The sequence below is a fragment of the Serinus canaria genome, chromosome 5 (genome assembly GCF_022539315.1).
Source record: "Serinus canaria isolate serCan28SL12 chromosome 5, serCan2020, whole genome shotgun sequence".
NCBI lineage: Eukaryota > Metazoa > Chordata > Aves > Passeriformes > Fringillidae > Serinus > Serinus canaria.
This window is the reverse complement of record NC_066319.1, coordinates 62,170,516-62,239,516: the sequence shown is the minus strand read 5'-3', so window position 1 is coordinate 62,239,516 and position 69,001 is coordinate 62,170,516. Positions and strand designations below refer to the sequence as shown.

The window sequence follows — 69,001 nt, the reverse complement described above, 5'->3', positions numbered from 1 at the left end:
TTAACAACAAGCCATGATCCATAACTCCATCGCTCAGGCTCCTGGTGGGCAGCGCTGCTGGCCCACAGGGTGGGCAGGGAGGGCCTGGGTGCCTGCTCCTGTGTCGCTCTAAAAATAAATAAACACGAAATAAAACCATGTGGACACTGGAACTCTAAGGTGAGAAGGAGGGAAGTTTATTTCTTAACTCCTACATTTATAGACTTTCAAAAGTGACAGTGGGTTGGAGGATGAAATTCCTACTTCTCCAACAACACTGGACAAACTAACAGTCTATCAAGTTTCTCCTCCTCCAGAAAAGAATGTAAAAATAATTATTTACATAAAAATGCCTGAGAAACTTCATGACAAGAATGTAAACATCAGCAAGCTTAGAAGAACTTAGAAGAACAGGGTGGCAGTCCACCTCCAGAGTGTGCCCCAAAGACACTGGCTGGCACTAACCCAGCAGGGGAAAGCACTCACTGCCTGTGTCTGGGGCCCAGGACTTGGCACCAACACCCTGGGCCACCTGGATACACCTGGCAGCACTGCTGGCAGAGGGGGCAGAGGTGGCAGTGGCAGTGCCAGCAGAGGTGGCAGTGGTAGCACAGGTGGCAGTGGTGGCAGAGGTGTCACAGGTGGCAGAGGTGGCAGAGGTGGCAGTGGTGGCAGAGGTGTCACAGGTGGCAGTGGTGGCAGTGGTGGCAGAGGTGTCACAGGTGGCAGTGGTGGCAGTGGTGGCAGTGGTGTCACAGGGGGCAGTGGTGTCACAGGTGTCACAGGTGGCAGAGGTGGCAGTGCTGGCATGCCAACAGCCCCTGAAGGCAGGAGGGCACAGAAGAGCCGTGAGGGTGGGGTTGGGTCCCTCCCAGTAAAGGTGGCAGGGTCAGGACCAGGGTGTGGGAGCCCCCCGGGCAGGGGTGCTGTCTGTGTCCAGCCCCTGCTCAGCTGGGGCATTGTGTCACACAGCAGTGACACACCTGAAAATGAGGAATTCTGCAGTGACACACCTGAAAATGGGGAATTCTGCAGTGACACACCTGAAAATGGGGAATTCTGCAGTGACACACCTGAAAATGGGGAATTCTGCAGTGACACACCTGAAAATGGGGAATTCTGCAGTGACACACCTGAAAATGAGGAATTCTGCAGTGACACACCTGTAAATGAGGAATTCCGTTCCCTTGGCCCACCAAGGACTACCATGACCAACATCCACTGAAATAATGCAATATATTAAAATGTGTGCAAGCCTGCAGGAACTGCTGCTGGAGAAAACACCCCAGAGCGTGTCCGTGCAGTGTCCTGCAGTGTGAGATGTGTGTCACATTGAGGCTCCTGGAAGTGCCCCAGGCTGGGACCCACAGCTGTGGCTGCTGGCACCACAGCCAAAGGAGCATCCTCTGAGTGCTTGCCAGCCTTTCTGCAAGGCTCCAGCCGATGGTTTTGTGCTGAATGAATAAGTAAGTTCTGCTCAGCTCTCCTACAGAAGGCAGATAAGAAGCCAAAAACCAAATAAGAAGCGCAGCAGAACAGCAAACATATTTGCTTTAAGGAGGGGAAGCCACGGCTCAGTCTCTAGACCATGAAGCTCCAGGCTGCCTCAAATGAAATTAATTTAATGGTTTATACATTTCATCTGCAGAGACGTGGGCACTGAAATGTGCACCTGCAGGCGAGGCAGGGAGCTCTGGCAGACACTCGTGTCACCCCTGGCGTGGTGCAGAGGCCGTGTGTGCGTCAGGGACAGCAGGGACAGGGCTGGGAGCGCCAGGCAGTGCCCTGTGTGTGCAGCCTGCAGCCTGCCCCGCTGGCAGCACCACCCGGCTGGCAGGGCCAGGTGAGCCATGGCTGGAGCTGCCCCAGCCCGTGAGGGGCTCTGGGGCCAGCAGGCACCCCTGGCACGGCAGCAGCTCCCACCTTCTCCCCACTCCCAGCTCGGCTCCAGCCAAGCACTCTGCACTCCCATTCTCCAAACTGGCTTTTGCTCATTTGGCCAAGCCCTAATTCATCTTCTGTCAAATATTTTCCCTCCTGCCAAAAGCAGGGCTCCTATTACTCTTTCTCACATCCACTTCAGCCTAAGAGTGTCTGTAAATAATGAATTTGCATAATGAGCAGGATTTATGAAAGCCAGTTGCTCTCTGTGTCGGTGACCTTGTGGCTCCAGGCACGCCAAAGTGCAGGGGTGCAGGGCAGGGCTGCAGCAGCAGCAGCAGCTTTCAGAAGCTGTTCATGGTGTGAAGCCTTCCTGCCTGCTGGCCTCACTGAGGACCCAGAATGTTCTCACAGAAATGTGCTGGGCTCCCTCAGCAGCGCTGGTGACAGTGGCTGACCATGGCCTGTCACAGCAGTGCCAGGGGCACCACCTGCTCTCACTGGGGACCCTCCTGGCAGCACCAGCAAACCTGCAGGGCAGATCCCACCCAGACACAAACCATTCATTGATTAATTAGTGATCACTGAGCACCAGCAAACCTGCAGGGCAGATCCCACCCAGACACAAACCATTCATTGATTAATTAGTGATCAGTGAGCACCCAGCACACCTGCAGGGCAGATCCAGCCCAGACACAAACCATTCATTGATTGATTAGTGATCACTGAGCACCCCACACACCTGCAGGGCAGATCCAGCCCAGACACAAACCATTCATTGATTAATTAGTGATCAGTGAGCACCAGCAAACCTGCAGGGCAGATCCAGCCCAGACACAAACCATTCATTGATTAATTAGTGATCACTGAGCACCCAGCACACCTGCAGGACAGATCCAGCCCAGACACAAACCATTCATTGATTAATTAGTGATCAGTGAGCACCAGCACACCTGCAGGGCAGATCCCACCCAGACACAAACCATTCTCTCCTGATCATTTGTCAGTGATCGCTGTGCAGCCGTTCCAGGGCAAGGTTGGATTTTGGGGACGAGCACAAGGCAGGGCAATGGTTGATTCCAATATTACACAGCCACTGGGACCCTGCTCTCTCCCCCAGTCCCTCCAGGAGGCTGCAGCCAGGTCGCAGCCCGGCTCTGCTGCCAGGGAACAAGCCAGGACAGGAGGAGATGGCCTCCAGTGCTGCCAGCTGTCCCTGGCACTGCTGTGGGTGGGGCACACAGAGGGACAGGGCTGGGCAGCTCCGGCATCCCAGGAACAGCAGTGGGATGTGAGAAACTCCACTGTGGGCATCTCTAGGAAGGAGAACAGCTGGCACTGGTTTCCTTGTTCCATAATGTGAGAGTTTGAGTGTGCCCACCAAAGCTGGAAGCCAGAAATGACTGAATGCAGTGATGAATGGAAGGCAGGAATACAAAATTTGCTGGTCTTTCCCTGTGAGGAAAAAGCCCCTAACTCCTTGGACAATGACGGAATCCAACATACAGTCTCACAGTTTTTTTATATTTTTAATGAATCAGGATAAAAATTTGGGTGAATTGAGGAGAAATATAAATTGTCTGGTAAAAAAGTTATTTCAAACTCATCTTGGCTTGGGATAGGAGAAAGAAATTGCTTTTCACATCCTTTTCCAACACATCTAGTTTACCAAATTTCCATAATGAATCCACCTCATCTTCGTTCCTAAATAATTCCAGAGGTGATGTGGAGAACTGCCAACCTGATCTCATATAAAACCTCCTGAGATGATAAAACTTGGGCTGAAAACTGAAGTCTTTGTGAAAATACAAGTTTTCTCTGAGCTTTGCTGAACATGTGGAGCTGGCAGCAAGTGACAGCCTTGCCCCTACAGGTTACACAGAACAGCTTAGTCAGCTCACCAGTAGGAATCTCAGATATTTTGTAAAATATCAGGCTTTTCCAAACATCACTGTAAATTTCCCACTTAATTTTACAACATCAAACCTGCCCTCATTTGCCCCTTCTCAGTCTTCCATTTGCTCATGAGATCATGGAGTCCCTGCTGATAGCAAGCTGTGATAAATTAAGTTTATCACTTAAGAAAAAATATGTTTGAGTTATAACCGTTAACTCCAGCTGAAATAATTCTATGGATTCTCCTGAATGCAAAGAAATTCAGTCAGGACATCAGAGCTCTCTAACTGTGTGATTTATATTACAAATATTAAAGGCCTCAGCTGCTCAGAGGAGAACTGTCAGGAGCTGTGGGTGCAGCTCTGTGGCAGCACCAGCGCTCCCCGTCTGAGCCTGGGAGTGGTGGGGAGGGGGATCTCACCTTGGAATCAAACCCCTCATTTGCTCTGGGAGGAACCGTGGGCAGCTTTTCCTGTCAGCCTGGCTCTGCCCGAGGGAAAACTGGATTTCCAGAGTGGGACAGAGGGGCCAGGAGAACCTTTCCCTGCAGGGTGGGTTGTTTCAGGATGCTCTGGTGGTGTCACAGAAATGCCCTGGGGCTGGTGAGAGCAAAGTGCCACCTGCAAGGTCATGGCCAGGCTGGACAGGGCTCGGAGCATGATGGTCCAGTGGCAGGTGACCAGTGGCAGGTGACCAGTGGCAGGGGTCCAGTGGCAGGCAACCAATGGCAGGTGACCAGTGGCAGGTGACCAGTGGCAGGGGTCCAGTGGCAGGGGTCCAGTGGCAGGTGACCAGTGGCAGGGCACCAGTGGCAGGTGACTAGTGGCAGGTGACCAGTGGAAGGTGACCAATGGCAGGTGACCAGTGGCAGGTGACCAGTGGCAGGGGTCCAGTGGCAGGTGACCAGTGGAAGGTGACCAGTGGCAGGGGTCCAGTGGAAGGTGACCAGTGGAAGGTGACCAGTGGCAGGTGACCAGTGGCAGGGGTCCAGTGGCAGGGCACCAGTGGCAGGGGACCAGTGGCAGGGGTCCAGTGGCAGGTGACTAGTGGCAGGGCACCAGTGGCAGGGCACCAGTGGCAGGGGTCCAGTGGCAGGTGACCAGTGGAAGGTGTCCAGTGGCAGGTGACCAGTGGCAGGGGACCAGTGGCAGGGGACCAGTGGCAGGTGACCAGTGGCAGGGGTCCAGTGGCAGGTGACCAGTGGAAGGTGACCAGTGGCAGGGGACCAGTGGCAGGGGACCAGTGGCAGGTGACTAGTGGCAGGGGACCAGTGGCAGGTGACCAGTGGCAGGTGACCAGTGGCAGGGGTCCCTGCCCACGGCAGGGCTGGCACAAGGTGAGTGCCCAGGTCCTTTCCAGCACAAACCACTGCTGGTTCTGTGACCTGTCCCTGCATGTTCCTCTGGGGGATGGACCCTGCTGCCAGCACTCGCTGCTGTGGGGTCCTCTGGGCTCCCCCGGGGCAAGAAGGAATGAACCTGACTGCATGTTCTTAGGAGGATAATTCATTATTTTATTATATGATATATGATATGATGTGATATGATATATGATGTGATATGATATGATATGATATTATTCTATACTAAATTATACTAAAGAATAGAAAAAGGATACAGACAGAAGGTTTAGTGAGATATTAATGAAAACCAGTGACTCTCGAGTCCTGACACAGCTGGCTGTGATTGGTCATTAAGTAAAAACATTTCACATGTTGGATAAACAATCTCCAACCACATTTCAAAGCAGGAGCAAAACACAGCAGGAGCAATCAGATAATTATTATTTTTATTTTTCTCCGAGGCTCCTCAGCTTCCCAGGAGAAGAAATCCTGGTGAAGGGATTTTTCAGAAAATGTGGCAGTGGCACGCTGTGACACCTGGGGCAGCCCCTGCAGGGCTCAGGGCAGGGCTGGGAGCTGCTTTCACCCAGAGCAAGCCAGGGGCCCTTGGGCCAGAGGGCTCCTGCAAACCTGAAGTGAGAAGAGAAGCTCCTGGAGGCAGAAAAGCACAGAGGCACCGACCTGAGCTCTGGGTGGCTGCCAGAGGTTTGGGATGGCACATCCTTGGGAGAGCACCATGAGCTGGAGAGCCAGCTGCTGCTGCTGTTGGTACTGAAGGGTCACCTGAACCCAAAACTGACTGAATAAATTCATCACAGAAAGAACAATCCTGGCTTTTTGTTTTAAGCAAAACCATTCCAGCCCCTAATCACCAGAAACTGGAGAATCTTTAGGATTGCAGGCTTTGATCTCTTTCCCAGTTAAGTGCTGTCAGCCAGCGTGCAAGCCTGTCACCTTTGCTTTTAGGTCTGTCTCATTCCTGCACAATGTATTTCACTTTAATTTTGGCTCATTTTCTGCCAGACTGCCAAATTTTCTGGCTGCAGGATTTTATCTGCAAAGTCAGCCTGTGTTCTCCAGACCTGCTCTGTTATTCCCAGCACGAGGCTTCAGTTCATGACTCAGTAACTGATTTGCACAGGTTTAGGGTCTGGGATTTGGAAGCACACTCCTTTCTGGCACACCTCGGGCTGGATAAATGGTTTATGGACTTTTGGTTGGACCCAGTGGCTGTTTGTGTCTTCTGCTGTATCTCTCACGGTGGGAAACAGGATTATCTTTCATCTTTCAGAAATAATAGACCTACAGCCCTGATATTCTGTATATCTAAGTAAAACTTGGAGGTAGAGGTTGTATTTTAATAGAAATACGGTAGGTGAAGTCTCAGATGTGAAGTGCTCTGGTTTTTGAAAGGTTGTCTGTTTTTCTCCACCAGGTGTTGAGGTGATGGATCATCTCTGCCATAGATCTCCCTTGCTCATACCCTCAGTGCCTCGTGGCTGCAGCAGCCCTCACACCCTGCGAGAGATGAGCAACATAATTCCTGTTCTTTGAGGGACAACATGGCAGCTTGGAGTCCCCCCAAGCAGTGGTTTTAAAAATAGTCTCGCTAAGCTGCTTCTGTAAAAGATAATTGACAAAAAATCCCGTATAGAAGGGAGACTTCCCTTGGATTTCCATAGCAAAGCATCAGGAAGGAGCAGACCTGTGCTGCACTGAGCTGTGGGAAATGCAGGCAAGCTGGACACAGAGGAAGGATTACTCTGGCTACCCACCTGCTTCAGGCTGCTTTCAATGCAAACAAGGAAAAAACAATAAAATACCATAAATATAAAATACAAATATAAAATATTTTGAGTATTGTTTAAAACATTTTCTCCTCCATCTGCCTTTCAGAGGAAGACTTCCCTCCTGCTAGGAGACATCAGAGGTCACGGGCGTGGGGAGCTCTGGGTGCAGCCTTGCCTGACAACCTGCTGGGAGGAGCAGGGGGGGCTCCTGCTGCAGCTCCTGCAGCCTGGCCTGCAGGGTGGGGCTCCTGCTGCAGCTCCTGCAGCCTGGCCTGCAGGGTGGGGCTCCTGCTGCAGTTCCTGCAGCCTGGCCTGCAGGGTGGGGCTCCTGCTGCAGCTCCTGCAGCCTGGCCTGCAGGGGGGGGCTCCTGCTGCAGCTCCTGCAGCCTGGCCTGCAGGGTGGGGCTCCAATGCAGTTCCTGCAGCCTGGCCTGAAGGCTGCACAGCCACAGCTGGGCTGGCACTGGGGGCAGCAGCAGCTGGAGCCTCTGGGGTCTGCAGGGAGAGGGGAAAGCCTGGGGGACTTGGGTGGGTGCCTGCACAGGTGCTCCTGGCCCAGGCCACACCAACAGGGCCACGAGCATCACTGGCAGAGAAAGCTGTCATGGATAACAGCTGGGGCAGTGCCTGGGCACATCCCTGGGGCCCATTCCCTGGGCACATCCCTGGGGCCCATCCCTGGGCATGTCCCTGTGGCACATCCGTAGGGCACATCCCTGGGGCACATCCCTGTAGCATGTCCCTGTGGCACATCCCTGGGGCACATCCCTGGGCACATCCCTGTGGCACATCCCTGTGGCACATCCCTGGGCCACATCCCTGGGTACATCCCTGGGCTCACTCCTGGGGCACATCCCTGGGTACATCCCTGTGGATATCAGCTGGAGCAGTGCCTGCACACATCCCTGTGGCACATCCCTGGGGCTCATCCCTGGAGCCCATCCCTGGGGCTCATCCCTGGAGCCCATCCCTGGGGCTCATCCTCGTGGCACGTCCCTGGGGCACATCCCTGGGCACATCCCTGTGGCACATCCCTGTGGCACATCCCTGTGGCATGTCCCCAGGGCACATCTCCGGGGCACATTGCACCAGCCCAGCACCTTGCTCTCCTCCTGGGCTGTGGGGCAGGGCTGCTGTGGCTCTGCAGAGGTACCCCAGGCATTGGCAGGAGTTATATTTATATATAATGTACCAGAGGCAAGGAATACTGGCCAGGAGTTCCTGTAGGAGAAGGCCCAGAAGGGATGGACAGGGTGGGACTGGTGGGACCTGTGCCAGCCCCGAGGGTGGCAGGACCACTCTGCTGGGGCTGCCGGGTCCCAGGTCCTGGGAGGGGACCCCTCGCAGGCCTTGTGGGGCCCCCTCACCTTCCAGGAGCCACCATGTGCACACACAAACGCTATTGAGAGTTCTCAGGGGTGACATGTCAATGGCACGCTGAGGAGCCGTGTACCACCTGACAGATCACACACCTGACAGTTGTCAGAGAAACCATTCCTCACTGCAAACCTTCCTCTGCATTTTTGAGCCTCACAGCCCAGTTTACAAGCCCCAGTTCTGGGGTTTGGCTTGTTCAGGTATCCCCTTCAGGTGAAATGTATCTTTTTCCTGGGTTTTATGCATTTATTCAGTCTGTACTGAGCAGTGGTCATTATTTAGCACCGGCTCACCTGGCAGTGAGCTCTGCCTGCAGTTTGGCTCTCTGGAGGTGCCTCATTTGTCTTGTGTTTGCCTTGAACATAAGTCAGAAGCCACCGGGGCTGCTTGGAAATGCACCATTATTCTGAAAGAAAAACCACTCTGCAAACCAGACCCAGAAATGAAGGGTGAATTGTGGGGGTTTTCATGGCCAGGGGTTGGTTATGGGGGGAATCACCAGGGGGGCTCCTGTGAGAAGCTCCCCCCCTTCTGATGGAAGCAGTGCCAGTGGCTCCGAGGGTTCAGCGGTGGCTCCTGCAGCCTCCTCACCCACCCTGCTGCTCCCCTCCGTGGGTACCACTGGATGTACTCCAAACTCATCACTGAACGGGGCAACCAGCGACCTTCAGGGAAGAGATTGCCATCTGGTGTGTGAAACAATGAGGGGAGAAAGCAAACAGGAGAGCAAGAGAAGGACAGCCTCAGGCTGGATTTCTGTCCTTTCCTTTGTTAGTGCTAGGTTTTGGGAAAGTGGAATTGGAAAAAAACCCTTAATTTAAATTTCATTCAATGTCAACTTTCTCACCACCAAAGAACAGTAAGAATCATTGTTAAACAATGATTAAACAGACCACAAACTGCCCCCAAACCTGCTCAGAGGAGCTAACAGGGAATCTGGGGTTCCAAGACGCCACCCGAGAAAAATAAAAAGCCAGACTAATGCTATTTGGAGTGCCACTTTCTTCAGAAATGTTGCCTTATTTGCTTCCACAAGATTCCCTTAGCCAGGTTTCCATCCTCCTCACCTCAGGCAGGGCACTGAACTGAAATTCCCCCTCATGGGAAGGTGCCAGTCGCTGAGTTTAGCTTTGGGATGGAAATGCCGCCCCTGTTCAGATGCAAAGTCAGCGACTGGCAGGCCAGTGCTCGGACTGGTTTTTGTAATTGCAAACGAGATCCTCCCGAGCCCTCGGAATGGAAGCTCTCCAGTCTTGTTACACAAGCCTTAAATTCATTATTAACAATGTAGCACTGCTAATTGCACAATTGTAATGTAGCAGTTGGTAATTGCTCACTCTACAAACACTGTCAAGGCCTTAGAGAATGCATCTAATTACGGGCGTTTGACGGAAAGCAGGCTGGAAATCGGTCCAGGGCTGCAGAAGTGAGGGCTCAGCTTCCTCATCCTCACAGAGCACGGGCAGATGGAGCTACCCAGGACCTGAGAAACACAGGAAAAGCAGGAAAACATTCCTCTTTAGGGACTGGACTTCAACAAAAAAGGGAAAAGAACACTGTGTTTGGAAGCTGCAGTGGGAAACTGAAGATCAGAAGTGAAACAAGCATTTTTGTCGAGGGCAGCAGAGATTGGAGCAGCTCACCCAAGGCGCCAGGCGGGGTTTGCCTGTTGAAGTTGTTTTTCTTCAGCCCAGCCCGGGTTCACTTCCAGGAGAATTTCAAAGAGCAGCAAACCCCAGACCTAGGGGCTCCTGGTGTGGGCCCTGTGGCAGGCCAGACTGGCAGGATGCACCTCCCACTCCTCCTTAAGGAATGGTGCCCCAGGACCCGGGATCCTGTCCCTGGGAGGGGACAATGGCACAGGAGCCAGGATCCTGTCCGTGGGAGGGGACAATGGCACAGGAGCCAGGGTCCTGTCCTTGGGAGGGGACAGTGGCACAGGAGCCAGGGTCCTGTCCCTGGGAGGGGACAGTGGCACAGGAGCCAGGATCCTGTCCGTGGGAGGGGACAATGGCACAGGAGCCAGGGTCCTGTCCCTGGGAGGGGACAATGGCACAGGAGCCAGGGTCCTGTCCGTGGGAGGGGACAATGGCACAGGAGCCAGGGTCCTGTCCCTGGGAGGGGACAGTGGCACAGGAGCCAGGGTCCTGTCTCTGGGAAGGGACAGTGGCACAGGAGCCAGGATCCTGTCCTTGGGAGGGGACAGTGGCACAGGAGCCAGGGTCCTGTCCTTAGGAGGGGACAGTGGCACAGGAGCCAGGATCCTGTCCCTGGGAGGGGACAGTGGCACAGGAGCCAGGATCCTGTCCTTGGGAGGGGACAATGGCACAGGAGCCAGGATCCTGTCCTTGGGAGGGGACAGTGGCACGGGAGCTGCAGAGAGCTCCCGGTGGCAGCAGCAGCGAGAGGGCAATGAGCAGTGACAGCTCCTGACCCAGGCGCTCTGATCCCCTGACTCCTGTAAAGGACGTTGTTAGCCAAGTGCTGTGCCTTCAATTACTGCTAATTACCGCGGAGTCACGGCGGCATCCCGAGATTTTGAACACAGTGAGGAAGTCTTGAGTGATTAGGGACAGTCAGGCGACCGTCTGAGGGGTTTCCATGCAGCATATTCCTGGCAAGGTGCTTTGTGCCAAACAGGTGGCTTTCAGTGGTGTTTAATGTGCACTTAATGTTATTAAAATAAAGGGTGGCAGACTGAGGCACAGCCGACAGCCCAAGTCCTCCTCTTGCACTCTCAAAAACCAGAATCAAAGGGATACCTGGAGCCTTGTGAGCGTTCCTGTGTCTCCTGGTCAAATGTTTGGCTAGCACAGCCCATAGCCATCAGCCTGTGCTGGGGGAGCATCACTGGGTCAGAGCGAGAGCCCCACGGTGGCAGGAGGTGGCCAGAGAGAGCTGAGGGTCTGCAGTGCAGCCACTCCTCCCTGTCCCTGCCAGCACCCCCACATATCCCTGTCAGAGGGCTCAGCTGGGGTCTCTGGCTCTTGGGAACAGAGCACTCCGGGCTGGGGGGTATGAAAGTCAGCTCGCCCCAAAATCCTGCAGTGGGTCCCACAGCAGCAGGACTGCTGAGCTTTCCCTTCGTGCTGCAGGGGATGCCCACTCCAGGATGATGGAGGGGAGGAGTGCCCACTCACCCTGGGCTGGGATCTCCTCTGCTCAGAGCTGTGGGGTTCAGGTATGGTTGGACATCATGGAATCTCACTGGCTCGAGGGTGAATGAGTGAATTCATGTGAACCCCTTGGGCAGAGGGGATCGAACCCTTGCTGTCGTGCTTGGTTGTTGTATCTCCCAATGAGTTCATGTAAAAAGCCTGATTTACAGAGCACTTTGTCCTGTGAGAGACCCAAAGGAGGATGGGAGCCCCCCTTTGGCTGCTCCTGCCAGCTGTGAGGAGGGTGTCTGTGCCAGGCAGGGCAGAGCAGGGGTGCCCTCAGGAGCAGGGCTGCCCTCAGGAGCAGGGGTGCCCTCCAGGAGCAGGGGCTCAGGGGAGCAGGGGTGCCTTCCAGGAGCAGGGGTGCCCTCAGGAGCAGGGGTGCCCTCCAGGAGCAGGGGTGCCCTCAGGAGCAGGGGTGCCCTCAGGAGCAGGGGTTCAGGGGAGCAGGGGTGCCCTCAGGAGCAGGGGCTCAGGAGCAGGGGTGCCCTCCAGGAGCAGGGGCTCAGGGGAGCAGGGGTGCCCTCAGGAGCAGGGGCTCAGGGGAGCAGGGGCTCTCTGTGCCATGAGCCCGTTGGGACACTCGAGGTTCCACTTGCTCAGAGGGGTGTACCAGCAGCACTGAGCCCACCAAAACAAAAGGAGGGTGGGCACCAGGAGCAGTGAAGTGCTTTTTAGCATCTCTGTGTCTCTAGAAGGGTTAAATCCAAGCCTGACTCAGGACCTTGAACCTGGTTTGTGTTATGAACATGCACAAGACCCTGGTGGTGAATGCCCAGGCCAGAGAGAAGAGCAGATCCCAGGCTGGAAACACCGTGTCGTGGTTCAGCTGAGGAATTCAGCACTTGGAAATTGCTCTCTCTGCCTTATTAGATTATCTTGCTGCTCTTTCTTCCTCCTCTGTAGGGTTCTTTATTCAGAATTTGCTCAAATATTTTCCTTCAGAAGATTTAATATCTCAAAGTGCAAATATCCAAACCCTGTATCATTTTGTAATTTCATACTCTGTAGTTCTTTCATATGCATATCAATCATTTGCCATCCTTTTGAAGGATGCAGCTTGAGTAACGGCAGTGAAAGAAAACCCATTCAGTGTTGATTTTAATTGAACAAGCTCGGAAGCAGTGGGGATCCATGCCAGACGCCAGCTCTCTCCTTTTTGAAGAGTTATTACTGGAATTCTTTTGCTTCTGTGTCTCTATTTTTTTTCCAATTAGCAGCTTCTCAAAAATATTAGTTATCTTATTATTTCCCCAGTTCTGCTTGTTTGGGGTGCTTATGCATAATAATCAGTACATTCACTTTCTCCTCCCGTTCCAGTGGAATGTTGTATTCCTTGTCTCTGCTGGAGCAACACTCCAGCCTCATTCCAGAGCAATTTTTGAAGTGAAAATTAACTCATTTTTGGTGCAACCTTTTCATTGTTTTTATGGCAGTGGTGAGCTCCTGCATACTCTAAACTGCAACTGTAGAGACTGTAAACATTATAAATTGAAGACTGCAAAGGCTGTAAATAAAAGTTTATTCTTTCTTCTGTGTACAAATGAGGTGTGGGGTAGTGTCGCTTCGTTCACAGGGGTTCTAGGATGAGGGAAGAGACGAGAAAGTTGACTCTATGTTTCAGAAGGCTTGATTTAATATTATATGATAGATAATATATAAAAACTATACTAAAAGAATAGAGGAGAGGATTTTACTAGCAGGCTAAGCTAAGAATAGAATGGAATCTCAAAACAAAGTCTTCTCTCAGACCGAGACAAGCTGGACAGGTGAATTGTGATTGGCTCTTAACTGGAAACAACCAGATGAGGCCAATCCCAGATTCCCCCTGTTGCATCCCACAGCAGCAGATCAGAATTGTTTACAGTTTGTTCCTGAGGCCTCTCAGTTCTCAGGAGGGGAGAAATCCTAAGGAAAGGATTTTTCATAAAACATGTCGGTGACAGGGTAGCTCTTCATTCTCCCACCATGATGAGTCGAACATTATCCCTCAGCTAAAGCTGCTTGGATAGAAGAGAGGAGATGGAATATCCACAAGAGTAATATTTTTAATTACTGGACCCTCTTTTCCATGCAAAATTTGGCTTAAGGAAAAGACTTGAATCAGCAGCTGGTAGAACAGCAAACTGCTGTCTATTCTGGAGATGACCTCTGCACGTGGCTCTGACAGTGCTGTGGGAACTGGGGCAGTTCTGCTGCTGATGGAGGCTTTGCTGTTTTCTGCTGAGAAGTCATCTGAACAAAAAAGGAATAAATTGTGTGAGAAATAAATGTGAATAAGGAAGAACTTTAAAAGATCAAGGCCCAAAACCCCAATGTGAAGGGAGTGCAGGTGTTAAGGGAGCACGTAATCAAAATTCCAGAATCAAGGAGGAGGAGACAGGCAATGAAGCACATCTTTAGGTTTAAGCAGGCCAGGGGAGGGGCACTGAGCCCTGGTGGCACAGGACTGGGTGGTACCTGTGTTGCTTGTCAGTGCTGCCCATCCCATCTGCATGGCACCCAGCATTTCTGCCTGCTGAACTCATGGAACCACAGCATCCTTTAGACTGGGAAAACCCTCTGAGAGCATCGAGTCCAACCATCCTCCCAGTGCTTTCCAGCTGACCAGCTATTGGAAGCTGCCCTCAGGGATGGGCAATCATTGTTCTTCCATCCAGCAGGCTGAATGTCACCTTCAGACACCCACGTGGAGCTGTTTTCCCCTGAACCAGCTCATCAGAGCACTGCTGACAGCCCTGGGCCTTTCCCTGCTGCACAGGCTGGCTTTGCCTTCCATGCCCCGCTGGCTGGCCCCCTCAAAACCACTCCTACTCAAACCCACAGGAGTGTCTGTTTGTGGGGGTGGGACGATGGGCTGCCCAGGCTGCCAGCAGCCCTCTCCTCATGGAACCTCTGCCCCAGCTCCATGCCACACCTCAGCACTGCCCCTGGCACTCCCCCAGTGCTCTGGCCCCTGCCTGCCTTGGGAACACCAAGTCCCAGTGCCTGGAGGTGACAACCACACCTGTCAGAAGGAAATGGCCTTTTGCAGGTAACAGGTTTTTTTGGGACAGGATATTTTTCTAAATGATGACTGGGCTTAGTCCCTATTTTTATTCACAGCCCTGCAATATATCTGTTTCTTCCCATAATGTTTCCTCCACCCCTGTTTCCAAATTAAACTAGCCATGCTCTGGGCCAGCTCGTGCCCCTGCCAGGCCACCATGGGGGTGAGAAAACCCATGGTGTGGGGCACAAAGCTGGCTGAAGGGAGCCCTGAGCTGGTGTGCTGGCTCCAGGGTGGGCAGAGCCTGCCCATGGGGTGTGGGCTGGGGCAGACAAGGCTCCCTGCCAGCACTGCAAACCTTTCCCAGTTGTGCCTCTGGACCTTCCCAGACAAAGCTGTGCTCGTGCAATGCAGAATTGTGGCAGGGGTGCCATCCCTGCAGGACACTCAGGGCTCATCTGTGCTCATCCATGCTCATCTGCCATACTTACAGCACTTTTTAAATAAGCCAGGTACCAACAGCTAGAGGCCTTCAAATAATCATGCAAGAAATTAAAAAAAACCCCTCAGCACATTATTCTATTTCTCAAAGAACAAATCTGTTAAAAGATTAAGCAAACAGACACTACAATTACTTTACTCATTACTTTAAATCTGTTTTTTGATTAAAAATGTAAAAAAGGGTTCACTCAGCTATTATTATCTTGGTTTGGTTCCACCAGATGAAGCGAGTCCGTTTGAGGACAAGCCCGTCACCAGCCCGTGGTGGTTTTGGGTGTGAGGTCTGACTCACTGGCAGTGTGGGGCTGGCACACAGAGCCCAGGGCACCACTACGTGCTGGGACTCACCACCCACCAAGGCACCGCAGGGAGAATGTCACGCCAGCTCACCTTAAACAAGAGCAGGAGCAGCGCTGAGGGGCCTGCGAGCCCTGGCCAGGTGTAGCGCTGCCTGTCCTGAGCCTCCCCGGCCGCGAGGGAGAGAGCTGGGGCACCAGGACAGCGTTCTCCCCTCTGGCCCGGCAGCCGGGAGACGGAGGGCTCCCGGAGGAGCGGGATCGCTCCCTGCCGTGTTTTGTACAATGCAACAGCTCCCCCATCTTACAGACTAAAGAACTCAAAATGGAAAAGCAGCCCCAGGAAAGGATGGCTGCGTTCAATCCGCGGTTCTTCTGGAAGGAGAGGCTGGCAGTGCCCTGCTGCCTGAGGCGTCCTTGTCTCCAAGGCGCTCCAGGGAAGAGAAATCCACTTCACGCAACGTGACATTCGACATTTCAGTGATTAGGGCAGCGAATTTCCTCCCTGTAAGGATGAAGAAGCACTGCCTGCTGCAGACAGTTTTCGATGCGGTACCACGGTCTCTCTTAGGGAGTCCCACGTACTCAGAGCCGTGCTCAGAGCCGGGCTGTCGGGAGCGGCGGAGCGCGGCGCCGCTGCCCTGCACTGCTGCTGCTCTCCTTTAGGGTGTACACGCAGCACGCGGTGCGGTGCAGCGCTCCGAGCCGGGCTTAGAGCTGGGTTTAGAGCCGCGCTCAGAGCGGAGCGATGGAGAGCCGGGCTTAGAGCCGGGCTTAGAGCAGAGTGATGGACAGCCGGCTTAGAGCCGGGCTTAGAGCCGGGTTTAGAGCGGAGTGATGGAGAGCCGTGCTTAGAGCCAGGCTTAGAATCGGGCTCAGAGCGGAGCGATGGAGAGCCGTGCTTAGAGCAGAGTGATGGAGAGCCGTGCTCAGCGCACAGTGATGGAGAGCCGTGCCCAGAGCCTTGCTCAGAGCCCTGCTTAGAGCCTTGCTCAGAGCCCTGCTTAGAGCCTTGCTCAGAGCCCTGCTTAGAGCCTTGCTCAGAGCCCTGCTTAGAGCCGTGCTCAGAGCCCTGCTTAGAGCCTTGCTCAGAGCCCTGCTTAGAGCCTTGCTCAGAGCCCTGCTTAGAGCCTTGCTCAGAGCCCTGCTTAGAGCCGTGCTCAGAGCCCTGCTTAGAGCCTTGCTCAGAGCCCTGCTTAGAGCCTTGCTCAGAGCCCTGCTTAGAGCCGTGCTCAGAGCCGCGCTCAGTGCTCAGGCATAACAGTGACGTTATCCCCGAGCAGATCCTGGCACAGCTCCTGGCACAGCTGCCCCCACCGCCGCCTGTGCCCCCCGCCCCTCCGCTGCCCCCACGGTCCAGCAGCAGCTGCCAGGGATGCTGCTGGCTCCCGGCACAGCTCCAAGCATTGCTCGGGTCTGTGGCCCGGGGCTGGGGAGGAACTCTGAGGGGATGAGGGACGGGCAGCCCCTTGTGGCACCGGGGTGCTGTGGGCACCCTGTCACCAGCAGCTGCAGCACGGTGGCACTGTGCCTAAGGCCCCAGGTCCTCCTTCCAGAGGGGACTAAGGGTTAGAAAGTGCATTAAAGAGCTCTCTGTGTTAGTTAAACAAAGCACTTTCCTCTAGGTCTCATTATTTCAGAAAAAAAAGGGAAATTATGAAATAATTTTAAAATTATACTTGTGAGGGGAAAAAGATTTCAGGTTAAGGAGTTACCAGCTCTGCCAGTAAAAAAGCATTTTAACACTAGCTGGAGAGAGCAAGACAAAACCCCCAGCAAGGGCTTGTTCAGAAGGGTGATAGGGGAGGTGACTGAGCCCCAGCAGGGTGAGGGTGCCCAAGGCAGGGCGAATCCTGGCCAGAGCTAGGTGGGAGCTCACCTGAGTCATCCTGAGCACCCCCAGTGCCAGGGCCACGCAGGACAGTGCTGTCCATGAGGCAGGCTGCCAGGCACTGGGAATAAGGATGCCAGGACACAGAGCTGCCCCTCCCCAGGGCACTGAGGCTGGTCCCAGAACAGCCGTCCCTGCAGGGAGCCTTGTCCCTGGGCACTGAAGGCAATGTTCAGGCACAGACACCCCCACAGAGTCGCCAGGGCCGCCAGGAACACCCCAGGAGAGAGCCCAGGAGAGGCCCCAGTGGAGGGGGGAACAAGAGGGAGAGGAACAGTTTCAGGGTAAGACCTGCACGGCACAGCAGCCACACACTGTCACTTAGGTCTGGGTCCAGGATCAGACAAGCGGGCTCTCCATCCCAGCCAGGAGCGAGCGAACCTCCCCAGCACACCCACAGCTCCCACACTCCTGGATGCCCCAGGAGGTGCAGTTTTCCCACTGGGTACATTAACTGGGCAGTGGTGTCATCTCAGTCTCATGTCCAGGAGGGATTCCAGGCTGACAAAGATGCAGCAGCCCTTGCTCAAACACCTGAGGCCAAAGAGCACAGGGCATTGCTTTAGCTGCAAGGATGTGGAGCTCCTGGGCTGCGCTGAACTGGCACCAGTTCAGAGTGGTCCTGAACCAGCCCGCACAGTGTGGTTGTGCTGGATGGTGCAAATCAGTGCACTCCCGGTACACACCAGCCCCTGGGCACATGCTTCCACTGAGTTTCCATGGAGCTTCTCCGTGTTCCTATGGCCAGGGAAGCTGTACCCCAACGTTTACCTTCTCTGCCAACACCAGCCACACTGCTGGCATCACTGGCATGCCAGCCCCCCCTGCTTCTGGGGCAGCAGAGAACTGACAGATCAGCAAATGCTTGAACCTGAAGCCCAAGACTCTGGCGGATGCCAGCCAAGACCACGGATGTTTTACCAGGGAGCATCTTATTGTCTCTCTTCTCTCTCCACAGGGGAGCACACTGTGAACGCCAAATCAGGGCTGAGCATGACACTGCCTCCAGCTCCAAAGGAGACCAGTGCTAGGACTGAGTGTGGGGCAGAGACCACCCCAGCAAAGCCAGCTGACATGAGTTCCGTTGAGGGAGAGAAGATTTAGACTCATTTCCTCCTGTTAGCCTCTCTCCCCTGTTAACGGCTGGAATGAGCTCTGCGAAACAGCAGCTGGTACTTGGAGATAAACACTAACTGAGGCTCAGCCTGGCAGCCCAGCCCTGGACAGCTTCAGAGGCTGCCAGGAGGACAATGGATGATGCGGCTCTGGCAGCTGTGTTCCTGGCAAGGCCAGGGTCACGGGCTGCTGTGGAGACCACTTCAAAGTTCTCAGGTCACACGGACAGCCCTGAGCCCAGGAATACCGATGTGCTCCCTCTTCTCACCCTCACCGATGCCAGACGCTGCATCCCAAGGCACAAAAAACTTTGGCATGGTATCAGCAGAGAGGCATGAGGACTGCCGCTGCTCCTTCCCGTTTCTGGAACCGGGCTCCCACCACGTGCGTCCCCAGCCAGAAGATGGATCCCGGCAGCATTGCTCCCGCTGCCTCCGAGCGTGCCGAGCACTCCGTGGGTTTCCTCCTGCACCCTCGGCGGCGGTGGCCACGCGGGCTGGTCCGGCTGCAGAGTCCCGGGGCAGCCCCGGAGGAGCCGACAACTGCCTCCCGTGCCAGGGGAAGGGTGTCGGGGGAGACGGGGCCGTTGCCCAGCGGTGGCAGGGCACGTGCCTGCACATCCCTCCAGGTGCGGGGTCACTGGCCGCTGACGAGGTTCGTTAATTGCTCCTCTTCCAGGCTCCGCAGGCAGAGCTCCTCTTCTTCGGTCCTGCAACATCCCCGGCATTTCCCCACTAAAGAGCACTAGAAAAGGGTGTCAGTGTTCCATAGCACGAAATGCACTCTCCTCCCTGTTAGAAATCCAGGAAACAGGTAACAATGCCGCAATCCCCAAAATCGCTCCAATTTACTGCCCCCACAGATGACCCAGCGTTTCCTTCTCCTGCCAGGATCATCCCTCCTAGAAGTCCGATGTTGCAGTCCCTGTTCTCGGACCGGCCGGGCACGGGCAGAATGCGGGCAGCATGCGGGCAGCTGCGTGCCCCGAGGGTGGACAGGAGCCCTCGCCATGCCGGCGGCGCGGAGCGGAGCTGCCGCCGCTCTCCCACCCCGCGTGGCCGCTCCGCGCCGCGGGACTGTTCCGCCGGTGCATCCACCGGATCGATTGTCAGGTCAAACACCCGCGCACGGCCCGCAGCCGCGCCGCCCCCTCCCGCTCCGGACCCGGGGCCGCGGGCGGCGGCTGGGGCAGGGCTGTGGCCCCCGGGAAGGCTGCGGGGTGCCCCGAGGGCCGCGGCCGCTCTCGGCGCCCGTCGCCGCAGCCCGGCCCCGGCGCGGCGGGGCAGGCGGAGGCGTGTCCGTCTCCGTGCCGGTGCCAGCGCCTGGTCCCGCCCGGCGGCGCGCAGCCCCGAGCCCGGCGCGGCGGGGGGCGGCCCGGCCGCACGTCTGCGCGGCGGCGGTCGGGCGGGCGGCTGCGGCTCAGCCGTGCGTGCGGCGGGGCGGGGAGGGCCCGGCTGCTCCAGCCCGCCCCGGCGCGGCGCGGCGCGGCGCGGGGGAGGCGGCGGCTGCTCCATGCGGCAGCGAGCGGCGCGGCTGCCCGCGGCCGGGGCCGGGGCCGGGGCCGGGCGGAGGCCGGCGGCGCGGAGGATGGGCGCAGCTGCCGCCGCCGCGGAGGGCCGAGCCGCGGGCGCCGCGCTCCCCGCTCTGCCCCGCCGCAGCGCCCGCCGCCGCGGCTGCTCCGCCTGAGCGCGCCCGGCGCGGAGCGGCGCGGAGCCGCATGGCCCTGCCGCCGGCCGCCCCGCGCTAGCGGCACCCGCACCCGGGAGGCGCCGGCCCGGCGGCGGGGCTGCCCGCGCCTCGGCCACGTCCGTCTGTCCATCCGTCCGTCCGTCCAGTGCAGCGCCCGGCGCGCAGGATCCCGCAGCGGGGTGCGGAGCGGCAGCGCTTGGCGAGGATTAACCTGGCGCAGGTACATGACAAGGTCAGCGCCGGCGGGAGGAGAACGGGGCGGGCTGCCCGGTGCGGGGCGATGCGGGCGGGCTGATGCGGGCGGGTTGTCCCGCGCCTCCCGCCCCCGCCGCGCGTGTGTGCATGTGCCGTCGCCCGCCCGAGCCGCCGCGTGGGGCCGTCCCCGGGCCGCCGTGCCCGTCCCGGCCGCGGGCAGCTCCGCCGCGGAGCCGCGGTAGGATGCGGGGGGTGAGCGCCGGCTCGGGGCGGAGCGGCGGGCAGCCCGCCTGCCGCCAGCGCCCGCAGCCCGCCGGGGCCCGGCCGCGGCCGCACCCGCAGGGGACGCGCTCCGGCCGCCGCCCGTCCCCGGAGGCACCAGGTAACGCGAGGGGAGTCGCGCCCGGCACATCTGCATTGCACCGCGGTACTGGCCCAGGGGACGGGGCGGGGGGGGTGCGGGGCGGCCCGGCCGGTCCCCCACGTCTCGGTCAGGACGACCCCACGGCGCGGCGGGGGCGCCGGGACGACGCCCTTCCCGGGAGGGCGGCGGCCGCGGGGAGCGCGGAGCGGCGGGGCGAGTGCCCAGCGGACGGGCCGGGCCGGGCCTGGCCGCGCTGCCGCCGCTGCCCGCGGGACGGCGCCGGCGGCCGCCCGCGCTGGGCTGGGCTGGGCTGGGGGTGCTGCGGGGCCGGAGATGCTGCCAGGCTGCGATGCTGCGGGGCCGCCCGTGCCGCGGCCGCCGCCCCCTCCTCGCCGCGCCGCCGCTGCCGCCGCCGCCCGGTTACCGGCACCGCTGGCGCTGCGGCGCTGCCCGAGCGGGCGGAGGCGCCGCTGTTCGCGGAGCCATCCCGGGCTCTCTCGCGGGTGGCTCTGGGGGGGCTCGGGGCGTGCGGGGCTCTGCCGGAGGGCGCAGGAACCCAGCGGCTCCCCCCGCCCCAGCCCTCCCGCCCCGTCCCACCGCCCCTGGCCGCCACACGCACCCCGCTCTCCCCGCGGCTCTCTCTCTCCCTAGGGCCGCCGCGGTCCCCCGCGTCCCGGGATGCGGCTGCGCCCCCCTCTCCTCCGTCCCCTCCGCCCCCTCCGTGACTAACACCGCCGTGTGCGGGAGAAGAAATGTAGGACAGAATGGCCCTTCCCCGCCGGAAGGTTCCCGTTGGGGAGATGGCAGAGCAGCGGCGGAGAAGCCGGCTGAGCCTCGCAGCCATGTTGGTGTCGGAGCATCAGCCCTCGCGGCTCCGGGAGCCCGGCTGCCGTGCGGGAACCGGCATGTCTGGGCCAGGTGCCCCGGGGAAGCCTCTTCCCGGGCCGGTCCTTCCCAGCATGGACCGGGGAACACCGGCTCTGTGGCTCCTCTGCAGCCTGGGACCGCAGCTTTTCCCTTCCTCCCTTTCAGTCTGTTGCATCTCCGGGGCACTCATTATGTTGTGTGTGTGGAACAGAGGCATGTGTTGTTCCAGCTGTGGTCATGAACTCGGCCTCAGCAGTCCTGGAGACCAGGGGTGGGACAGCAGGTGCCCCCAGCCAAGCCCAGCCCCACGAGGCCTTTGGCTGAGTGCCGTGGAACTGGACAGGCTGGGTGTCCCTGCCCTTGGCCATCGTGCTGTCGTGCTGGTGATCCTCCCCACCCACGCTTCCATTTCGCATGTTCCTGTGTGACACGTGGTGTCAGCTTGTTCCTTCTGAGCATCCTCGGGCCAGCCTGCATGTCCAGGGCGGCTCAGGCCGGCACAGCCAGCCAGCCCACTGGCGAGGCGAGATGGATCCATGCTGGAATTGAAGCCTGTTGGGTTCCAGCTGTGCCTCTGCAGATGGAGGGGTCTGGGCTGGCCTGGCAGCAGTAATCCTGGCCGTGGCTGTGTCCAGGAGCATGGGGCAGTGCTGCCCAGATGGACAGTGTGTGCTGGCTCTGGTCTGTCCTGGTGTGCAGACTGCATCCCCGCTGCCTGGAGCTGGGTGCTCGGGGCTGTGTGTGCTGCCACAGGGACTCCAGGTGGGCACCCTGCTCCCGTGTACAGGCCACGCCTCGGAGCTGGCCCATGGGCTCTGTGGTATTCCAGAGTCAGTCCTGGCAGGTGGAGGTGTGCCAGGCCTCGCAATTCCACTGCTGGTCTGCGAGTCAGGTTTGGTTTTGCACAAGCAGCCATAGCAGAGACTGAGTGTTCTCAGTGCCCAACACCTTCCCAATCCACGTTGCTAAATATATACTGCACTCAAGGGATATGCATTTGTTTAAATGCATAATAAATGTGTTTAAATGCGTAAGGCTGGATCATAATGCACACCAGAGCTTGCCAGTTTGGCCTCCAGTTACAAGCCTCTCTAAGATACATCTCCTGGCATATTACCTCATCTTTTTGCTTTCAGAAAGAGCAGTTCTTGGTTTTATCATGGCAGGGCAGTCAGTGGAAGCAAATCCTGCATATGTCAGATACCCAGTGCAAGTTAAAGCTGAACTAGTTCTCCTGTTCAGCAAACACTTCTAGGTGCAGAAGGGGTCTTGAGATTGACCCATTCCACCAGAGACATGCAGATGTGGAAGTGGGCTCCAGATTGTCCTGTTCCACCAAGCATATGCAGCTGCAGAAGTGGCCTCCAGATCATCCTGTCCCTGTGAGAGCTGGTGGGCTGAGTGCTCATGTCATCCTTACAGCCAAAAGAGCTGCACTTGCCTGCAGCTCTGCTCAGGAAGCCCCCAGGGGCTTGCTGTGAGTTTTTCATGCAGGTCTGCTGTCTGAAGAGGCTCCTGTTGGCCTCCGAAGGTGTGAGTGGGGCCAGGGGGAGGAGGCTGAGAGGTGCCTCCCAGCCCAGGTTCTGGGCAGGCTGGGAATGTGGGGAACTCAAGAAGAGATGTAGCTGAGCAGCATGGCAAGGGAAAAACAGATCTTCCCCAATTTTTTGAGAAAGACTGGAGGGGATGCGAGGGCGGGTGCATGGGGAAGGACGGCCTTGGCACGCTGCGTGCCTGCCTTGGGTAGGTGGAGCATCCCCAGGTGCCTGAGGGGCTGTCCCTCCGCTGGGGCACGTGGGGGTAGTTCAGAGGCTGGAGAGCTAATGGCTTTGCACTGCTGATCGATCCTGCCTGTGCTTTCAGATGTGGTGAGGCTGGGTTTTATGGAGCAATCTTTGCATATTCCCTGCACAAGCAGCTGGGCCGAGCGCCGCTCTAATGGCCTCGCTATTAGCGGGCTCAGAACCCGAGCCAGACTGAAAAGGCTGTGTAAGTGCTGCTCAAGCGTTTTGGGCCAGGCATATTCCATGCATTAGGGAAGATTTGTACTCTTTGGACCAGACATCACTGAGTGTTGTCTATTTATACACATCTAAATATATCCTCTGCAGTCTTCAGATTTTCTAGCTAGTAGTAAAATTACTTTTCAATATCATGCTATTAAACCATGCTTGCTGACACTATCTGATGAAGTTTGTGCTAGGAGAGGCTTATGTGTGTGTGTGTGTGTGTTTGTTTTAAATAAAAACTGTTTGTGAGGTAGTTACCTAAAAGCTTTGGAAACAAAAGCTTGTTGTCTGTGTGGCTGGGTAGCAGGGAGAAATGTGGTCGAACAGGAGCAGTGCTGGAGACATGCTCAGGCCTGGGAAACCAAATCCAAACCTTATCCAAAGTATAAGGTTTTGTTGCTGAAGAGTGAACCATTCTTTCTAGAAAGTTTGTATCAAATAATCATGCACTTTGCAGCAAAATAGAAACATTTGCTTCAAATTAGTCAGATATACCTTCTGCTACTCTGGAGTTTGAGGTGTCATTCTGAAAACAAAATGACGAATCTTGAAGTAAGGTAGGTTGTGGAATTCCTCTGCAGTGCCCAGATCCAGGCTGTGGAGGTGTTCCCTCAGAGCCCTGCTGCAGGGCCGGGTCTGTGTCCTGGGTGCAGTTCTCTGGAGCGGCTGTGGGGCTTAGTGGGGCTCCCGAGGAGGGCTGCAGACCTCGGTCACATGCCCCATGGGCTTGCTGCCTGCCTGGTGGTGGCAGACATGGCCGGTGATGCCTGCAGCCCGACATGGAGTAGTGATGGCCATCGTTTTGTTTCCTGTGGCAGCTCTTGCTGTCGGTTCTTGGAGAGCTAAGAGGCTGCAGAGGAAGGGAAAGGGGTTGGTATTGCCAGGGGGGAGGTGAGATGAGGAGAGGAGAAGACAGGGCTCTTGGAGAAGGCCCTGGCCCAGATCCCCTCGAGCCAAGGACAGGTGCTGGTCCCCCGGGCCACCCTTGGCTGGGGCTCTGGGCTCCACCAGCCAGAGGTCGTGGAGCCATGGTTTGGTGCCAGGAGCCGTGTGCTGCCCTGTGGGTGAGGGTATCTGAGGGCTCCCTGCCCGTGTGCCCCATCCCACCTGGCCACTGAGGTGCAGGCTGGGCACACCAAGCCCTGAGCTGGGCAGCAGCTTCTGTGTTTCCACGGGATAAATGGCTGTACAAGTCATATTTGTTTCGAGCAGGCTGGATGATCTAGAAGGTGGTTTGTCAAATGGCTAACTGAGGCAGTAATGGGAGCCTTGGTGGGTGCCTCTAATTGTGTAGCACGTGGCCAGTGGGACCTCAGAGTATTTCAGCCAGTTCCCAATGCTGCAGAGCTCATGTCCAATGCTATGGTTTTGAGTTTGCTCTTGTAGATGAAGCTTCTCCCCAGGAACTGTCTCATGGCAAAACATTTCCATGAAAACATATGATTAGGTAGCTTTGCTTTAAAGTGGAATATCTTTTTTCCCTTGAAGTTTTTATTTAGGCTTCTCTGTCAAGATCGTGTTGGAATTGTTTTGGATTGCAGACAGATAAAACTCCTCAGTTTTTGTTGCCTCAGCATTGTTTCATTGCCACAGAGCTGGTATTCCCTGCATATTTATTTCCAATTATTTATACTTCCTGGTCTCTGTAGTTGGCCATGGGGGATGGAGAAGCAGGAGCCCACCACAGTGAGCTGTGACAGCTCAGTGAGTCCTGCAGCAGGACTCACCGGCTGTGGGACAGCAGGTGTGCAAGGAAAACACAGACAAAGAGGAAAAGGCACGGCGGGGAAAGTCACACTGAGAGGAATGCCCAGGATGTGTTCTTAGTCCCCTGGTGCTGCTGGTCCTGGGACTGGGATGGGATTGCCTTAGCACCATGGGGGAGCCGTGCAGAGATGTTCTGCTGCACATGGGTGAGGTGCTAGTTCTCTGTGCTTAAGCCAGACTTAAGAGTTTGCCTGGGATGTGAAGTGTCTGCCCCGGCACAGCAGGCAGGTGCTGTGGGCACAGGTGCTATGGGCACAAGCAGGCAGGTACCATGGGCACAGGCAGGTGCCATGGGCACAGGTGCTGTCAGTACAGGCAGGCAGATGCTGTGGGCACAGGAAGGTGCCATTGGCACAGCAGTCAGGTGGCACTGGCACAGCAGGCAGGTGCTGTGGGCACAGGCAGGCAGGTATCATGGGCACAGGCAGGTATCACTGGCCCAGCAGCAAGGTGCCATGGGCACAGGTGCTGTTTAGGCACAGGAAGGTGGCACTGGCACAGCAGGCAGGTATCACTGGCCCAGCAGGCAGGTGCCATGGGCACAGGTGCTGTGGGCACAGCAGGCAGGTGCCGCTGGCAGCGCCGCCGGGGCTCTGGGAGCTGCGTCGTTCCCGTTTTCTCCAACGCACTTGTGCCAGCCCTGATGTAAGGCTCCCTGATAGGGCTCGTGGGAGCGGGTCTGAGTAAGGCAAGCGGGATTTGTCGCCCTGTCAGCCGTGAGTCAGTGCTGCTGCCGGGTACGTGGTGTTTCACAGGAGCCTCTGCTGCCGGCTGCGCTGCGTGAGCGCCGCTGCTGCCATCGAGTGTGCTGTGGGCAGGCTGGGTGTCACTGTGCTGTGGGCAGGCTGGGTGTCACTGTGCCGTGGGCAGGCTGGGTGTCACTGTGCTGTGGGCAGGCTGGGTGTCACTGTGCTGTGGGCAGGCTGGGTGTCACTGTGCTGTGGGCAGGCTGGGTGTCACTGTGCTGTGGGAAGGCTGGGTGTCACTGTGCTGTGGGCAGGCTGGGTGTCACTGTGCTGTGGGCAGGCTGGGTGTCACTGTGCTGTGGCAGGCTGGGTGTCACTGTGCTGTGGGAAGGCTGGGTGTCACTGTGCTGTGGGCAGGTTTGGTGCTGTGGGCAGGTTTGCTGGGCTCGTGGCTCCTCCTGACACGTCAGCCTCGTGTCTCATCTCTGCCGGTGCCCAGCTGCACTGACGCTGCTCTTGGGGCCAGGCTCCAAACTGCAGTTCCCAAGAAGTGACTGCTGCTTTCCTGCCTCTGAGCCTCAGCTTTGGCTGCCTTTGGGGACAGTCTGCTGTGTCACAGGCGGGCAGGGAGGGCTCTGCACACCAACAGTACCCTGGGCAGGAGAGCACCATGGCCCTGAATGCCACAGCTGAGCCTGGGCAAGCTGACAGACATCTGAGCATCTTTCAGCTACGGTGTAAAGAACCGGGGTTACAGCACAGGCCCCAGTCTAGGCTCCAGTGCTGCCCAGAAGCAGGGTGTCCCAGCAGGCCCTGGGCAGGGGTCCTTGGCATGGCTCTGGTGGGTTGGGGATGTGCTGCAAGTGCCTCCAGGTGACTACCTGTCCTCCCAGTGTGGGTCTGGTAACGTTCAGGCCCCAAATGCTGTGCCGAGCACCAGGGATGGGGATGAGCATGGAGACAACCAGCCACCCTGGTGACATATGGCCTCAGAGGCTCAGCCAGCAGAGCACCTGCATGGGGACTCCTCTGTGGGCTAGTTGTCACTTGCTGCCCTGGCGTGTTGGGCCACTAAAAACAGATGTGTCCTTGTCCCCAGGTACATGGCAAGGATTGCATTTAGTGACTGGGGGTGCAGCCTCCCTTCTAGTACTCCATGTTCCTTGCCAGAGCCCACTGCTCATCTGCAGCTGGGTCCTGCAGGTGTCCCACATGCACCCCCTCTCTGCATTGCCCCTCTGGCGAGCAGCGAGGGTCCCTCCATCGGGTCTGGTGTCCTGATGTGGCTGAAATGAGAGGTTGCCTCCCTAGGGCTGGCATTCCTGTTGTGTTCAGTATTGCCCTGAGTTGGACACACCTAGCATGGGTTATTTAAGAAGCATTCTGCAAACATGCAGCTTCTGTGGATTGAGGCAATCCCCTGTCCTTGCCTGCCCCAGAAGGGAGCCATGACAAACGCTAGGTCAGGGTGGTGGCAGCTGCTGTTAGTGCCAGATGAGGACTGTGTTAATTTCTAAGGGAACAGATGAGGACAGCAGTGTTTAAATGAGCATTGTGCTGTGTGTGCCGGTGGGTGCCAGCTGAGCTGCCCAGGTGAGTGCCCTGGGATTCTGGCACTGTGTGCCCCAGTGCTCTGTTCAGCCCTGCCACGCTCCACCGGCTCTGCCAGGGCCTCCCGTGGTGCCACCAACAGGCACAAAGGGCTCAGCTGAGTGAGCTTCATTTCTTCTAAGGAGCATTAAAGAAGCCAATCAATGTACAGAGCGTGTGACTGCACTTAAATTCCATCTGGAAAGTTATAACAGTAAATAAAGAACAGTAACGAGGAGTGAAATTGTGTGGCCAGAAGGATGCGAGACCTGGAATGCTGGGGAGAGGCTGGGCTTGCTCCTTGCCATCTGGAATTTGGGTTTAGGTGTTAATAAGATATCCAAATGGTTCCCCAATGGTCAGTAATGCATCCCTGGTTTGTGCTGGGGATGTGAGGAGACGTGAAGGCTAAAGGAGGAGAGTGAAGGACAGCAGAATTGCAGCTACCTCACACGGGTCAGAGGAATCACTCCTACTCCAGGGGCACACACGGTGTTCCTGTGCTGCCAGGCACAGAAAATCTAACCCAGGCATCTGGGGAGCAGCACACACGTCTGGCAATCTGGGTGTCCCTGCAGGGACAGGGTAGAGCATGCAGGTCCCAGCTGCTCTCCATGCACCATGCTCTGTGCTGCTGGTGAGGCCAGCAGTGCTGTGTCTCTGTGCCCTCCCGTGTGGCCACCATGTGTCCGTGCCCTCTTCCATCCTTGCCCTCAGCATGGCCAGCAGTGCCAGCTGGAGCAGCAGGGCTGGTGGCTCGGGTGCTGGAGTGGATTTGGTACAGCAGAGGCTTGGTCCTGAGCCGGGGTGTGTGTGCGTGGGGCATCGTGGAGCAGATACCTGCCTCCTGCACAGTGTGGTTTCCCTCTGCCAAGGCTTTTGAAGTGTGCTGACTTTCACAGCTATAGTTTTGGTTTACATCTGCAGCAGTAAGTTGTGTGAGGCAGCAGAAGGGGATTCCTAGGGTGAGAGGATGGACGAGGGGGAGCCGTGTCCCCTCTGTGCGTGTCGGGTGGGACTGTGTTGGCAGGGCCCTGTGAATGGAGTGTGGGTGGGGGGCTGGAGGCACTGGGGGGGCTGCAGTGCTCCCCTGCCCACGATGCTGTGCCTGGAAGGGGCACTGGTGGGGGTCACCCTGTGCCCTGCACAGCAGGGTGGGCAGCAGGGCCGGAAGGACTGGGTCTGACTGCCAGCTGCTGCTGCTGCTGCTGCTGCTGCTGGTGGCAGCTCCACAGCCTCAGGAGCAGTGCTGGGGCTGCTGGTGGTGTGGAGAGAGCAGAGTGCTGGCTCAGCTCCCTTCCCAGCTCAGCCCAGAGCCGACTGCTGGCATATGACACTCGTTATCTCTCCAGCTCAGAAACACAGTGCTCAGGGCATCCTGATGGATTTGTGACACTTCCCATGGGACTCTGTGCTCATAAACCAATTAAAGGATTACATCCTTGTAATGTGGAGAGTATTCTTTGTTTATTAAGTAATGCAGGTATAATTCAATTAGTGACAGACTGACCGGCTGATGTCAAGTGTGGATGCCAGGCAGGTTGGCCTCAAGCTCTGTCCCCCAGATGGGAGGAGCAGGAGCTGAGGGCAGCAGCTGCCCCTCCTATAGCTCCCCGTGCCCAGCATGGAACCATGGGAGTCTTTTATGGCTTTTGCTGATGTGTTTCCTTTACAGAGTCACAGAATCCCAGAATCATTTGGGTTGGAAGGGATCTTAGGGCTCATCCCACCCCTGCCATGGCAGGGACACCTCCCACTGTCCCAGGTGCTCCAAGGCCACTCCAGCCTGGCCTGGGACACTGCCAGGGATCCAGGGGCAGCCACAGCTGCTCTGGGCACCCTGTGCCAGGGCCTGCCCACCCTCATAGGGAGGAAGTTCTTTTGTAGAAATGAAATGGTTTATTATTATGAGATGATTTCAGGCTGGGATGAGTGTTTACTGTTTGTAGTGGCTCAGAAAGCCCTGTGTCACCAAACGGTGTGCAAGGCACAGCCTGTGCCCCTGTGCCTCCCTCTGGGTGGCTGTGGGTAGCTGCAGTGCCCTCCCTGGCCCCAGCTCAGGCTCTGCCATGTGCTGCTCCCTGTTCTGCAGTACTTTGGGCTGCACGAGTGCCATGGGCTGCAGGGCTGAAGCATCTGCTCCAAAGGAGAGTTCCTCAGTGCTGAGAGTCCTGTCCCCAGGGAGATCCCTGTGCTCTGCTCCTTTGGAGAGTTCCTCAGTGCTGAGAGTCCTGTCCCCAGGGAGATCCCAGTGCTCTGCTCCTTTGGAGAGGTGCTCAGTGCTGAGAGTCCTGTCCCCAGGGGATCCCACTGCTCTGGGGCCTGGGACAGCCCAGGGCAGGCAGAGGGCTCCAGGTGTTTTTCCCTCTGGAAAGGGGAGGTCAGGGGCTGCTGGGTGACTTGTGGTGCCTTGGCACTGTCTGGGCACCTGTCTGCCAGGAGAGATGGGCATAACCAGAGGTGTAACATGCCCTGTTCAGCAATAAGGCTGTGCAGGAGTGACTCTGGAATAGAGCAGGACTGATTCTGCAGATCTGGAGAATAAATTCAAGTTCACATCTCAGTACGGGGTGGTTTGCTCCTTGGGGAGAGCCAGTGGAACTCGGAGAGCACACCACCACTGTGTGGCTGGGAACAACTGGGTGCAAAAGGTGTTTCCAGACTGCCAGACCTTTCCAGAAAGATCAGTATGTTTCAGTGTCCTGAATAATAAATGCTGGTCAGAAGCCTGCTCTGGTTTTCCATGCAATCTTAGGACAGAATTGCACTTAGTTTGCAGCACAGATCAAGCAAAACTTTAAGCGTTGAATGCAAATAGAATGTGGAAAAGGAGGATCTGCACATGTGTGAGCTAATAGAGGCAAAAAGCAGCTCGTGTAGCCTGGCACTGCTGGAGGAACATAAGCACCTGACAGCAGAATTATCTCTGAGGACCACAGACTGACTTGTAAACTGTGGAATAAATTGCTCTTATTTTGTAGCATTTACGTGCTCAGCTGCACTTCACAGGGTTTTGCTTGTGTGGCAATTCCTGTTTGTCAGGTGGAAGCCCTGGGCTGCTGGGGGCTGGCAGCTAGTGAGCTCTGAGCTGGGCAGAGGGCACAGCCTGGCAGGGAACTCCATCCTGACACAAAGTCCCAGGTGGAGGGGCCAGGAGGGCGATCTTGGCAGCAGGGCAGAGAGGCTGAGGGTGCTGCAGAGAAGGAGCTACCCTGGCCCCCTCTGCCCTCTCCCCTGCAGGGCAGTGGAAGCCCCAGCCCTGAGCAGAGGGTTCCTGCCCTCGTGGGCAGTGGCACAGGCACTGAGGTGGCACAGGCTGCCTGAAGCACGGTGCTGCTGCAGCAGCCTGGGGCTGCCACTGCCTGGCTGTGACACTGACACCTCTCAGGTGCTGCTTCTGTCACTGCAGCACACGCAGCTCCTTCCAGTCCTGCCGAAATTACGAGATGTGAGTTGCTGTGCTTGGTGGACAGGAGTGGCAGCTCAGGATCTCTGTGCCAGTGCCAGGCTGGCAGCTCTCTGTGCCCAGTGCCCGGCTGGCAGCTCTCTGTGCCCAGTGCTAGACTGGCAACTCTCCATGCCCAATGTCAGGCTGGCAGATCTCTGTGCCAGTGCCAGGCTGGCAGCTTCCCATGCCTAGTGCCAGGCTGGCAGCTCTCTATGCCCAGTGCCAGGCTGGCAGATCTCTGTGCCCAGTGCCAGGATAGTAGCTCTCTGTGCCCAGTGCCAGGCTGGCAGCTCTCTGTGCCCGGTGCTAGACTGGCAACTCTCCATGCCCAATGTCAGGCTGGCAGATCTCTGTGCCAGGGCCAGGCTGGCAGCTTCCCATGCCTAGTGCCAGGCTGGCAGCTCTCTATGCCCAGTGCCAGGCTGGCAGCTCTCTATGCCCAGTGCCAGGATGGCAGCTCTCTGTGCCCAGTGCCAGGATGGCAGCTCTCTGTGCCAGGGCCCAGCTGGCAGCTCGCCGTGCCAGGGCCCAGCTGGCAGCTCTCTGTGCCCAGTGCCAGGCTGGCAGCTCTCTGTGCCCAGTGCCAGGCTGGCAGCTCTCCTGCCATGCTCAGGCTGACAGCGATCCTCTCTCCTGACATGTTTCCTGTTCCTGTCCTGGTGCCACGCAGTGCCAGGCTGCTCAGCTGTGCCCTGCTCTGCTCCCAGGGGTGGCATTCCAGCCTCAGGGCTTTGTGCTGTGGCACAGTGAGTTGTGTGGCTGTGGGAGGCAGTTTTGGTCCCTCAGTTTGTGTCGAGGCACAGTCGCTGTTCCCCCAGGGGTTCAGTTGCAGGTTTGGCACTTCTGGGCAGGCAGGAGCAGCAGTCCCTGCCGTGCTCCCTGCTCCTGAGGCCAGCATCACGGGTAGGATGGAGCTCGTGGGCTGTGAGAGAGGGGAGGGACTGATTTCTGCTTCGTGCAGGGGAAGGAGGCACGGGAGGGATGGCCACTCCCAGCACATGAAGACAGTGATGGAAACACAACCTGCCCACGTCACTGGTGACTTTGGGCTGATGCAGACCTGTGCAGGTGTTGGCTTCCTCTGCACGGTTTGGGGTGACCTCTGCTCCTGCGGCAGGACAGGGCTGAGGGGCAGGTTCGGCAAGAGCTGGGCCTGGGCTGATGGATGGTGCAGGCTCCCAGAAAACGGGGAGGAGGAGAAGGAGAAGGAGGAGGAGGAGGCGGAGGAGGAGGAGGAGGAGGAGGAGGAGGAGCCACTCCTGGGCTGCAGCACCTGAGCAGTGGTGCTGGGCTGCCTGCAGCACCTGAGCAGTGGTGCTGGGCTGTGTGCAGCACACGAGCAGCGGTGCTGGGCTGTGTGCAGCACCCGAGCAGTGGTGCTGGGCTGTGTGCAGCACCTGAGCAGTGGTGCTGGGCTGTGTGCAGCACCCGAGCAGTGGTGCTGGGCTGTGTGCAGCACCTGAGCAGTGGTGCTGGGCTGCGTGCAGCACACGAGCAGTGGTGCTGGGGCTGTGGGCTGGAGAAGGGGGGCTGTAGTGCTGGGTGGGCACAGTGCTGGGGACAGTGTGCTCCTGTGTCCCTGTCCTGCCCATGCTGGGCATGGAATGTGTCCTGCAGGAAATTCCCATTTTTCAGACTGATGCCAAGATGATTTTTTGCCTTTTCTTTTCCATACCTTTTCTATGACTTTTATGTATCCTCAGTATTCTTAGCATGCATCCTTGTAATTCCTTAAGTCTGATAATTTAGCATAGTCCTGGTATTCTGTTAGGCCAGGAGATTAAACATCCTAAAGGCCTCCCAGTAAACTTTACACTATTTTGGGAAACCAAGGTCCTCTCTAGAACACATTCTGTGAACTGGAGATGTGGCCCATCCAGGGGGGAATTCCACAGATGGGGGAATACCAGGCCATTCATCCTGGCCTCCCACGGGGCCATCCTTGTCAGATATGCTAATTTGTGAGGTCTGTAAATGGCATGTGTGGCCTGCTGTGTGTGTGTGCACTGCGGTGCACCAGCAAGGATCCTTGTTGAAATACTGAGGTAAAATCCCCTCATCCCTTAGCTGTATGTGGCTCTCAAATTTTTAAACCAGGGAGAGGCATCAGGACCTCTTTGCTGGTGTCAGTGCCTGTGTCACAGAGAGGGTTTGTCACATTCTATCAGTGTGTCCCCAGGGTTATCACAGGGCACAGGGCTGGTGGCTGGAGCCTCTGCTCTGGCTCTGGGCCAGCTGCTGTCTGTCACCCGTGGTTATGGGGACACCAGCCTTCCAAACAGGATCACTTGGCTGTGCAAAAAGTCTGTCTCAGTATAACTCCAGCTGTGTCCTGGCAGTGCCTGTGTGGAGTGCCCAGGTGTGGTTGAGGAAGGGGCTCTTACACTGGGGAGTACTCACACGAGGACAGCTGTGTCTCACTCAGGCTGCCTGGAGTGAGGAGCTCCTGCTGCAGGAGATGCTTCTCTAGGAGACCCCAGAGCTCTGGGGACTGGTTTCCTTCCTTCTGTGCGAGTGTAACGGGTGGCACATTCCCTGATTACCATGGGTGAGGCAGTGGGGCACTGCCCTGTCCCTTCCCAGTGCTGTGGACGGGCTGTGGCTGCACAGGAACCCAGTGTCCCCAGGTCCTCCCTCAGTGCCAGAGCCAGCAGAGGAGCTGTTCTTGTGCCTGGCACTACACAGTCCCCGGAGCTGGAGGTGAAGCTTCCTTCTTCTGCCCCAGCAGGGTTCCAGGTCTCAGGCCTGTCTCCTGAGGGTCTGTGTCTCCTGGGCATTGCTGCTGGCAGCTCTCTGTGCTGGCTCTGACACAGCCTCCTGGGGGCTGTGCTCCTCCCAGCAGCTCCTGGGGGGTCTCGGTGGGGTTTTGGCAACCACGGACCCGATGGTGCTGCTTGCTCTGGTCACAGTCACTCTCACAGTGGCAGCCTCATGCCAGGATGTTTTACTTTGGCAAATTTACTCTTGCCCCCAGCAGCCTGATCGAGGGGAAGGTGTCTCTGCCTGTGTCAGGGGGTGGAACTGGATGGTCTCCAGGGGCCCTCCCAACTCACACCGTTCTGGGATTCCGTGGTCTTCCAGAAGATCCACAGGTCCTGTTCATGGAGCTGTGTAGGGTCACTGTGCCCACAGAACCAGTGCTGCTGGAGCTGCTGACTGATGGAACGACTTGGACATGAGCCAGTGCTGTGAGCAGGGTTGGAAGTGCTGCCCAGGGCATCATTCTGCTCTGCTCTGTCCCCTTGCTGGGACACTGAAGTAATTTAGTCTTCTTCAGCTTCCCCACCTCATTCTTAATTACAAAAGTGAACAAGAGGGCCAGACAGCAAAGGAGATAGGCAAGGGAGAGCTCAGGTAGCAAAGCTGAGAATGGAAAAAAAGTTATGGATTCCTTAAAGTAAGATTTTTTTTTCTTATGAAAAGAGATTCAATTGGAATTGGATCTTTACAGCAGAAATTAAGTGTATGCAAAAGAATTTGTGTATCTCAAGAATCTCCAGTACAGCAGGAAGGGCATGAGGCCTTTGCTTTTCTATTGCTTTCTTTAATATAAGAAAACTTGAATTAAAGAAATGGTGAAAAACTTTAAAAAAACCAATCAGCAACAGCACAACTGTTGAAGTGTTGGCAGATGGCTGTGGTACTTGTCTGGCACTGGGATCTGCTAGGATGTCCCCTCACAGTGTACAGGAGCTGCCCCTGTCCCTCTGCTGTCCCCTGCCCTCCTCCCTGGGGCCACTGCATCCATGTTTCAGCTCCGGGTGCTTCCTGAGCTGTGACCGGGGAGCAGCTGCCTCTGTGTCAGCAAATAACCAGGACTGGTCGAGGCAGCTTCTCTGCTAAAACTTGACATGGTTTGGAATGCCACGTGCCCTTCTCAGAGCCTTTCCCACCCGATGACTTCTCCTGTACCTGGGGCAGGTTTTGGCCTGGCCTGCCCGGGGTGGGGCTCTGTGGTCCCTGGGGTGTGAGGTGCTGGGCCAGGCACCCCGAGCCTGCCTGCTTCCCTTTGTCACTGCAGACACTGCCGGTGGTGCTGAGCCACTCAGCCTGAGGATTTGGGCTCTCCAGAAATAATTCTGAGGAAGAAGATGGATTCTTGATCTGTTCAGAGTGAAACAAAAGTTCAAAAACTCCCAGTGGCCTTCTCTCCATCATCTCTGTGTTTGTCTCTCACTTCCTCTCATCTCCTTGTGCAAACCCAAGGAGTGTCTGAGCAGCAGGAGTGCCCGTGGGGGTGGCTGGGGATGGGGTTTGGGTTCTCTCTGTCCTCTCTTTCTCCTGTTCTGTCCCCTCCTGCCAGCCCAGCTGGAGTCAGGGGCTGGGCTGTGACAGGGACAGGTGGCACAGACACGTTCCTGTGCCATGGAGCTGGAGAGGGCTGTGGGAATCCGGAATGCAGGGAGCTCCCAGAGCTCTGGGCCCGAGAGCCACAGCTGGGAATTGAACCAGGATTGGATCTGAGCCCTTGGGAAAGGCTCCCAAACTCAGGGGCCAGAAGTGAGAACGTGGATTTATAGTTTATAGCAGAGACACATTGAGCTAAGGAAAGTTTAGAGTTTTAGAGTTTAAGATAAAGAAAAAATAAGAGTAGTTCCAGAGGCAAACAGGGAGTTCAGAGTGCAGCACTGTGGGTTTGTGTGCCATGACATGAGTGGCTGAGGAAGCTCACACTGCAGCATGGGTCCATGAGATGAAATATTTAAGGATCGGGTCAAAACCATAAATATCCTTGTTGGCAGGGTTGTATTGGTCAATAACTCCTGATTCTTGTGACTGAGGGTCTGGTGACCTCCTGAGCCAGGCAGTGAAGGTGTGAGCTGAACTCACCCTTCCTGCCTGTGTAGAAGATAAGGAAATAAACCAAAAATAAACCAAAAATAAACCAAAAATAAACCACATCATCAAAACCAGCTCAGAGGTCCTGTCTCTAACCCACTCAAAACTCCCCACAAGTGAATTATCATAGATGAGGAGCAGTGAGTGGTGTATTTTTAAAGAGGACATTGTGTGGAGGGCAAGGTGTCTCTCCCTCTGTGCTTTGATTTCTGAGCATAATTTGAAGATAACTCAATTAGCTGCAGTAAAGTCATGCTGATTTACTCAAGGTTTCTTGTTTTGTTTCTACAAGCATTTCCCTGTACAATGCTGCTCTGCCTCCTCTTGTGAGAGAGAAACTGTGTAATTCTCCTGATATTAATTAAGATAAGAGACAATTATGCCAAAATGTATTAAAAGGAAAATAAATAAGTGTAATACATGCCCAAACTGCAGATGACAGTCCCTGGCCGGGCAGCCCAGGCAGGGGCCTCTGTGGGGGCTGAGGGGGGTCTGGCTGTGGTGCCACTTGAGACCCACATGGACTTGGTTTTCCTTTGGAAATGGTGCTGTTCAGGGAAGGCTCACACAGGAGGGCATGCAGGAGAGCAGCTGTGCTGGGGGCACCATGAGCTGAAGTGGGTCTGGCATGCCCAGGTGACACCACATGGGCTCCATCTCCTCGTGGTGGGAGCGCTGGGGGTGAGGAGATGCTGGAGCTGTGTGCTGTGTGACAGAGCTGTGTGCTGTGTGACAGAGCTGTGTGCTGTGTGCTGTGTGCTGTGTGACAGAGCTGTGTGCTGTGTGACAGAGCTGTGTGCTGTGTGCTGTGTGCTGTGTGCTGTGTGACAGAGCTGTGTGCTCTGTGCTGTGTGCTGTGTGACAGCTGTGTGCTGTGTGCTGTGTGACAGAGCTGTGTGCTGTGTGACAGAGCTGTGTGCTCTGTGCTGTGTGCTGTGTGCTGTGTGACAGCTGTGTGCTGTGTGCTGTGTGACAGAGGTGTGTGCTCTGTGCTGTGTGCTGTGTGACAGAGCTGTGTGCTGTGTGACAGAGCTGATTGCTGTGTGCTGTGTGCTGTGTGACAGAGCTGTGTGCTGTGTGCTGTGTGACAGAGCTGTGTGCTGTGTGCTGTGTGACAGAGGTGTGTGCTGTGTGCTGTGTGACAGAGCTGTGTGCTGTGTGACAGAGCTGATTGCTGTGTGCTGTGTGCTGTGTGCTGTGTGACAGAGCTGTGTGCTCTGTGCTGTGTGCTGTGTGACAGAGGTGTGTGCTGTGTGCTGTGTGACAGAGCTGTGTGCTGTGAGCTGTGTGCTGTGTGACAGAGCTGTGTGACAGAGGTGTGTGCTCTGTGCTGTGTGCTGTGTGACAGAGCTGTGTGCTGTGTGACAGGAGTGCTGTGTGAGCTGTGCTGTGTGCTGTGTGACAGAGGTGTGCTTGACAGAGGTGTGCTGTGTGAGAGTGTGGTGCCTGTGAGCTGTGTGCTGTGTGACAGTAGGCGTGCTGTGTGACAGAGCTGTGTGCTGTGTGACAGAGCTGTGGCGTGCTGTGTGCTGTGTGACAGAGCTGTGTGCTGTTGGGACCGCTGTGGTCTGAGCTGTGTGCTGTGTGACAGAGGTGTTGTGCTGTGGTGCTGTGTGACAGAGCTGTGTGCTCGTGCTGTGTGCTGTGTGTGACAGAGCTGGTGTGGTGTAGAGCTGTGTGCTGTTGTGACAGAGCTGTGGCTGTGCTGTGTGCTTGTGTGACAGAGCTGTGTGGCTGTGGCTGTGCTGTGTGCTGTGTGAACAGAGCTGTGTGCGTGTGCTGCTGTGGACAGAGTGTGTGGCTTTGTGCAGAGCTGTGTGCTGTGTGCTGCTGTGCTGTGTGACAGAGCTGTGTGCTGTGCTGTGTGGTGGACAGAGCTGTGTGCGTGCTGTGTGACAGAGCGTGTGCTGTGCTGTGTGCTGTGTGCTGTGTGACAGAGGTGTGTGCTGTGTGCTGTGTGCTGTGTGACAGAGGTGTGTGCTGTGTGCTGTGTGACAGAGCTGTGTGCTCTGTGCTGGTGTGTGACAGAGCTGTGTGCTGTGTGCTGTGTGCTGTGTGCTGTGTGACAGAGCTGTGTGCTGTGTGCTGTGTGCTGTGTGCTGTGTGACAGAGCTGTGTTGGGCTGTGTGCTGATGTGCTGTGTGCTGTGTGACAGAGCTGTGGTCTGTCTGTGTGCTGTGTGCTGGTGACGATGGTGTGTGTGCTGTGTGCTGTGTGCTGTGTGCTGTGTGACAGAGGTGTGTGCTCTGTGCTGTGTGCTGTGTGACAGAGCTGTGTGCTGTGTGACAGAGCTGTGTGCTGTGTGACAAAGCTGTGTGCTGTGTGACAGAGCTGTGTGCTCTGTGCTGTGTGACAGTTCTGAGCACCAGAGCTGTGTGTGCTGTTTGACAGAGCTGTGTGCTGTGTGATAGAGCTGTGTGCTGTATTCTGGAGCCGTGTGTGGATCCTATGTGCTGATCTGTGCTCTGGAGCTGTGTGCTGACCCTGTGTTCTGACCCTGTGTGCTGACCCTGTGTGCTGACCCTGTGTGCTGACCCTGTGTGCTGATCCTGTGTTCTGACCCTGTGTGCTTACCCTGTGTGCTGATCCTGTGTGCTGACCCTGTGTGCTGACCCTGTGTGCTGACCCTGTGTTCTGACCCTGTGTGCTGACCCTGTGTGCTGATCCTGTGTTCTGACCCTGTGTGCTGATCCTGTGTGCTTACCCTGTGCGCTGACCCTGTGTGCTGACCCTGTGTGCTGATCCTGTGTTCTGATCCTGTGTGCTGACCCTGTGTGCTGATCCTGTGTGCTGACCCTGTGTGCTGACCCTGTGTTCTGATCCTGTGTTCTGACCCTGTGTTCTGATCCTGTGTGCTGATCCTGTGTTCTGATCCTGTGTGCTGACCCTGTGTGCTGATCCTGTGTTCTGACCCTGTGTGCTGACCCTGTGTGCTGACCCTGTGTGCTGATCCTGTGTTCTGACCCTGTGTGCTGACCCTGTGTTCTGACCTGTGTGCTGACCCTGTGTTCTGACCCTGTGTGCTGATCCTGTGTTCTGATCCTGTGTGCTGACCCTGTGTGCTGATCCTGTGTTCTGACCCTGTGTGCTGACCCTGTGTGCTGACCCTGTGCCAGTGCTGCCCCTGATGCTCAGAGCAGGGTTCCTGCTGCTGCCTTGCCATGCTGGTGCTGGGCAGGGAAGCCCAAGGGCAGGGGGAAGGTGCTGGCCCTGTAGGCTCCATCCCAAGCTCCATTCCAGACCAGAAGAGCTGGAGGAGGCCGTGTTGGAGCTGGCAGTGCCCAGGGTGAGCTCCAGTGCTGGGTTCCCTTTGCTGAAGGGTGAAGGATTCTGGTGTCCCACATGGGCGCCCTGCAGGGTGCTGGGCAGTCCCAGCCAGTGCTGCTTGCACCTGGTGGGTGTAACTCAGGAGCTGCCTCTTGAGCTGGTTCAGAGCACAGCTCTGCTCCTGAGAGCCATGGGGAGGGGGTTTGGGAGTGTCCGTGTGGCAAAAGGTGGTCAGGACCTCCCAGGATCTCTGCCTTCTCCAGGCCATGGCGGATGAAGGCATGCCAGGAAATGCCAGATGAAGGCTCCTACAGCAGGGTTGCAGGCATGTAGCACGATGGGCAGAGCCTGGCGTGGTCCTGAGCAGCTGCTGTGCAGCTCCTGCACAGCTGCCCACAGCTGGATTGGGGTGTGAACACTGGCTGCAGGTGTGCAGCCCTTGTGAGGCACTGCTGCAGGACCAGCCCCAGCTGTGCAGCTGGGTTTGGGCTGTGGGTGGCCGTCTGCTGGCATCCCTTTCTTGAGCTCTGTGGAATTCTTGCCGTAGCAGCACGATTGATCAAATTTTGAAGCAGCAATTAAAACCTAAATTTCTTTGCCAAAGCCTTAAGTATGTCTGTTATCTGAAATGCTCAGACTCTTTGCTGAGTGAAGAACATTAGGACCAAGAGACCCATTAAATTTTCTGGCACAGACAAAGGAGATAAATCCTGCAAACTGATGGGATTGCATGTGGCAGATCTGATGGTATCTGCTTCATGCACCGAGATGTAGAGGAGGAAAATTTCTTTCAGAATAATTTCTCTGGGATAGAAATTTTGGAAGTGGCTGTGTTTTCTTTTTCTAGAAATCTGTGTAAAGTGGTTTTGATGTTGTGCAGCTGAAGGGAAACCTGGTGGTGTGTTTTTTTTTTTTTTTTTTTTTTTTTTATTACTTTTTCTGTCCTACAAGATGTTGGTAGAAGAGGAAAGGACACTGCCACTGTGTCAGCCCTGGCCTGAGCAGTTCACACCATCTCTGGGCAGCTGTTCACAGACTTTTCACAACTGTCATTCTGATGTAGGTGAGGTCAGAAGCGGTGGTGGTTCAGCTTCTCCTGGTGGCAGTGATGCTGTCCCCCACTAATCCATGCAAGTCTGGGAGCTGTGGTCCATTAATGGGAGTAGCTCAGCTCTGAGCTGTGCTCTCTAGCCAGAGCTTCCATCCTAACAACTGCAAACACCAGTGCCAGCATTGCCCCAGTGGCCCTGACTGCAGGGCTTACTAATGTGAGGTGACAGGGGGTGGAGAAATGGCTAATTAACAGATGAAATAATGAGGCACTTGTTCATTAGTGTCCTGGTGGCACCTTGTTTAAAGCTGTGGGTGGGAAGCACCTGCAGGGAGCCAGGGGGGCTGCAGGGGGGCTGCAGGGGGGCTGTAGGGGGGCTGCAGGGGGGCTGCAGGGGGGCTGTAGGGGGGCTGTAGGGGGCTGCAGGGGGCTGCAGGGGGCTGCAAGGGGGGGCTGCAGGGGGCTGTAGGGGGCTGCAGGGGGGCTGTAGGGGGCTGTAGGGGGCTGCAGGGGGGCTGCAGGGGGGCTGCAGGGGGGCTGCAGGGGGGCTGTAGGGGGGCTGTAGGGGGCTGCAGGGGGGCTGTAGGGGGCTGCAGGGGGGCTGTAGGGGGCTGCAGGGGCTGCAGGGGGGCTGCAGGGGGCTGCAGGGGCTGAGTTCCTGCTGCAGCTGCCCTTTGACCACCCTCTCACAGCCCACACTCCTGCCAGACCACTGAATTACACAGCCATTGGGGCTGCAGGAGCTTCCCAAGATCAGAGTCCCTCCCAGCTGTGCCAATGCCCACCCTGTCCCCAGCCCAGAGCTCTGAGTGCCACCTCCAGGAATTCCTGGGACACCTCCAGGGATGGGCACTCCCTGCCTCCCTGGGCCCCCCTGTCACTGACTGACAGCCCTTTCCATGGAGAAATTCTTCCTGTGACCAGGGAGTTCAATTCTTTGCTCCGCTGCCCAAAAATGCATCTGCACACTGAGGCTCCTTTTTGTGCCTAAATATCTGTCTTTTGAGGTTGGTGGAAGTTTTCTAATGAACACATTCAGTACCCTTGGCTCAGGTGCCAGGTGCAGGAGGAGGACTACACCTGAGATACAAACACAAGCCTGTTAAGGGCTGCACATCACAAGGCAAGGCAGGAAATACTTTGGGGTGATACAAAAGTTTTCTCTGATTATTTCTGTTTGCCATTTGCAAAGGAGCAGCAAAATGCAAACTCATGGCAGCTGTTTTCTACTGCTGCAGAAGCTAAGAAAAAGGTTAAAAAGTGACAGTTTAAGTAAGGCAGTTTAAAAGTGGCAGAGCTGGATAACTGGTACCCAGGAGTATTAAAATAATTGGGCAAGGAGCTCCCTGAGACAGTAATGGTTTATTTTTAACAAATCCTGAAATGCTGAAGATGAACCAGAGGCATAGGAAAAGGCTAATGAAAATTGATAGAAAAATTAAATATGATTTGGTCCAGGGGGAATTGTGCCATCTGCTCCTCCTGAGCTGGATCCCTCTCCCACTGGCTCTGCTGTCTTCCCACTCCCCCCTCACTGCTTCCACCACTGGCTCTTCTGCAGACCTGGACAATAAAGCAGGGAGATCTCCTGTCCTTCCTGCTGCTGTTGGGTGTTGCTGGGACAGCACGGCCGTGCTCAGCCTCTCTCCCACCTTGTCCTGGCACCTTTGGTGGCTGATGCCATCAGAGGCTGTGTGACAGATGCTGCTCCTGGACCCTGGTTCCATGGCAGTGCCACAGCCTCTGCCACCTGCACCAGCCCCTGGTGTCCCCAGCCTGGGAGGTGCCGGCTGGGCAGCTGTGGGATGTGACCATGTGAGGGGTGCTGACCCAGCAAACGACCAGTCCCTGTCCCTGAGCGTGGGGACGCCAGAGCCAGCTGGATGTTCCTGATCTTGACTCACCAGCCCCCATTCCAGGGCCAGGCTGTGCATTTCTTTCCCAGGAGTCTCAGGTTCTCCTGTCTCCATCCCGCCCAACAGCTTTCCTGACACGTTTCCTTGTACACTGAGGCCTCATTCCTTCTCCAGCTGTGCCTGCAGCTGAGCAGCCCTGTGCCTGAGCCTGTCCTGTCCTTGGCCAGGATCCCTGGGGCAGTGCCTGGGCTTCACTGCCACCTTCCTTTATTCCTGTCCTCCCCTGACTCTGCTGCTGATCCCAGTTTGCTGTCTGTCCTGCTGCCAGGCTCTGTAACATTTCCTGCAGCTTATCATTACTTTCTTCTGTTCTTATTCCCTATATCAGGAAACCATAAATATGTATTTTAGAGCCGTCAGTTTTTTCGAGCGTGTGGAGTGCTGCCTCTTGAAAAATCCCAGCAGCAGATTTTGAGCCAAAGGGAAGATTGCAAAAATAGTTTCTCCCTTATGGCACATTGAAAGTTTCCCTTTTAGGCGAAATTGCCCAACCCTGACAGATGTATCTGAAGTTTTAAAAAATATGAGTCCCAGTATTTCACTTAAACTGTCATTCTTGGTAAAGGAAAATATTCCTTTTGGTATGGCCATTGATTTCCTTTGGATCTAAAGAGGGACTGAGGTCTGTCGGGTTCCTGCTGCAGCTCTGTGGTCAGTGAGCTCCGTGCAGGTGCTGAGCAGCTGTTCCAGGCTGGCTCTGTGCTCAGACTCTGCCCTGAGTTGCTGTGGCAGCTGGAGGGGCTGCCCAGAGTCCTGTCCCCTACCTGTGCTGGGCCCTGAGCCCCTTCAGCCTGGACATGCAGAACGTGCAGGGAGAGGGAGGGGGCTCTGCTCCTCTTTGGTGGGGACTGACCCCTGCTTCTGTCACAGCCTCCAGCTGAGAGGAGGCAGCTGCTGCTCCTGCCTCACCCTCCAGTGCCCCCAGAGTGCCACAGAGCTGGGTGCTGGGGCAGGACACCGGCTGCTCCTCCTGAGTGCTGCATGGCCAGCCCATGGGGACAGGCTGGGGACAGGGGCTGGTCCTGCCCTGGCCCTGCCTGGTGCTGCGGGTGCTGGACACAAGCTGTGGGTGAAGGTGGAAGTGCTTGGAATGTTCTCTGGATTGGATGAGAGCCTCTGGAGGGGCTCACCTGCTGGGGCAGAGTCACCTCACGTCACCCTTGGGGAGCACAGGGTGCTCTGGTCACCCTTGGGGAGCTCCCAGCTGGGTGCTCTGGTCACCCTTGTGGAGCAGTGCTCTGGTCACCCTTGTGGAGCAGTGCTCTGGTCACCCTTGTGGAGCTCCCTGCCGGGGCACAGGGTGCTCTGGTCACCCTTGTGGAGCTCCCTGCTGGGTGCTCTGGTCACTCTTTGGGAGCTCCCTGCCGGGGCACAGGGTGCTCTGGTCACCCTTGGGGAATTCCCTGTTGGGTGCTCTGGTCACCCTTGTGGAGCTCCCTGCTGGGGCACAGGGTGCTCTGGTCACCCTTGGGGAGCTCCCTGCTGGGACACAGGGTGCTCTGGTCACCCTTGGGGAGCTCCCTGCTGGGACACAGGGTGCTCTGGTCACCCTTGGGGAGCTCCCTGCTGGGACACAGGGTGCTCTGGTCACCCTTGTGGAGCTCCCTGCTGGGACACAGGGTGCTCTGGTCACCCTTGGGGAGCTCCCTGCTGGGACACAGGGTGCTCTGGTCACCCTTGTGGAGCTCCCTGCAGGAGCACAGGGTGCTCTGGTCACCCTTGTGGAGCTCCCTGCCGGGGCACAGGGTGCTCTGGTCACCCTTGTGGAGCTCCCTGCCGGGGCACAGGGTGCTCTGGCCACCCTTGGGGAGCTCCCTGCCGGGGCACAGGGTGCTCTGGTCACCCTTGGGGAGCTCCCTGCTGGGACACAGGGTGCTCTGGTCACCCTTGGGGAGCTCCCTGCTGGGACACAGGGTGCTCTGGTCACCCTTGGGGAGCTCCCTGCCGGGGCACAGGGTGCTCTGGTCACCCTTGGGAGCTCCCTGCTGGGACACAGGGTGCTCTGGTCACCCTTGGGGAGCTCCCTGCTGGGACACAGGGTGCACCATGCTGTGGGACACTGGGGGCTGAGGCAGCAGCTTTGGGGTGCCCGGTTCCAGGGCACAGCAGTGGGTTCTCCTGGGCTCCCTCTCTGGGCTGGTCTCAGCTTTGGCCTCGGTCTTAATGTTTCACAGCATGCCAGGGGCCACGCAGCCAGTGCCTGTCCTGCCAGGCTGGATTGCCTGGCTTTCCAGATGAGATAACTCGGTGGATTAATTAGATAGTGAAGTGCTAATAGCGATTGAAAAGAGATGTGCTTGCTGTGTGCCCCAAGTTTGGATTTATTACTACTACTTTCTGTATGGCCTATTAATTTTTGATGACTTTAGATAAATTGCATTCAGCCTGAAATAAATTAAAATAAGTGCATATAAATCATGTTCTATTCTTGGCTTCTGCAAAACAAATTTCCATTTCATCTCTTGTTGTCCTTCCTTTATTACATGTATCCTGCCGGCGCGTGTCACCCATTATTGTGATGGAAATGTTTTATCTCCTTGAGATTCCCTGGGTTTGTCTTTGAAGTGTCAGGGCTGCTGTTGACATGGCACATCTCAGATCATCTCAGTAGCTAATTTGGCCACATCTGTTTGATTTACCAGTTAACAAGCCAGACCTAAGTACTAAATAGGTGTTCTTCCACAAGAGCGATCTATGGTTTGTACCCAGTACTCCTTGACATTAAATTAAACTTTAGAACTCAAAATCCAGCTTGTTTTATGACTCACATCCTCAAGTGATGTTCAGGCAAGTGTAGAGACAACCCTAATAAACGCCTGGTTTTAGATAGTTTAATTTACTATATGTTTATGTAAGGGTACAGTGACTAAGAAAAGAATTGGCCTCAGTTATTGCTGTGACGATTGCAGGATATTGTTACGCAGATAATAAATGTCCATCTGGAGTAAATCATTGTTAGTTTACTTTTCATTTAATTTGGTGGGCTGTGCAGGAGCAAGGCCATGGAAGAAATAAGTTATTTTTACAGTGCTTGATAAAACCTGCGGACTGTTGAGGCTTGGAATCTGCTTATGGTTAATCCCCGTTTTCTCTGCTGTGTCGTGCTGGCAGTGTCACCCTGCACAGTGCTGGTTTCTCTGCTTCTGATTGCCCCAGTTAAACTGTGTGTGTTTGGTGGGCATGCTGGGTTTGGCCACAGTGCCCTGGCCAGTGCCTGGCTCCCCCTTCACCCTCTCCCCTCTCCCAGTGTCCCTTGGGGAATGAGAGTGTTGGTGCTTTAAAATGGTGGCATTTGTTGGCAAAGGAAACCTTAAGAATAATTTTATTCACAGATTCATAGATTCCCAGAATCGTTTGGTTGGGAAGGGGCCCTAAAGTCCATCTTGTTCCATGCCTCTGGCATGGGCAAGGACACTTTCCACTAGACCAGCTTGCTCCAAGTCCTGCCCAATCTCACCTTGAACATTTCTGGGATGAGGCATCAATTACCTCATTTTTCCATTATTACATATTAATCACGGCAATAAGTCAGAAGTGGCCAGTGCTGGGTATCCTGAGCTGCTGTAGGGCGGTGTCAGGGTGGAGAGTCCCAGGGAGTTTGGGTGTGTGGGAGGTTGTGTACCCCCCTGTGTGTCCTGGGGCCTGTGTGCTTGCCATTTCTGGAGTCCCTCTCCTGTGCCCCCCTGGCTCCCCTCAGCCCCTCTGGCAGCCACACACAGCTGTGGGGTGTGGGCAGCACCTGGAGGGAAGGGATGGCATCCAGGGACAGGCTGCAGAGGTGGCAGTGGGTGAAGCTCAGCACCCCTCAGCCCCACAGTGACCCTCGAGCACTGTCACTGCTCCATGAGTGTGGAAGGTCACAGCCAGGAGAGAGTGAGCAGGGACAGTGTGCAGGGACAGCACGCAGGTGAGAGCAGCCTGTGCCAGGACAGGAGTGGGTGAGGGGCTGGCACAGCTGGCACAGCTGGCACTGCTGGTGTCCTGCAGCAGTTAGCAGCAGTTTGGGTGTCCACTCTCTGCTCATGGGAGGACATGGCTGGTGCCCTGCCGCCCCCGTGCCCCAGGAGCCTCTGCCAGGGCAACCTGCATGCCAGGCACTGCACCGGGGTGGAGTTGACCCTGAGGAGCCTCTTTTCCCACACCAGTGCTCACCACGTGTCCCTCTGAGTGAGACCTGTGGCTGGAGGGTGTGGGTTGGGTCGTGCAGGGCCCCCATGGCTACCCCACCTTCCCATAGCACCTGGGAATGTATGGATTTGGAACAGAGGGACAGAGGCAGAGAAAATCCCTTCACATCCCTTCCCTTTTGTTGTGTTTTGATGTTGCAACAACAGTTTTTAAAATGCCACAATACCCCAATTCAATACAAATATTTTGGTAAGTTAAAAGCTGCCTTGTTTAAACAATTATTCACTTAGGCCTGCTTCTTTTTGGAAGCTGCAATGCTGGTGTCAGTGCTCAGCATATCTGTGTAATATTTGGTACAGGAACTCCTCGGGAGCTGGGAAGCTTTGTATAGAATCATGGAATGATTTGGGTTGGAGGGACCTTAAGTGTCCTGGTGTTCTGATGTTCCTTAAACCACAATGTGTGTGAGATGCTCTTCAGGGACATCCCCCTGGGCAGAGCTCTGGCCCTGACTCCTGCCCTGCATGGGGCTGTGGGATGCAGGGTGGTGGGTTCAGGGGATGGGGTAGAAGCTCTTGGATGGCACTGGCAGCCCTGGGCTGGGGTCTGGGAGGGCCTGCAGCTGGGCTGGGATCCCTTGGGTGCAGACAGTAGGGCTGTGCTGCTTTCCCTGTGCTGCATACCCTGCAGGGATGATTCCTGGGGGTTGGAGGAAAGGAAGAGGATGGAATTCCTGATGCACATTTTATAGAGGGGGTCAGGGAAGTGGAGCAGCCTGTCCATCTGTCTGTACCTGTGTGTCCACAGAGCCTGGCAGGCTGGCACATGGATCAGCAGCCGGGGTGCTGGTGGCCATCAGGGCACAAGGACACTCATGCGTGGTGACAGACAGTGCCAGCACTATGTGCTGCTTGTACGGGACCTAGGGGAGCATTGGGAGGCTGGTGCTCTCTGCTGCTGGGCTGGGAGTGCCCTGCTGAGCCCTCCTGCCCCAAGGAGCAGGGGATGCAGGGCAAAGAGCCCAGATGGCTCCTGGCTGTGCCTGCAGAGCTGCAGGTGGTTCCAGAGCTCAAGGAGCCTGCTGGGTGTGACAGTGGGGTGGCACAGAGGGACAGAGATGGGAGTGCAGAGCTGTCCCTCAGGCATGGGAGCTGATCTCTGTGTGTGCTTTATCGCAGGACATTTCTCAGGTGCTGCTCTGTTCAGCGCTGGGTTCAGGGCCTGGTTCAGGGCCTGGTTCAGGGCCTGGTTCAGGGCTGGGCTCAGTGCTGGGCTCAGCTCTGGGTTCAGCGCTGGGTTCAGGGCCTGGTTCAGGGCTGGGCTCAGTGCTGGGCTCAGTGCTGGGCTCAGCTCTGGGTTCAGTTCTAGTTCAGGGCTGTGTTCAGGGCTGTGTTCAGGGCTGGGCTCAGAGCTGGGCTCAGTGCTGGGCTCAGTGCTGGGCTCAGAGCTGGGCTCAGTGCTGGGCTCAGTGCTGGGCTCAGGGCTGGGCTCAGGGCTGGGCTCAGGGCTGGGCTCAGGGCCATCTCCCCATCCCTGGAGCAGCAGCAGGTGCCCCCAGCCCGGTGTTTCCTCACGCACAGCTATTAATACCTCACGGAGCTGCAGTCGTGCTCTGCTCTGCTGCTTGACTCATCCTGTGGATCACTCTGGGCTCTGTCTGAGGTACCAGAGCCTTGGTGAGCTGCCTGCACTGCAGCCCGGCGGTGAGGGAGCCCCTGTGCTCTGCTCCCTCAGCCTTTGCCCCAGGACATGGCATGGCAGGAGCCCTCAGTGTGGCTGTGGGGCTGTGCCAGCAGCAGGTGAGCAGGAGCAGTCCTGGAGGGTGCAGGAGCAGTGCTGGAAGGAGCAGGAGCAGTGCTGGAGGGTGCAGGAGCAGTGCTGAGGGTGCAGGAGCAGTGCTGGAAGGAGCAGGAGCAGTGCTGAGGGTGCAGGAGCAGTGCTGAGGGGTGTAGGAGCAGTGCTGAGGGTGCAGGAGGACACTGGCAGTGTGCTGGGGCAGTGCTGGAGGGTGCAGGAGGACACTGGCAGTGTGCTGGGGCAGTGCTGGAGGGTGCAGGAGTGCTGGAGGGTGCAGGAGGACACTGGCAGTGTGCTGCAGGTGTGCCCCACCCTGTCTGCCACTGTCAGGCTGGGCAGGCAGCAGTGCTGGGAGTGCTGGGTGCTCAGAGCAGCTCACTGGGACACGTGTGGGACGTGGCAGGGAGCAGAATGAGGAGGGAGAGTCTCTGGGAATGCTGTGTCTGCAGCCCCGGCTGGGCTGACCCCAGGGTCACTGTGCCAGGGTCACTGTGCCAGGGTCACTGTGCCAGGGTCACTGTCCCAGCGGGGCTGGAGGCAGGGCCAGGCCCAGGCTGGTGTTGGGCACTCAGTGCCCTGTGTGCAGCCATCCTGACCCTGCCCATCCCTCCTGGGAAGGCTCCAGCATCCCTGTGAAATGCAGGACACGGGGCGCTGTGTCAGCAGCAGTGAAGGGACAATGCCCAGAATGTGCCCATGTCCCTGCTGGAAACACTCTGGCTGTGACATGTACACTGCTGCAGGAACCCCGTGGGGCTTTTACCTTGCTGAGCACTTGGCATTGTTTGTGCTGTCTGCTGCAGACAATGTGGAGCAATTCTAAAATAAAGTGCTTTAAAATGAGGATATTCTATTTTTCTCCTTGATTTCTGAACGTTATGGGCATGTTTTTAAGCTGTGTATTGCAAGGGCAAGTGCTGAAGCTGTTTGTTGTGTGGAAGACAGGGAAAACCCAGCAAAAATCCAGAAACTGAACTTTTGAGGAAGGAGCATACATTATGTCAGGAGAGGCATTATCCCTGTATGAGCTGGCAGCACTGCCCCTGCTTCACTTTGGGCAGGTCCTTCATCTTGCTCCTGCTGCTGAGATCCCCAGAGGTCTGAGGGGTTTGTGGCTGTTTGAAGCCCTTTAACTGGGACCAGGGAACAGGATTTCCCAGTCTCATGGCTCCCCATGGGGACTCACCTGTCCAGTCCCATAGCAAGTGTCAAACGTGGTGGCCTTGTGGTGCTGCCTGGTGCTCCTGGATGGTGCTCCTGGCCAGCTCAGCACTGGGTGGCTAGCACAGCCCCCAAAGCAAAGCTCTGGGTGAGTTTCTTTGATTCAAATGGTTTTTTTCCTCAGGAACTTTGTTTCCAATTCAGCAAAACCCTCCAACCTGTTTACAAACCACTGACCTTGGTGAAACTGAAGCTCCTTATTCTCCACTTCACTGGTCCCAGAAGCTGGAATGCCACAGATCCCAGAATCTCCTTTCACATACCACATTCTGGCTTGGCTGGGGGGTGCCTGTGGTGGTGGTGCTGTGATTTCCCTTCCTCCATCCCCAGCAGATGAACTTCATCAGCTTCCAGACTATTTTTTCCTCCATCACGAAACTGAATTTGCAAAGACTCTGAGAATCCTGGGTGGATTCCTTCCCACCCATCCTTCTGGAGGGGTGGGAAGGGCAGCCAGTAGCTCTGTTATGGCCTCAGCAGTGACAGATGATGTCTGAGGCAGGCCCTGAGCTGGCAGCTACTCCAGCAGCTCTTGGTGTGCACACTGGGCATCCCTGGCACACTGGCCATGCAAACAGAAACTGGATGTTGTTTGCTAATTAATGGCTGTCTTATGGATTCTTCTGCTCCCATGTGCTGTGTGATCCACGATATGCAAATGACCATTTGGAGCACTGGGCACACTGGCAGATGCTGCACTTCATGTCCCAAAGAGCAGGAGGCAGAGCCCCCAGCATGCAGCATGCTGGCCACAAGGAGCCATCACATGACGTGGCATTTCAGTCCTGGGTTCCTTGGATCCTTTCCAGGCAGGAATTTCCAATTCATTAGCACTTCCCCTGACCTCTGTGTGCTGCTAGAACAGGTGGGCAGTTATTCCCACAGCCTGCAGCTGACTGGGTGCCAGGCTGTGCCTGCTGCTCGCCCTGGCAGTGCTGCTGGGAACTCAGAGCTGTGCCCTGCCAGGCTGGGCTTACTCTGCCCACTCCCAGCACCTGTCACAGCTTTGTGGTGGGAGTCTGCCCTCAGGAGGTGCTGGCCAGAGGGTCTCTGTGTGCCCCAGGAGGCACCAGGGCTGTTGGGGCTGTCACCCAGGAGCGGGTGGCTGTCACCAAGCAGGAGGCTCCTCTGGAAGCACTGGAAATCCTCTAGTGGGACTCACAGAGCCACGTGTGCTGCTGAGCAGGAGAGTGACCCTGCACCCTGCCCGTGCTGCTGAGCAGGAGAGTGACCCTGCACCCTGCCCGTGTGTGGGCTTGGTCCCAGGCCAGCTCAGGGTTCCTCCTCTGTGCAGGGATGGCTGTTCTGCAGCTGCCAGGGCTGGGGCTGGCCTGTGCCTGGCATCTCTGGGGAGGGAGCTGGGCTGGATGGAATGGAATGGAATGGAATGGAATGGAATGGAATGGAATGGAATGGAATGGAGGTGTGTGTTCCAGAGCTGGGCTGGAATGGAGGTGTGTGTTCCAGAGCTGGGCTGGAATGGAGGTGTGTGTCCCAGAGCTGGGCTGGAATGGAGCCGTGTTCCAGAGCTGGGCTGGAGGTGGGGTGAAGGCCAGAAGACCTGTGGGAAACACCTGGCAGGGAAAGGACCATGGGTGTGTCACCCACTGTGTGGGGATGTCCCACCTGAGAGTGGCCAGGGGAAGGTGGGCAGGGGTGACAGTGCTGGAGGGGTCCTGCCTCCATGAGCCCTGGCCCTGCCCAACACTGTCAGCCTGCTCTGTACCTGAGACATGGGGGGAGGAAAAGTCTTTCTGCTCAGAGACAGGAGCAGCAGTCTGGGGACTCCAGTCCATCCCCTTCAGCTGATGGGGGAACAGTGGGGGGCTCTCAGCCCCTGCAGCCCCTGCTCTCAGCCCCTGCAGCCCCTGCTGGGGCTCACAGGTTCCTGGCTCTTTGGAGACACAGTTCCCACTCTGTGTGACCATGCAGCCCACAGCAACTCCAGCTTAGGTTTTACAGACAGATGAATAACTCAAAATGATCAAATGTAGCAACAGGATGGATGTAAAGAGCAGTATATGTGAGAGGCTTTTTTTGTGAATCACAAATGTCACATGAAGAGTTTGACTACCCTTGTCCTGTTGAAGACATTGAGCAGCAAATGAGCAGTGCCCACCTTCCCAGGAAGCTGGCATTTGTTTTATGTATGAATGCAGTTTCCTTTCTGTTCTGTTACCTTTCAAGCAAGTAACGAGAATCACGCATTGCTTTCATTAGTCAAAAAGGTGTTTTCTTCAATGAGCTCTCAGCCATGTCAGTGCTGCTATCTCTGCAAATTACCTGTGTGGGGGATGAGGTGTGCTGGGAGAGGAGGGGACACATGTCCAGGCTGACTTTCAGCAGGGGTGGGTTTTGATGGCTGTCCTCCTAAGCCACCAGCTCCTGTAGCTGGTGTTGTCTGGAATGTCTGTGGTGGGGCACAAGGCTGCTGCAGTGAGCACTCTTGAGAGGAAATGCTCTGTGTTTTTTCAGCAAGGAGGTGACATGTTTCCCTGCAGCAAGGGGTGATGCCCATGGGGAGGATGGGCTATTCCCATCCCTGCATACCCTGGGGCACCAGCTGCCTCATGTAGATCCAGGTGTGGCTTTGCTGTTTCCATCAGCAGAGGCATCCAGATGCCACATCCTCACTGGTCCTCGTTGCAGTCAGGGCTGGGGGGTGCTCAGCACTCTGATCACCAGCACCTCTCCATAGGCACCCCAAGCTCTGAGGGCTCAGTCCCTCCTTCTAGTTCAGAGTCATTGCAGGTGTATGTGGGATGCACTCGCCTCCCTGCCCAGGTCACTGAGAGGGTCACGGGAGAGGGCTGTCCCTACACCCAGGTCATGGGGGACAGTGCTGGCAGCTGGCCTTGCCAGGGGGGCTGGTCTTGGCCCATTTACTGCAGCCCTTTGAGCCTGATGTTCACCGATGGCATTGCATCCAGCCCTGGTCATATGCTGGGCATTTGATCTGAGGATATTGGCAGAGACAATATCCAAAACTCTCTTGACATCCAAAAAACCCACCTCTGGTAGGTAACTTTGTGGTAACCTTGCCATCCCTGTTCAACATCAAGCTGTTGTTTAAGTCGTTTCATCTTGTAATGGTATTTCCAAACTCATGAACTTGCTGATTTGGGTTCAAGCTTGTGTTAGTCTTGGGTAGCTGTGGCAATGGACTTGACTGAATCCAGGCACATGAGTTTAATCGTAGCCATGAATCTAACTGGCAGCCTTAAGTTAGCAAATTCAAATGAGTGTGGTGTCCCCAGCCAAGGCTTCCCAGGGACCTCGTGGCTGTGCTGCAGGTGCCCTGAGCTGCTGAGCCCGTTCCCATTCCAATCTAGTCCTTACCAGATGTACATTAAAGGAGCAAAGTCCCACCTGGACAGGACAGGTGACAATCCCTGGCCATGGCGTGCAGCTGCTGGTCTGGGAGGTGGCTGGCGGGTGACACCAGTGGGACTGGGGGCTGCAGCAGGCAGTGTCCTTCACTGCTTGGCATTGCCATTCTCCTCCAGGTCCTTGTCACCTGCAGGGCCACCCTGATTTGCAGTGCTGTCATCAAAGTGAGTGCACAGAGCATACTTGAATGCTGCCGTGGCACTTTTCTTTCTGCCGCAAGTCACGGCAGCAAGAATGCTGCTGGTTATGCTGGTTATGGGAGCAGCTCCCAGCACTGCCCACTGCAGCACAGTCTGCTTTGGACCACAGTAGCAGGCTTTTGTTTTTCTAGTGGGAACTCAAAAGTTGGAGTAGTCCTGAATACTTGCAGTCCCCAGAAGAATCAGGAAAAAGTATATTGATTGTGCTGAAAAGGAGGGTTTAGGACTGGTACTTTCACTAATCATTTCGTTGCCTCTGCTTGCACGGCACCACAGATTTGGTTTGGTGTAAGGATGGACTGGGTAACAGGAGCAATAATTGTTCTGACGTTAAATGTCTTTAAATATCAATGACGATTCAAGAGCTCTGGTTCTGGCTAGCTGTGAAACTGTATTTCAGCTGAGCTTCATTAATGCATCTCTGGGGTGGTAATGGGTCTGAGTAATCTGATCTGAGCACATATAATTGTGCCAGTCCCAAAGGGAGCTGAGTGCTTCAGTCTCAGTGTGGAGCCCCTCTGAGCACCCCTGCTCACAATGGCACAATTCCCTCAGACACGTGGGTGCTCTCCAGGGACCGTGCTCCCACCTGCTCCAGGGAGGAGCACCCCCAGCCTCCCAGCCATGCTGGGAGCCTTTGGCACAGTCACAGGTGGGTGACCTCGCTGAGCTGCGTGGGCTCTGCTGCTGGCAGCCCTGCTCCCACTTGCCACGAGGAGCAGGGCTGGCAGTGTGAGCGATAAAGCTGATTGAACTGCTGGGCTTTCCAGGGGGAGCCGGAAAGCTGTGATCAGCTAAAATTAGCCCAAGAGCCATTTTTATTTAGATCTCTGTTGTGGGGGCTTTTCTTGGTTTTTTTGTTTTGTTTTGTTTTTTGTTTTTTTGGTGGGTTTTTTTTTTGTTTTGTTTTGTTTTCTTTGCATTTTTGGGGTTTGAATGACATAAAATCAGCTCCTTCTGAGTTTATTCTGAAAATAGCATTAAGAGCTTAAATGTTCAGTGGAGATGGCTGTAAACCCATTGAGCTGCTGCAGTTTCAAGGCCGCTGAGAGTTTCAGCTTAGCAAGTGAAGCACACATGAGCCACTCCTCATTTTCTATACCTGGACATTTGTCACTATGGCCAGCTGCCTGGGAGGGCAGGGACTCTGCTGGGACGTGGCAGCAGGGTGGGCTCGAGCAGGAAGGGCCCGAGGGGCAGCTTCACAATGGCTTTGTCATTTCTATGAGTGTCAGTGTGTATACATGGGGCTGCAAACATCCTTGACTCTCAGCTGTACTCCTGGCAGGCGCTCTTGTGTCGGGATGGGGGCATGGAGAAGAACCAGGTAACACAGGGAGGGTGACTCGCTGCCACCTGAACTTCAGTTCCATGGATTAACCACAGACTGTCTGTCTTGGCTTTTTTATTATGTCTGTTTTATCTCACAGAGACTAACTGTTGTTTGCTCTCCCTTGCAGGCTCTTGAATCTGTTCTACAATGGAAAAACTGCTTTTGTTTCTGCTGTTCATTGGCGTAGCGGTGCGAGCTCAGATCTGCCCCAAGCGCTGCGTCTGTCAGATCTTGTCTCCCAACCTCGCCACCCTCTGTGCCAAGAAAGGGCTCTTGTTTGTTCCTCCCAACATTGACAGGAGGACCGTGGAGCTGCGGCTGGCCGACAACTTTGTTACAAACATTAAAAGGAAGGACTTTGCCAACATGACCAGCCTGGTGGACCTGACGCTGTCCCGGAATACAATCAGTTTTATCACACCTCACGCGTTCGCCGACCTGCGCAATTTGCGGGCTCTGCATTTGAACAGCAACCGATTGACTAAGATCACTAATGACATGTTCAGTGGGCTCTCCAATCTCCACCACTTGATACTGAACAACAACCAGCTGACTTTAATTTCTTCCACAGCTTTTGATGATGTTTTAGCTCTCGAGGAATTGGATTTGTCTTACAACAATCTGGAAACCATCCCTTGGGATGCCGTGGAGAAAATGGTCAGTTTGCACACTCTCAGTCTTGACCACAACATGATTGACCATATTCCTAAGGGGACCTTCTCCCACCTCCACAAGATGACCAGGCTGGATGTCACGTCCAACAAACTGCAGAAGCTGCCGCCTGACCCGCTCTTCCAGCGCGCTCAGGTGCTGGCAACCTCAGGAATTATCAGCCCCTCGACGTTTGCGCTGAGCTTTGGTGGGAACCCCCTGCATTGCAACTGTGAGCTTTTGTGGCTGAGGCGCCTTTCCAGGGAGGATGACCTGGAGACCTGTGCCTCTCCCACGCTGCTGTCCGGCCGGTACTTCTGGTCGATCCCCGAGGAGGAGTTCCTGTGCGAGCCCCCGCTCATCACGCGGCACACCCACGAGCTGCGGGTGCTGGAGGGGCAGCGGGCAGCCCTGCGCTGCAAGGCCCGCGGCGACCCTGAGCCAGCAATCCACTGGATTTCACCTGAGGGCAAACTGATCTCCAACGCCACCAGGTCCACGGTGTACGACAACGGGACGCTCGACATCCTCATCACCACAGTGAAGGACACGGGCTCCTTCACCTGCATCGCTTCCAACCCCGCGGGGGAGGCCACGCAGACCGTGGACCTGCACATCATCAAACTGCCCCACCTGCTGAACAGCACAAACCACATCCACGAGCCTGACCCGGGCTCCTCGGATATCTCCACATCCACCAAGTCGGGCTCCAACGCCAGCAGTAGCAATGGGGATACTAAAGTCAGCCAGGATAAGAAGGTGGTCGTCGCGGAAGCGACGTCTTCCACGGCTCTGCTGAAATTCAATTTTCAGAGGAATATACCTGGGATACGTATGTTTCAAATCCAGTACAATGGTACTTACGATGACTCCCTTGTTTACAGGTAAGGCAGCCCCAGCCTGCCCCTGTGGGACCGTGCTGGGTGCGTGGTGCTGCCGTGTGGCCCTGGCCTGGGCATCCCGTGCTGGAGTTCCTGTGCCATGCCGTGCCAGCTGAGCAGAGCACAGCCCTGGCAGCTCATGGTGCGAGCCTCAGGAAGGACTCATGCCATTTCTACTCACAAATGGGAAAATTACTTAGCACGGTGTTATTTTTAGGTAATCCAAGTGGACCTCTAATCCTCTGAACTGATCTGAGGAAGGTTGTGAAGGTAGATGGATTAAATGGTGCCTAATGTGCTCAGCTTTGTGGAAGCACATTAGGAGGGAGGACAGTGTCTGTGAGCATGTTCCTCACAGCACTTTCTGGTGATGCCCGTGCTGGGGAAGTGCTGGGGGGCTCTGTGCTGCCAGGAGTAGCTCTTGCACCCTTCAGCACTGGCTTTGCTTGGTCACTTCTGTGAATTTCTTTATCCATTACTAGGCCAAGGGGTGCTAGCTTTAAACTGAAAGAGGGTAGATGTAGATCAGGTAACTGAAAAAAATTCTTCCCTGTGAGGACAGTGAGACCCTGGCACAGGTTCCTCAGAGAAGCTGTGGGTGCCTCATCCATGGAAGTGTCCAAGGCCAGGCTGGACAGGGCCTGGAGCAACCTTGTCTGGTGGAAGGTGTCCCAGCCCAGGGCAGGAGGGTGAACTAGATGGTCTTTAGATGTCGCTTCCAGCCCAGGCCATTCGTGATCCTGTGATTCCATGTTTTTGGTGTGGTGGTTCTAATGGGGGGCTCTGCCATGCTGAGCTGTGCCAGGGGCCTTGGCAGCGACTGCTGCTACATGGAAGGCCGGGCAGGAGCTGCTGGGGGATGGAGATGAGCCCCACAGGGACAGTGGGCACACAAGCCGTGGTGGTGCCCAGCATGGCCTGGGCTGCCCCACAGGGTGGGAAGGTGCCGCTGTGTCCACCAGGTTCATTCACACTGGTTTTCTTCTCCCCCAGAATGATACCTCCCACGAGCAAAACCTTTCTGGTCAACAACCTGGCTGCGGGGACGATGTACGACCTGTGCGTGCTGGCCATCTACGATGACGGGATCACCTCGCTGACGGCCACCAGGGTGGTGGGCTGCACGCAGTTCACCACCGAGCAGGATTACGTGCGCTGCCACTTCATGCAGTCCCAGTTCCTGGGTGGGACCATGATTATCATCATCGGTGGGATCATTGTGGCGTCCGTGCTCGTGTTCATCATCATCCTCATGATCCGCTACAAGGTGTGTAACAACAACGGGCAGCAGAAGGCCACCAAGGTCAGCAACGTGTACTCGCAGACCAACGGCGCTCAGATCCAGGGCTGCAGCGGGGCGCTGTCGCAGTCCATGTCCAAGCAGGCTCTCGGGCACGAGGAGGGCATCCAGTGCTGCAAGGCTGCCGGCGACGGCGCCGCGCAGTCGCCGGACACCGGCTCCGGCCAGGACTCGGCCACCACTACCTCGGCTTTGCCTCCCGCCTGGACTTCCAGCGCTTCCCTGCCGCAGAAGCAGAAGCGAAAGTCGGGGCCAAAGCCCGGCAGCGAGCCGCAGGGCGAGGCGGGCGGCGGCGCCGAGCCCCAGAACTCGAACAGGAACAACTCCACGGCCCTGCAGCTGGCCGGCCGCGCCCCCGACGCGGCCCCCACGTACAAAAGAGCACAATCCAAGCCAAGTAAGTTCCTGACGCTGCCGGCCGACGCGTGCCGCGCCAAGCGGCGGCGCTCGCTGGGCGGCGAGCTGCTGGAGCCCCGCGGGGCCGGCCTGCGCTCCAAGCGGAGCATGTCCATGAACGGGATGCTGCTCCAGGCAGACTGCGCCGCCGCCCCCAGCGGAAAAGCAACTTTCTCCAGTTCTGAGTGGATATTGGAAAGCACTGTGTGACCTGCTTTTTTTTTCTTTTTTCTTTTTTTTTTTTTTTTTCAAATTTTCATTTTAATTAAAACCACCAAACGTTGTGTGAAACTCCCTTTCCCAGGGAATTGGATTTGGATGTCCACTGCTGTCTCGCTGATTAATGGCTTGTTCATGCGGGGTTCTGTATAAACCACCCAGTGCACACGGGGGTTTATTTAGTTTTCGTTTGGTTTTATTTAATATCGAAACCGAAGGCAACATTCAGAGATTAAAAAAAAAAAAAAAAAAAGGAAAAAAAGATTAAGGGGCGAAAAAAAGCACGAAACAGCACCAGTGCCTTCCCTGCTCTAGGACTGGCTTCCTGGTTCTGCGGTAGCAGAAAACAAAAGAGAGAGTTTTCACAGAAAAAGCCTTTTATAAAGGAAATGCAATTTCCTCCAAGCTAACAAGTAATCACTTCTGGATCAATCAGTAAAATGATATTTTTTAAACCGGTCAGACTGTATATTTCTTTTCCGTGACAATGGTGTTGCCTTTGTTTTTAGGCAGATGCTGTACAGGAGCAACAACGCTGTGTTGTTATGTTGTGTAAAATAAAATATTCACTCGGTACGCCAGCCAGCCTCGCGGTGACTGCCCTGCTGGAGCGGGGCCGGGCCTTGGTGCTGCAGAGCTCCCGCCTGGGGCTGCCGGAGCACCAGGAGGCACCAGGGCGCGGGGCCTCTCCCTTCTGCCGGCTCTGGCTGGCCGGGGCTGGGCTGCGGGAGCACTGGGATCCCACAGCCTGGCCTGGCATCCCACAGCAGCTCTCCCCGAGAGGTGCCTGAGCTGGGATCCCACAGCAGATCTCCCCGAGAGGTGCCTGAGCTGGGATCCCACAGCAGATCTCCACGTCCCAGGGTACCCAGGCCTCGTGCAGGCAGTGCCCTGTCCTGTCCTGCAGCCCTGGGCTGGGAGCGGGGCTGGGGCACCTTGGGGTGCAGGGCACAGCTGAGCAGGGCTGTGAGTGGGGCCAGCAGGCGGCCAGGTGGGCAGGCAGGTGGGTAGATGGGCAGGCAGGTGGGTAGGTGGAAGGTGGACAGGTGGGTGGGCAGGTGGTCAGGCAGGTGGGCAGATGGACAGGTGGGCAGGTGGGCAGGCAGGGCTGCAGCCAGCAGGGTCACAGCCCTTCAGCACCTCAGCTGGTCGGGTGAGGATGGCCATCTCCTGCTGTCCTAGACTCCTGGACCATATTTCTTCTGAACTTTATGGTTTGGTCCAGTTCTTTTCAGTCCCTGAGTGCATTGAGGGCCTGGAAGATGATGGTCTCACCTTTGAGCTGCTCTGATTGTGGGATAGAGTGATTTTGGGCCATTCTGTGGGGACAGAACCCCACAGCAGCAGGGGACAGCAGGTGCAGATTTTGTTGTGTGGATGGCAGCTGCTCTGCTCACTGTAGAGGGAACCCTGCAGTTAATATTAATTAAACTCATATGGTCATCATATTCAAATTAGAGACAGCTTAACTCTGAATATTTGAGCATTGTGCATTCTCAGATGCCAAATAACAGGTTCAAGATGGGCTTTGTGGCCATAAAAGTGAGAGTATAGTTAAATTTTATACCCTGTATGCTTGGGGGCACAGTAACTCGGGTGGGTGCCTGAAGCCAGCCTGGCTCCACCCGGGGCAGCAGCCAGCCCCAGGGCAGTTGTGGGGGAACATCTCACAGTGGGGAACAGCCCCTGGCACCCCACCTGTGTCCCTGGGACTCTGCAGTGAGGGGCTGATGCTCTTGGCCAGTGTGGGTTGCTCTGAGTGATGTTATTGTTTGCCACAGAAGAACAAAGTCAATGAGGGTGGTGCAGAGGACCTAAAAGGAAGAGGCTGCTTCTTTTCTAGAAACCCTTTTTGCTTCCCTTGGGAAATGCAGAGACCAAATAGGAAACAAAGCCTCAAAATGAGAAAACCTGCTTCCTGCTGGAAAAGTTTAAAAAGGTACAATAAATCCCTCCTTGGATTGCTCTGGCTACCCATGAGCACTGCATGAACAGAAGGGAGCTGTTAAACACGTGCTGTGGGGGCAGGGGTGGCTGTCCGGGGTCTGGCAGTCTGATGACAAGGGCTTTGCCCAGTGTGGGTCAAACATGGGCCCCAGGGAGGGACTGTGCTGGCAGAGGCACCTTCCCCCCAGGCTGGGGTACAGGGAGAGTGTCAGAGGTTTGCTGTGCAGTGGTTGGGTTTTATTTATTTTAAAATCATGCATTTTAAAAACATCCAATGAAAATGCTTTTATACGTTGTCTAAAACTGGACCTAAATCTGTGTGATGTTTTGTGAAAGTGCTAAAATACTAATGGTGTCTTGTGGTTTAAGGAAGTTTATTTTTATATTTGTAATTTTTCACTCAAAGGAATAATTTTCTAAGCACTGCAGCTGATGTTGTGTCCACCGTGCCTCTGTGTCAAGCAGTGTACAGGGACCATCTGGCCCTGTGTTTGGTTTATTTCTGCTGATAGTGCAGGAGAGGGCATCTGGGCAGCCAGGGCTTCCTCTCGTGCCAGCCTCTCTCCCTGGCTGACAGGATCATTCATCCCTTGGGAATGCCCTGGGCATGGAATCATTCGTTCCCACTGGAATAACTCTGCAGTGGGACATTTTTATTCAGGCTCGATTCAAAGTGTGGGAAACCTCATGGGGGAGGAAACTCTCTGTCCTTTCTGTTCTGCAAAAACCACAGGTTGCCAGCTGTGAGACAGTGCTGAGATGCTCCTGGACCAGAGTGACTCCAGGTTATTTCCCCCAGCCTGCAGGAACTCCTCAGCACAGGTGGTGGAACGGGGTGTGATGTGCTGTGCCCCAGCATCCCCCCAGCTCTGGGGGGCTCTGCAGGGACTGAGCCCGGGGTGCCTCCCTGCCCTCGGGCATGGCCTGCCTCGCTGAGCTCTGTGTGCTGCTGCTCAGCCAGGGATTGTCAGGGATTTTGGCCATGAGAGGGTCTTTCTTCACGGGCCCTGGTGGAGGAGGAACTCTGCAGGAAGTTCTTGGCTCTTCCTGCAGTGCCTGGAGCAGAGTGTGTGCCCAGGCCCTCTCTGGAGATGGGCTCTGTTGGGCTGGGCTGGGCTGGGCTGGGCTGGGCTGGGCAGAGCTGGGCTGGGCTGGGCTGGGCTGGGCAGAGCTGGGCTGGGCTGGGCTGGGCTGGGCTGGGCAGAGCTGGGCTGGGCTGGGCTGGGCTGGGCTGTGCTGGGCTGGGCTGGGCTGGGCTGGGCTGGGCTGGGCAGAGCTGGGCTGGGCTGGGCAGAGCTGGGCAGAGCTGGGTGTTGTGCCGTGTCTCTGTGCCTGTGCTGCCCTCCTGCTGTGTCCAGCTGTGTCCTTACCCTGGGTCCATGGTGCTGCTCTGCTCTGCTGCCAGCGTGGCTCTGTTTCTGCAGCCGTGCCAGCCCTGCCCTGTGCCCACTGGCTCAGTGGGGAGGGAGCTGCACAGCCCAGCCCTGTGTGCTGTGCATGGGGAGGGGACACAGCTCCTGGCAGCCCCTGCCCAGTTGGGAAGGGCCTGGCACGCTGCCCCAGGAGCCCCAGAGCTCCTGGCACGAGCTGCTCTCACCACTCTGGCAGCAGAGCTGCTGGAGCCTTGGTACCAGCAGCACAGGGTGCTCCTGCCTCCTGGGGACCATCACAGCCCTGCTGGCATTGCTCTGGGAGTGTCCCAGACCAGCAGAGTAGCATGGAGCTGTGGTGGGTGGGCAGGCCTGGGCAGCTGTGTGTGCCCCCAGAAGGTGCAGGAGGGCCCTTGTGCCATGGCAAGAGTGTGCCCGAAGCCACGGTGGGCACCAGCACAGAGAGGGGCACGCTGCTGCCTTGGCTTCAACCCAGGAGTGATGGCTGCAGCTGGCACCAGGATCACCTCCCTGCCCATCAGCCATGGGGAGCAGAGCCTCAGCCACGCTGGAGCTTTGGGGGTACTGAGCAGTGCCACTCACGTGGGTGAGCTGTCAGCCCTGGGGTCTCTCAGGAGCATTCTCCTCCCTGCTCCATGGTGCTGCAGCAGCCACCCAGCTGCCCGGTGCCTTCTCCTGGCAGAGATGTTGGTGTTGGTCAGAGCTCTGGTTTAGCAGCAGCAAACTGGCCAGCCTGTAGGGTCCTGCTCACCAATAACGTGTTTCTCCTTCTCCCCTTTGCAAGTGTGTGCCCAGCTGGGTGCTGGGTGCTGGGCCTGGGGCAGAGCCTGGGCTGCCAGACCACGCCGTGCTGCATTGCTGTGTCACCTCAGGTAGCTTCCAGAACTGCACTTCAAAAGTGTCTGGGTCAGGAATCTGAGGGGTGAGCCCGGGCTGGTGAGCCTGGCTTGCTGTGGGCTGGCTTTGCTCCTGCACTGCCAGGCTGCTGCCCTGGAGGCACCTGCAGCCCTGTGTGCAAGCTGTGCCACCTCCTCTGCAGGGGAAATTCCCCTGGGAGTGAGGAAAACCAGCCAGGGTTGGAGCCCAGCGCCCTCGGTGGGCACACAGGGACCCCACCTGGCCTGTGGCCGGTCTGTTCTCTGGGGGCACCCAAAGAGGAGTCTGAGGTGGGGCCTGGTTGGTGCCTGCCCATGGCAGTGCCACACCTGCACTCCCCCAGGTCAGTGGGGCTGTGCTGGTGCCAGGGGAGGCTGGTGCAGTGGGACCAGGCGAGGAGGTGGAACAGCTGCCCCCTGGGCTGTCCCTGTGCCCTGGGGCAGGACAGTGACAGGTGGCACACCCTCGTGGCAGTGACCTTTCCTCGTGCACACGCCTCAGGGAGGTGGGTGCTGTGCCTGTGCCTCTGCTGCTCTGCTCTGGTGTCCCCAGCTCTGTGTGACCCCTGGCAGTGTGCAGAGCTGGAGCCCTGCCATGGGCAAAGGACTGGCCTGGGCAAGGGCAGAAGCAAATCGAGAAAATGGAGAAGTCTCTGGTTCTGGGACAACGAGCTTTGCTGGTTCTGCTGGGGGTTCTGGGGGTTGTCTTGTTGGATTTTCCTTGAAGCAGCAGCAGCAGCAGGGGCGCTGTGCCTGCACTCCCTGATGGTGACAAGACTTGTGGCAGAGGTGTGGGTGGGGACACTGGGTGCTGTTAGCCCTGTTTCTTGTTAGCCCAGTCTCCTGCCAGCCCAGTCTCCTGTTATCCCAATCTTCTGCCAGCCCAGTCTCCTTCCAGCCCAATCTCCTGTTATCCCAATCTCCTGCCAGCCCAGTCTCCCATCAGCCCAGTCTCCTGTTAGCCCAGTCTCCTTCCAGCCCAATCTCCTGCCAGCTGCCATGCTCTGCTGCCCCAGCCCCTGCTGGGCACATGGCACCAAGTCAGTGGATGCCAGGGCTGAGTGCAGGGTCTGCTGCTGCTTCCTGCCCGGGCTGGCTCTGTGGCAGGTCCTGGGACCCTCGGTGCAGTGCCCAGCTGGCTGTGCAGCAGTGCTGGGACCCTCAGTGGGTGCTGTGCCCAGAATGGCCCCTGGCAGCTCCTGGTGGGTGCAGTGCCCAGGCTGGCCCCTGGCAGCTCCTGGTGGGTGCAGTGCCCAGGCTGGCCCCTGGCAGCTCCTGGTGGGTGCAGTGCCCAGGCTGGCCCCTGGCAGCTCCTGGTGGTTGCAGTGCCCAGGCTGGCCCCTGGCATCCTGGTGGGCGCAGATGGCCCTGGCCTCGGTGGGTGCTGTGCCCAGAATGGCCCTGAGCTTGGTGGTGCAGTGCCCAGGCTGGCCCCTGGCAGCTCCTGGTGTGTTGCAGTGCCCAGGCTGGCCCCTGGCAGCTCCTGGTGGTGCAGTGCCCAGAATGGCCCCTGGCAGCTCCTGGTGGTTGCAGTGCCCAGGCTGGCCCCTGGCAGCTCCTGGTGGGTGCAGTGCCCAGGCTGGCCCCTGGCAGCTCCTGGTGGGTGCTGTGCCCAGAATGGCCCCTGGCAGCTCCTGGTGGTGCAGTGCCCAGGCTGGCCCCTGGCAGCTCCTGGTGTGTGCAGTGCCCAGGCTGGCCCCTGGCAGCTCCTGGTGGTGCAGTGCCCAGAATGGCCCCTGGCAGCTCCTGGTGGGTGCAGTGCCCAGGCTGGTCCCTGGCAGCTCCTGGTGGGTGCAGTGCCCAGGCTGGCCCCTGGCAGCTCCTGGTGGGTGCAGTGCCCAGGCTGGCCCCTGGCAGCTCCTGGTGGGTGCAGTGCCCAGGCTGGCCCCTGGCAGCTCCTGGTGGTGCAGTGCCCAGGCTGGCCCCTGGCAGCTCCTGGTGGGTGCAGTGCCCAGGCTGGCCCCTGGCAGCTCCTGGTGGGTGCAGTGCCCAGGCTGGCCCCTGGCAGCTCCTGGTGGTGCAGTGCCCAGGCTGGCCCCTGGCAGCTCCTGGTGGTGCAGTGCCCAGGCTGGCCCCTGGCAGCTCCTGGTGGGTGCAGTGCCCAGGCTGGCCCCTGGCAGCTCCTGCTGTGGTCCCAGCTCAGCGTGGCCTCGGCCATGGGAAGGGCTGCTGCTGCTCCTGTGCCCTCACTGTGTCTGTTCTGTCTCTTTGTGCAGAAGCCGGGGCCTCTCCGCAGGACACCAGCCCTTGTGCCCTCCCTGAAAACGCTGCCAGCGCTGCTGCTCCTCGGCAGAAATCAATCCGGTTCCACCTGTCCCAGGACTGACCTCTGGCTCACCCTCCGACTCCTTTACTTGAAGCTGCAGCCCAGGCCCTCCAGGTCGGCTGCCTCGAGAAACTGTCTTCCCCTCACAGGTTTCCCAGCTCCCATCTGCCACTTGAAGTCTGAAATTCCTGTTTTTTCTGGTGTCCAAGTTTTTTATAACTAAAAATTATGACAAAAATCTGGTGGCAACAGCTGCGGTCCCCGTCATGTTCCATGTCACCAATGGTGAGGTCACGAGCTGTAAACATGGTAGCTTCAATCACCTGAACTAATAAATGTTTTACTACAATGGCATGGGCATGGTGATTGATCCAGGGGCTGTGCCCGACAGGTTGGTTGATCCAGAGAGACTCCATAGTGCCCGGGTCTGTGCCCACAGGGACCCCGTGGTGCCCGGGTCTGTGCCCACAGGGACCCCGTGGTGCTGGGGTCTGTGCCCTCACATGAACCCCATGGTGCCCGGGGTCTGTGCCCACAGGGACCCCATGGTGCCCAGGTCTGTGCCCACAGGGACCCCGTGGTGCTGGGGTCTGTGCCCTCACATGAACCCCATGGTGCTGGGGTCTGTGCCCTCACATGAACCCCATGGTGCCCGGGTCTGTGCCCACAGGGACCCCGTGGTGCTGGGGTCTGTGCCCTCACATGAACCCCATGGTGCCCGGGGTCTGTGCCCACAGGGACCCCATGGTGCCCAGGCTCCAGGTGCTCAGTGAGCTGTGTGAGCTCGGGCTGGGCACTGCCAGAACCATGGTGGACCATTGCTGTGTCCCTGGGCAGTGAGCTCTGTGTGTGTCCCTGGGCAGTGAGCTCTCTCTGTGTCCCTGAGCAGTGAGCTCTGTGTGTGTCCCTGGGCAGTGAGCTCTGTGTGTGTCCCTGGGCAGTGAGCTCTGTGTGTGTCCCTGGGCAGTGAGCTCTGTGTGTGTCCCTGGGCAGTGAGCTCTGTGTGTGTCCCTGGGCAGTGAGCTCTCTCTGTGTCCCTGGGCAGTGAGCTCTGTGTGTGTCCCTGGGCAGCGAGCTCTCTCTGTGTCTCTCTCTCTGTCTCTCTCTCTCTCTGTGTCTCTCTCTGTGTCCCTGGGCAGTGAGCTCTCTGTGTATCTCTCTCTCTCTCTCTGTATCTCTCTCTCTCTCTCTCTGTATCTCTGTCTCTGGGCAGTGAGCTGTGCCTGGCTGCAGCCCTTGCTGCCACTGGCCCGGGGTGCCCAGCTGGGTCAGGCAGCCGTGCCACCAGGGAGCTGCCTGGCTTTGCCCCTTGGTGCTGGGCACTGACAGGAGCTTGGGCAGAGGGAGCGCTGTGTGCCCTTGGGGGACAGCCCTGGGGCTTTCCCACAGAGCCCCCTCCCTGTGCCAGGAGGGCAGCCCGGGCTGTGGTGGGTGACAGCACTGCAGGCTGCTCCAGCACTGTGCCAGGAGTGCAACAGGGCAGCAAAACACAGAGCACAGGGTGCCAGGGCACTGCAGGCTGCTCCAGCACTGTGCCAGGAGTGCCACAGGGCAGCAAAACACAGAGCACAGGGTGCCAGGGCACTGCAGGCTGCTCCAGCACTGTGCCAGGAGTGCCACAGGGCAGCAAAGCACAGAGCACAGGGTGCCAGGGCACTGCAGGCTGCTCCAGCACTGTGCCAGGAGTGCCATGGGGCAGCAAAACACAGAGCACAGGGTGCCAGGAGTGCCACAGGGCAGGCAAAGCACAGAGCACAGGGTGCCAGGGGTGCCACAGGGCAGGCAAAGCACAGGGCACAGGGTGCCAGGGGTGCCACAGGGCAGGCAAAGCACAGAGCACAGGGTGCCAGGAGTGCCACAGGGCAGGCAAAGCACAGAGCACAGGGTGCCAGGGGTACCACAGGGCAGGCAAAGCACAGGGCACAGGGTGCCAGGAGTGCCATGGGGCAGCAAAGCACAGAACACAGGGTGCCAACAGTGCCACAGGGCAGGCAAAGCACAGAGCACAGGGTGCCAGGAGTGCCACAGGGCAGGCAAAGCACAGAGCACAGGGTGCCAGGGGTACCACAGGGCAGGCAAAGCACAGGGCACAGGGTGCCAGGGTGCCCCAGGCGCTCTGGGGCAGTGTCAGCCCTAAGAGGACAGCCTGGGCTGGGGGGACAGCTGGGGACTGGCCTGGGACTCTCATGCTGCCCCAGTCCCTCTGTCCACACAGCCTCTCCTTGCTCCTCTAACAAGACCAAAGGGGTTTTGGGGACTTTTTTCTTTTCTCCCTTGTCAGTGTTCCATCTGGCTCACAGATATAATGAGAGCTTTCTCAGAACCACGGTGAATCAGCCAGCCCTAACAGAGCTTCAGCAGAGCAGATCCCAGCTCTGGTGTGTCCTGTCACCAGGCCTGGGCTGCCAGATGGGCTCTCCTGGTGCCACTGCTGGCCCTGTCCCGACGGGCTCAGCTGGGGCAGCTGGCTCAGTGACTCGCCTGTGGCTTGTCTGTAGCAGCAGAGACATCAACACCTCCCCAGGACACAGCAGTGCATGGAGAAGGAGAGCTGAGCTGAGCCAGGAGCCTCGCCCATCAGGTCCCTCCTGTGGTTCCTGCTGTGATGCTGCACAGAGAGGATTCCCCCAGGATTCACCCCGACACTGGCAAGGAGAGCCAAGGCTCGTGCCTGTGTGTGAAATCCAGCGCTGGTGTGGCCCCACAGACCCTGGGGAGCTGCTCCACGGCTCAGCCAGTGCACAAGTGCCATGCTGAGGGGGCACTGCCAGGGGACAGCCCAGGCTTTGGTCAGGATTGGGTCATCTCTCTTTTCCTCACCAAGCCTGAGCAGTGATGTCCTGGCCCTGCACAAGCCTGGGTTTCCTGTGGATTACAACAGCAGGTTCTGCTCTTCCCTTGCCTTGCTGGGCAGTGCCAACGGGAGTTTTCAGATTAAACCTTGTTTTCACAGAAATACACAGATTATCGTGGTCTAGCTCTGGTTCTGTTGGTTCTGTTTTCTTCCTTTTTAAGTAGGGGAAAATTATTGGAGAAAAACTTTGTGTTCAGAGACAAATGACATCCCAGAGCAGATCGAGGAGAATCACTCTGGGACACCCCAGAGCAGATTGAGGAGCATCCCTCTGGGAAGCAGGAGCTCCAGATGAGGCTGGATTTTCAATGGAGGTGTAAATCTCCTTTTCCTTATCTGATGCAAACAGCAGTCAAAATGAGCAGACACTGCTGACAACTTCTTTGGTCTTTTTCTTTTGGTTTTTGTTTGGTTGGATGGGAGTTTTTTGTTTGCTTTTAATCTCATGGAAACGTTAGGAAGCCATGGAAGCACTTCCAGGCAGCACATCCCAGTGGTTCAGGGTGCTGGGTCCTGGGGCAGCACAGAGCTGCTCCTCTGGTGTGCTGCCAGCTGGGCAGGGTGTGTGGGCATGGGGGAGCTGCAATCCAGGACTGCCAGAGCATTTTATGGAAATCTGACAAGCAGAGGTGGCAGCCAAGGCCAAGCTCACTGCAGGGCACTAAAGGGGCACTCAGGGGTGGGAAAGATGCTCAGCTGGGCACATCCTGCTCAGTGGGCAGCAGCACACTCTGGGAGCAGGGACAGTGCCCTTCCTGATGGCCCAAGGAAGCAGGAGAGCCCCTGGAAGGGCCCTCCTGGGAGCAGTGTCACTGTGTGAGCCCTGTCCTGTCCCTGGGGCTGCCCATGACAGGCACAGAGACAAGGGGGGACCCCCAGGGGTGCCCTGGCACAGACACCTGAGGAGTTTTGGGGCCAGTGGGAAAAGTGTTGGATGGTGGGTCAGCCTTTAAGGGATCATGGGGTCCTGGAGATTTCTCCATAAACTCTGTGTGTGTGCACAGGACTGGAGCAGGGCTGGCTGGGAGTTGGCACATGCCATGGGATGGCATTGTCAGCCTCCTAAAGGAGACTCCCTGGCTACCAGGCAGGAGAAGCTGGGTGAGATCAGGAGGGTGCCACCACAGTGCTGTGTGCATAATGGCACAGCAATCCCTTTTCCCAGTGACACTGGGAACAGCCCAGTCCTGCAGAGGGATTCCAGGCTGCAGAGTGCACCACCACCTCTGAGCTGATGCTGCTGAGGGCACTGACTGCCCTGCTCAGAAACACTCATTCATTCTGAGTGGCCTCAGACTCATCTTCCTTATTTAGCAGTGTTCATCCCTGAAAAATCTTCTGACTCCTGAAGTCCTACAACCCTGCTGAAATCTGAAATAGATGGAATGGAATCTGTCTCTGGGCTGGTGTCCTGTCACTGTCTCAGAGGGACAGTGTGGGTAGTTCACTGTTGGGCTGGAACCTTCCCTGAGCTTAGGGAGATGAGCAGTTTTTGTGCCTCAGCATTTTGAGCCAGGGCTGCTGGAGGGGCAGGGGAGAAGAAGGACTCTGGTCCTGCTGCTCTGCAGCTGTGCCCAGGTGGCTCAGGCTGGGTGTTGGGAGAAGCGTCCCCTGGCAGAGGGCAGGGAGGGCAGTGTGTGACACCTCTGTCCATGGGGTTTGTGGAAACCAAGGGGGTAAAGCTCTGAGTGACCTGAGCTCTGAGCAGGGACAGGGCAGGGACCCGGGGGTCCCAGCCAGGCAGGGCATGTTTCTGGGATCCAGCATAGAGCAGGGCAAGGGGGGTTCACCAAACCCTGCACAGGAGGGCATGGCACTGCCTTTGGGAGCTCAGGTGGCACTGGAGTTACCTGCCTGATGCCAAACAGCCTCTCCTTCCTCTCCGAGTGTTCCACGCTCCTGTGCCATGTCCAGGGCGATGGAGCCTGGTGCCAGCTGAGGGGAGATGAGGGCACTGGGCACCAGCTGCCCATCCCATCCCATCCCATCCCATCCCATCCCATCCCATCCCATCCCATCCCATCCCATCCCATCCCATCCCATCCCATCCCATCCCATCCCATCCCATCCCAGCCCAGCCCAGCCCAGCCCACCTCAGCCCAGCCCAGCCCAGCCCAGAACAGCCCAGAACAGCCCAGAACAGCCCAGCCCAGTCCAGCCCAGCCCAGCCCAGCCCAGCCCAGCCCAGCCCAGCCCAGCCCACCTCAGCCCAGAACAGCCCAGCCCAGCCAGGGTGTGGAGCTGCCCC

At 56.8% G+C, this 69,001-nt stretch overlaps 1 protein-coding gene across 4 annotated transcripts; it reads left to right on the top strand.

Moving 5' to 3' along the window:
• Positions 1-19,998: 19,998 nt before the first annotated feature.
• On the top strand, positions 19,999-64,253 carry LRFN5 (leucine rich repeat and fibronectin type III domain containing 5). Of its 4 annotated transcripts, XM_050975609.1 has the most exons (4): positions 19,999-20,125; positions 54,101-55,508; positions 56,499-57,202; positions 63,850-64,253. In XM_050975609.1, the coding sequence occupies exons 2-4, from the start codon at positions 54,121-54,123 to the stop codon at positions 63,957-63,959; spliced, it is 2,202 nt and encodes a 733-aa protein (XP_050831566.1). In that variant the 5' UTR covers positions 19,999-20,125; positions 54,101-54,120; the 3' UTR covers positions 63,960-64,253. The 4 variants fall into 4 exon arrangements, with proteins under 4 accessions (XP_050831566.1, XP_050831562.1, XP_050831563.1 ...); XM_050975605.1 differs by lacking the exon at positions 63,850-64,253 and having other exon boundaries at positions 56,499-58,001; XM_050975606.1 differs by lacking the exon at positions 63,850-64,253 and having other exon boundaries at positions 19,999-20,137; positions 56,499-58,001.
• The last annotated feature ends 4,748 nt before the right edge of the window (positions 64,254-69,001 follow it).

Bases quoted from the DNA above. Each gene is read 5' to 3' on its own strand.
- LRFN5 (XM_050975605.1), top strand. From the start codon at position 54,121: ATGGAAAAACTGCTTTTGTTTCTGCTGTTCATTGGCGTAGCGGTGCGA. The intron at 55,509-56,498 runs GTAAGGCAGCCC...CTTCTCCCCCAG, and splicing joins GATGACTCCCTTGTTTACAG to AATGATACCTCCCACGAGCA.